Below are 72,089 nucleotides of genomic sequence, written 5' to 3'. Positions count from 1 at the left end.
GTGTTTTGTCTTGCTGACTGTGAAAAACATATCACAGTTTCTCACACCAGAACACAAACCAAACATTATTCAATTCTCTTTCCACTTCAAAACCCTTGGTATTTATTAGTGCCTACCAGAGCAAAAATGATGCCCAGTTAAAAAGAGCTCTGCATCATTCAGCAGGGACAGCTATCACCAAAAATATGATGAGTCTGGGTGCAATGCTAAATCTGGTACCACTGATACAGATGTCTATCCACAAATACAGACTCTGCTGATGGAGACACCGACCCTTGGGAAGTAGTTAATGCTTAAGAAACAATACTCTGTACCTGATAATTGTACCAGATGAGCTTTGTCGCTGGAAAGATTGGCTGAATCTTAGCATAGAAGTGAAAGACAGATTACAGAGATGGCCAAAACCTCCAGAGCAGCAAGCAACAAGTGGTGCCTGATATTACTGGCATTCTCATTTTGAAAGAATCCAAACCAAAAAAGCACTAAAGGACAGAGTTGCAAGAGAGTAAAACCAACCAGATTTGGACTGCAGTGAAACACTTGACACAGTGATGGAATGTCTCTCTGATAAATTAATGTAAATCAGGCTTGGAAGGAACACTCTCATTTTCAAAGTTGGCTGAAAGACTGGAACAAAATGATAGGTGACAACATAGCAAACTGGGGAGTGATTGTATGATACGATGGCACAGGGATAAGTGTCAGGAAGTGTTCTGTTTAACATCCTCATTAATGATCCAGAAGAAGAAACAAGTAGAGTGTAATGAGATTTGATACTTAGGAGGATTAATTAAGACTGGTGAGAGATGCAAATTAATGCAAAGCAACAGGCACCAGGATCAAGGGTAGAGAACAACAAAAGGCACAAAGCACATGGGTGAAAAGCAAAGTTTAATAAAAAGAAACCTGAGGAAATTGTAGCCAGAAGAAACATCAATTCAGCAGGAGGAGACGTAGGAAGTAGTGACATGGGAAGCAATTTCATCAGGAGAGCAGACAAGTTATGTGCTGAGAAGGTTCTTCAGCCTAAGCAGGGCACTTCACCACCTCTGGGTCTTGGCGCTACACCGGAGAGCACATCTGTGCTCAGCTGCTCTGTCCTGTACATCTCTGCTGCTGAGAGAATTCAGAAAAGAGCAATAAAAGTGCTGGGAAAGGACCTAGGTGGCTCGGTCTCCGGGAAAAGCCTGGAAGTTCTGCAGCTTTGGTGCAGTAGCACAGCTTGGCAAAGACATGGCTTAGGAAAAGCGGCAGGAAGGCACATCCATCACCTGCATTGGAGGGGGCGTAGGAAAGCAAAGGGCAGCTGGGAACACTGGAACCACAGCTTTGTCTCTCAAGCAAGGAAGATGGGACCCTTTCTGAAGTATTTGGGCCATAGTGTCTATGGAAACTCCCACAATTCAGAATCTGAGCAATCTGAGTAAATTCTAATGAAAGAGAAAACTTACAAAATGTTACATAGTTAGCAAGACTACAATGATGCAAGATTAATAGCTGCCTGAAAGAAAATCAGCCTTGTATTATTTGAGCTGCATTAGAAATATTGTTTCCATGCTGTTGCTTTTGCTTTCTGAGCTCAGAGATGTCAGAAACCTTATTTCTACGCAGTTAAAGGTCATGACAGACTCTTACAATACAGCTCAAATAATACAAAAGCCATAGCAAATACCTTTAGAAGTCTTGAAGGCAGACTGCAGTCCCCCACCACACCGGATTGGCATCTTTCATTTGGCCAGCACATGCTGAATCCCCTGGAAAACCCACAAAGGAAGCGGCTGCTACAACGCTGGTGCTGTCCTTCAGCTTTCTTTCCACCACCTCTTGAAGGGTCAGACCACACCTATTGCAGATGGTGGCATCCTTCTTATCCATTGCACATGTTGTCACATGGCTAACACAGCAGCAGTGCTTTAACCAGCAGTAAAAGGAGGTACATTAGGGATCCAAAACCTCATGGGCACTTTGATGGCTCACGATTTGAGCTGCAGTAGGAATTGAGTTTTCCTTTCCCATTTTGTTAGCACCACTCCATTCTTAAAAACTTTAAAAAATATTCCTGGACCTCAATATCTTCTTCCTGACAGGTAATTCAGATTGTACCAGAAATGTATTTCCAGCACACCCACCTCTACATACCTTGTTTTGATCTTCAGCAATACAGCAGCATGAAGGAAGTGTCTCTCCCGGCACCTCACATGTCCATGCAGCTGCAACAAGACTTTTTATAATCTTAAAAAGGCAGAAAAGATGACAAAAAGATCGCCAGACTTTTTTTTTATCTCAATGGACACATATATGATGGAAATTGAAGCCCACAAGGAGTAATCCATTCAAGTTCACAGGAAAAAACAGGTAGAAAAAAAAATACTAATTCCTCCACATAATATGGTCCATAAATCCTCCATGCTATCATAGTCTTTTTTCCCAGGTTGCTCTCTCTGCCAGACACCCTGGAATCCCTCTAACCACAGTGGGTGCTGCACAGTATTAGCAAGAAGGTCATCAAAAAACTGTAGCTGTTCCCACATGTCCTTTTTTGGAAAATCTCTGGATAGAAAGAAGAGAATCAGGCAACCCCACCAGGGGAGGGACCTGTCTGTTCAAAACTGCAGACCCTGTCCTTTCAAAGGACCAGCAAAGGAAGTGAGGATTATTCTGTGTCTGGACAGCAGTGGGATGTGGGTTTTTCTACCTGGCCTGAGCAGAAAGCAGAGTTGTGTCAAGGATGTTGCTGAGCAGCATCCTAGGAGCAGGAGCTCTGAAAGCTGGAAGCTCCCAGCAAAGCTTGTCGCCTTTCTGTTCACAGCAGAAGAAAGCAAGTCATTCACAGAATCACAGAAGGTGTCAGGTTGAAAGGGACCACAGTGGGTCATCTTGTCCAACCTCCCTGCTCCAGTAGGGTCATCCCAGAGCACATGGCACAGGACTGTGTCCAGAGAGTTCTAGAATATCTACAGTGAGGGAGACTCCACATCCTCTCTGGGCAATCTGTTCAGTGCTCCTTCACTCTGACAGAAAAGAAGTTCTTCCTCATGTTCAGGTTGAACTTCTTGTGCATCTGTTTCTGCCTGTTGCCTCTTGTTCTGTTGCTCAGCACTACCAAAAAGAGTCTGGTTCATCCTTCCACACCCTCCCTTTAGATACTTTTGTACGTTGATGAGGTCCTCTCTCAGTCATCTTTTCTTGAAGCTGAAGAGGCCCACCTCCCTCAGCCTTTCCTTGTAAGAGAGATGCTCCAGTCCATTAATTATCTTTGTTGCCCTTTTCTGGATCTGCTCCAGGAGCTCCATGTCTGTCCTGAGGAGTCCAGAACTGGACACAGCAGTCCGGACGTGCCTCACCAGGGCTGAGTAGAGGGGTAGGATCTCCTCTCTGACCTGCTGGCAATGCTCTCCCTAATTTGCCCCTGAATTCCACTGGCCTTTTTTGCCCCCAGGACACACTGCTGGATCAGGGACAGCTTGTTGTCCACCAGGACATCCAAGTCCTTCTCCACAGACCTGCTTTCCAGAAGGTTACCCCCCAGTCTGTCCTGGTGCCCAGAGTTATTCCTCCCCACACGCAGGACCCTGTTGAATTTCAGACCCTTGTTGAATTTCAGACAGCTTTCGACATCCTTGGTCAGATTTAATTCCAGTCATGCCTTGGCCTTCCTCATCTCATTTCTACTCACTCTAACTACCTCTTTATATTCATTCCAAGTGGCTTGACCACGTTTCTGTCTTCTCCATATTTCCTGCTTATGCTTAAGTAATGGCAAGAGGACCAAACACAAATGCCATAACCACAGGTGTGGTCTTTGCCACTCCAAATTGTAAGGACAGCTGTTGGGAGACTGGACAGTGACAATGAGTGATGATCACTGGACTGGCTGGATCTATATGCACAGAGAAATCTCTGACAAACACTCCTTTGTTGTCTTACACCCATACCCCACCTTCATCCTTCTTCTTTCTTCATTCTCCAGTCTGCTCAGAGGAAGAACTGTCCCACACATCCCATCTACCAGCTGTCTCATACAGCACAGCTGCCTCTTGCTCAGGCTATGTTTATTGGGATAAAGCCAGAGTACTATCAAGCAGAGAAAAGCATATGTGGATTTATATATTACCTGAATCTAAAAATGTCATAAATAACATTTTAATCTGGCTGAGGGGCTTCCAAGCAACCTATTTGTCAGCAGTAGTACTTAGGGTGTGCCAAGAATAACCCTGGATCGAAAGGTTTTTTAGCAGCAGTCACACAGATGGAACAGCAAGCCATTAGACATGAGATGTATCTGAACATGATTCAGCCTTCCCTCCTCCAGGGTAAACAAAAGGTGATCTTACTCCTCCTATGTTACTTTTCCAGTGAGCTGAAGTGCTGATGTTCATCTAAAAAAAGATTTTCAAATATATTAATGGCAAAAGGCAATGTAGAAATAACATCAGCCCATTACAGGATGAAGATGGTCACCTCACAAACAGGGACAGAGACAAGGCAGAGGTGTTTCATTCATTTGGACAACACTTTCAGGCATATGGTGTGACTCTTGGGGTGTCCTGTGCAGGGCCAAGAATTAGTCTTGGTAATCCCTCCCAACTCACTGTATTCTATGATTCTATGATCCTATGATCTTTCTCCTGGCCACTTGTGAGCTGGGAAAAAACTGAAAAGCAGGAGATGTGCTGGAGCAAGGGGGCTGTGGCACCCTACTCTCAAGCTGTCTACAAACAAGTGTGAAGCATTGTCACTGCAGGAAAACTAATGCTACCCAAAGGAGGAGTTAGTGATGCTTACCTCTGTAAGGTTTACACTGATTTATATATACACCCATGTGTATATTATGTGTAATTCTAGAGGATAATGACCACGACCTTCAGTCTGGGTAGTTCTGTTTCACATGTCACAGCTCTTGGCTGATTTACAGCTTTCTAGTCCTGAGGATGTCTTTTTTTTTTTCAGGTTGGTTACAGTCTGGAGTCTGCTTTGGTACCTACAAGAGAACCAGTATATTCTCACATGATACAGGACCTGCAAGGCTTACAAACATTGTGCAGATCCTAGTGATGGTAATGAGAATTAAATGCATGAGACACTGTGTTTTGTCATTAATTTCACTGCAATAAAAATGCAAAGGAATACAAAACACAGTGTGTCTACTTAAATGTAAAAGAGGTAAGATATACTTGGATTGCTAGAATATTTTGGTGAAAATGTATACCAGGAAAACAAGTGTTTTTCTGATATAATTTATGTTGGAGAATTAATGAGCTACATTGACAGCATCACTGTTTCATTGACAATAAGTGCACCTGCACAAGCCATACCAGAAAACACTGCCGAGCAGCCATTGAAATCTTAGCTGACTGTAGGTAGGGTGGAGATCAGCAGGGAGAAATTACATTTTATTTGGCCATTTTGGCAGGACACTTTAGGCTGTGAAGAGTAAAATACTACCCTGCTTCTGCCAACACTGCAAGAATTACTCAGTGTTTCACAGGTTATTTCAGCTTTCCCAGGTTAGGGAAAAAGACACGCTTTTGCTAAGTTCTTGTACATTGTGTGATCACTTCCACAGGGGTAGTCTTCAAAGGAAACATGCCTTCAACCATTCACTGAGAGTTGAGGGCAAAGAGGATGCCTCCATGTAGCAAAAAGCTCATTCTTTTTACGTGTATAATTTCTATGAGGTTGTTAACTGCTTATTTCTGAGTGACAGCAGTACTGGTTAATGAAATGGAAGAGCCTGAGCAGATCAGCTCTAACGGATCTGTGTGTGGACTCTCCGCTGGGTTTGCCGGAGAGGAATTCAGTCACGCGGTCCCCCTTTGGTAGGAGGAGAGAGTGACCAAGTTTCCACTCGGTGTTCCGTGGCGAAAAGACCTTTATTTCGAAACTCCCGCGGTTTATATGGCCTCGAGGGGAGGTCAAGGTATGGGGGGGGGGGGGGGGGGAGAGGGGAGGAAGGGAGTGGCTTGAGAGCTCCACTGACCAATGGGAGATACAAGCGGACCGCGTTCCAGCAACAGAAACAGGGACTTGCGGAGAGGAGGGCGAGACAACCTCTCCTGCTTGTGCAGGGGCGGAGTCCGCAGTCGGGGAGAGGAGACAACGTGGCTCCCAGTGGGGGGTTCTCGCGGGTCGGTGGAAGAATACACAGCTCAGGGAGAGAACCCGTACAATGAAAAACGCAAGTGGTCGTTGTTTTTCTGCTTCGCTCGATCCCGGAAGTCGCCGCTGCAACGGACCCGCGTCTAAAGCTGCTCTTTCCAAGCCTTATAGTCCTGGTGTTCGCCTACACAGCTCCACTAGTGCGACTCAGAAGAGGAGGCGATGATCGGGCCCTGCACGGAGGCAGGGTGATCTAGACATGAGGTACAATGCTGCGTGCAGTGCAGTAAATCAAATCTCTTCCACTGTTACACACACACAGAAACAAACTGTATGACTCCACACACTGCAGATACAAACAGAAGGCATTTGGAGGCTGGGCCTCAGCTTTGAGCTGACAGAAGGTGATGACACTCAGTTTAGTGCATAATTCCCTAATCACACTGGACAATCCACACAGGGAACTGGCAGAAGAGCTTGCCGAACCGCTCTCCATCATCTTCCAACAGTCCTGGCTCTCTGGGAAGGTCCCAGATGTTTGGAGGTTGGCGAATGTCACCCCAATCCACAAAAAAGGCTGCAAGCAGGACCCTGGCAACTACAGGCCTGTCAGCCTGACCTCGGTGCCTGGCAGGGTTATGGAGCAGATCATCCTAAGTGCAATCACACAGCACCTTCAGGATGGACAAGGGATCAGACCCAGCCAGCATGGGTTTAGGAGGGGCAGGTCTTGTCTGACCAACCTGATCTCTTTTTATGATCAGGTGACCCACCTGGTGGATGAGGGGAAGGCTGTGGATGTGGTCTATCTAGACTTCAGCAAGGACTTTGACACTGTCTCCCATAATATACTCCTGGACAAGCTGGTAGCCCATGGCTTGGACAAGTGCATCCTCTCCTGGATTAGGAACTGGCTGGAGGGTCGGGCCCAGAGAGTGCTGGTGAATGGAGCTGCATCCAGCTGGCGGCCAGTCACTAGTGGTGTTCCCCAGGGGTCTGTGTTGGGTCCAGTCCTGTTTAACATCTTTATTGATGATTTAGATGAGGGGATTGAGTCCGTCATCAGCAAATTTGCAGATGACACCAAGCTGGGGGGGAGTGTCGACCTGCTGGAAGGCAGGAGGGCTCTGCAGAGGGATCTGGATAGACTTGAGAGATGGGCTGATTCCAGTGGGATGAAGTTCAATAAAGCCAAGTGCCAGGTCCTGCACTTTGGCCACAACAACCCCATGCAGCGCTACAGGCTGGGCACAGAGTGGTTGGAAAGCAGCCAAGTAGAAAGGGACCTGGGGGTACTAATTGACAGGAAGCTCAACATGAGCCAACAGTGTGCCCAGGTGGCCAAGAAGGCCAATGGGGTCTTGTCCTGTATCAAAAATAGCGTGGCCAGCAGGAGCAGGGAAGTGATCCTTCCCCTGTACTCTGCGTTGGTGAGGCCACACCTTGAGTATTGTGTTCAGTTCTGGGCCCCTCAGTTCAGAAAGGATATTGAGGTGCTGGAGCGGGTCCAGAGAAGAGCAACGAGGCTGGTGAAGGGACTGGAGCATAAGTCCTATGGGGAGAGGCTGAGGGAGCTGGGGTTGTTTAGCCTGGAGAAGAGGAGGCTCAGAGGTGACCTCATCACCGTCTACAACTACCTGAAGGGAAGTTCTAGCCAGGTGGGGGTTGGTCTCTTCTCTCAGGCACTCAGCAATAGGACAAGGGGGCACGGGCTTAAGCTCCGCCAGGGGAAATTTAAGTTGGATATCAGGAGAAAATTCTTTACAGAGAGAGTAATCAGGCATTGGAATGGGCTGCCCAGAGAGGTGGTGGATTCGCCATCCCTGGAGATTTTTAAACGCAGATTGGACGTGGCACTGAGTGCCATGATCTAGTAAATGGACTGGATTTGGACCAAGGGTTGGACTCGATGATCTCGGAGGTCTTTTCCAACCCAATCGATTCTATGATTCTATGATTCTATTCTAGAAGAGTAAGGTTATGTGGGCTCGAAATGTCTGAACATCTGATGTGTAGTAAGAACATGTAAGGTGTCCAAATGCACGAGGCTTGTCTGGGGCTCTGCTAGTGTTGTTTCCCTGATAAAGAAGGTTTTGCACACACTCTCTGGAGGGAAGGTGATTCACCGTACCAGGTTGAGACCCAGTGCGTTGTAGTATAAGCAACTCATGAAACTCGGTGGCACGCTATATGCAAATCCAGGCATGACTCATGCAGTTAATATAGAATTGCAAGTAGATATTTGCAATAACTGAGCAGAACTTTGACATCATATCCCCCTTTTCTGTGCAGAAGTACCACGCAGGAGCAATCCTTTGGTTTTCAGCCAAGTGCTCAGTCAGGTACTTCATCCCATGCATATGCTTAAAGCAGGACAGGAGAGTGATTTAAGCAAGCAAATAATTTTAAGCACAAGTTTAAGGTTTTACATCACCTGCAGTACATGCTTAGATGACTTGCTAAAGTGAAGAATGCCTTTTGTTTTCTGAGTTGGTTTTCCTCCAGCCTGGGGAATCACAGGTGGTCTTTGCAGAGAACAATCTTAGACAGAAATGGGAGAGCCCTGTAAATTTTCTATAGCCACCAGTAGACTAGAGAGCCCCATTGTCTGAATGCATGGGGCTTCAAGAGTGCTCAACACGGCTCAGCACCAGTCTGGGAGCAAGAGAGGGGAAGAGATGAGGACAACATTCTCCCTAACTTTAGACACATAAATTCAGTGCCTGAATTAGTGGGATTCCCAGCTGAGCAGTCATGTACACTGGGAGACAGACAGGCTCCTCCGTAGTGTGACTCAGAATAACCTTTGAATCCTGTAGGTGCTCTGAAGCAGACCACAGCTATTAATTTTAAAGGTAACATAAATAAATATTCAGAGTACTATAATTATCGTTCCTTGAAGAGTTCCAAATTTGATGTTCAAAGACACAAAGGAATCTTTACTGTGGTGTTTTCACTAGAGACCCCAGATCCTGCATTTACCGAGCCCCATATACGCTTTTCTGTTGTGTTATAAAGCCAGCATTACTTTCCTGTCTAGACTGTTCTAAGCTCCCTACAGAGTTATGGCTATCTTTTGCATAATAAAAGTAGTGTTATTTTTCCATTAGTGCAACTGCAGAAACACAGAATTCTTTAGGAAAATGTACCCCAGCCATTGAAGGGATTAGCAAATCAACAAATCTCCCTTCCTCCTCTATCCGTTTCCAAAACAACCTGCAGTACCAATGCTACTGTGATAAAAAAATCCAAGCTGAAATTTAGCTTTAATCTCTGTTCTGGCAAATTTGTGCTGCAGCTTTTTCCTTCTTGCTGCCAGGAGTTGCTATGTTCTAGCATCAAAGAGACTTTACGTGGAGTCTTGTAAACATGTATGTATATTTTTTCTATGTAAAAGTGAAAGCAATGAATTACACTATCTTCACACAGTCTGATGCCTGAAACTACTGCTTAAGCAGTGTTTTTAATATCTAGGGGTATTTTCATTCAAGTATGGTGCACCACTTTGAGGTAGGGTATAAGAAATACAGTGCAAAAGAGGAGAAACTCATAGCTACAGCTTCTTCCTAAATCCTTGGTTTTCAGAATATAACTCACAAATTGTGAATTATCATGAAGGCAGCTGAGCTCCCTGTTGAACTGTGGAACTGAACTTCGCTTTGCCTTCCCGGGTATTTGCGATGCTCTGCATCCCACCACCAACATTATGAAGTAGAGCAGTAATTTGCCAGGTCTGATGGAGCTGGCATATGGCTCTCCTCTTTGCCTAACATTTATAGATCTGTTTCACATGAGCACTTTGTGCATCAGCATATGCAAAGCTGCCTGCCCTCAGTTCTAAGCGAGTTTTCTTATCAGAATATATGGTACTGCATTATGCTGCATGTTTATGGTTTGAAACATTGACTTGATAATGTGGCTGTAGTCAAACCAAATGCTACATGTTACAGCAGCCAATTCATTTGTTTTAGGGAAAGAATACGACATCAGAAAGAAAGAGATATATGCTTAGTTACATTTGATTGGAGGTAGTTAAATGGCTGAAATGATATAACCATTAAGATATATTTTCCTGATAAACACCCACTTTCACATATTATCTATTTATTTTTGTCTGGTATCTTAATGGAACTTGGAACATGTTAGACCTGTCTTTTTTTCCAGTAGGCATTTACTGCTTTGCTGGAAGCAAAATTCCTGGTTCTTTCTGGTTACATTATCCTCACAAACTGCAATAAGAGAAGAGATATTTTTAATGAGTACTTGAGTAATTAAATAGAACAATATTTACAGAAATTATCTCTATTAGTGCCTAGTGGGGTTGGAGTTTGAACTTCTTCTGTCTGCAGTTAGAAATGTTAGCTAGCCAAGCAATTGATTCAGAGCAAAATACACATTTCTAGAGTTTTCTCTTTCTAAAACGCTGTTGTGAGTGGCATGTCTCCTTGGAGCACTGGAACTGGACTTCCTGAAAGGAAAGACTAGATCAAACAGAAAGGTTTTAGGCTCTGGAGGTACTCTGCATAAAAACAAAGGTGGTGTTGCATAAAAACAACTGGGTTTTTTACTGTAATTTTTCAGCAATGACTATTTTCCGAGCTGAACTAACTCAGAAGACAACTTTCCTTAGGTCTGTAGTGTTTGGAAAACTGGAGTGGCAGAGTCTCTCAGGGACAGCACAGCTCGTCCTGTTGCTCTGATGCTCACGGATTTAGGTGTCGCTGTCACCTCCACAGAGTGATCTGTACCAAGTTACGGAAGAGCTCAGAAGCAATAATCAGATGTTTCCTCTTCCCATGACTGCACTCTTTTAATAAACAGACTATGTTCTTTCCTAATTTCTGACACTAAGATAATGCAGTAATAAATACAATACTAGAGCCAGTATTTTATTTGTAAGTTTCCCTTTTCTCTCTTCAAATAAGTCTCTATTTACTGAAAACACTTATGGTTGTTTTCAGAGTGAAGTGTCTATGGGAGAGGTAAGAAAACTAAATTTACAAGTTTGGAGCTACAAGACAGGACTGACTAGAAACTCTGCTTGGGTAACTCAAAGCAGATAAAGCTAGAAAGTTTAAATGCAGCATACTACTTCAAAACCCAGCCAAACTGAAAGAAAAAACATTGTTTAGTGTGGAAGGTAATTTGCTCTATTGTAGATTTAGATTTCTTTTTTAAATGCTACTTCAGAAATCCATTTTCTATGTACAATTACTAAAAGTATTTCTGTTATAGAAATGTATCTTACTGAAAGCACAGAAAGTGTTGTAATTATCTTTAGGGCATTTGACAAAGCAGATATTGTAATTGAGCAATGGTTACTTGAGACTCGAGAAGCAAATAAATCTGGGTATGGTCTGTAAGTCCCCATGAAGTTAAAGCTTTAGAAAGCAGAGTCATTCATATCTGTTTGCTCAAACATGATGTCCTTCCAGGGTAACAGTGTGAGAAGGGGGTTCCGTGGGGGTGACTGCATCTTCCTGATCATGTCTGGGCATCAGTGTAGGTTGGAGCAGCCCAGGGAACACTCCAAATTGTGTGTATGGCTACACAGTGCCCACAGAGCCCACTCCTCATCATAGACCAGCAAACAGCTCTCCCAAAAAGCAGTTCCCCACAACTATTTCCAGTATACAAGGATATGTAAGGTCTTGTTTCTCTACTGACTTGAAATGTGAGTAGTTGTGAAAGGGAACAACACATATTTCAACTGCTTCTGCTTTTATGCAAGGAAGTGGAAGACCTGTGTGTTTAATTTGACCTCCTGAGCCATTCTGCTGTACTATTTCATTATAGTGCTTCTGACACACATCTGTACGTGAAATGGGCGGAATGTGGTAATTTAGAGCCACCAGGTGTGAATTACAGACAGTGCTGGTGTCACTGACGTCCACAGCAAATCTTACTTGGCTGCAGGTGTGAAAAGTAACCATGTGAGTGTTCGCAGTGAAGAAACCTCCTGAAAGTCTTAATCTTCTATACATTACACATTTTTTCCACCCAACCCCTGGTTATTTCCTCAAGCCATTGTCTTTCATTCTAAACTCTACTTCCCAGTCCTTTTAAGTCAATAACTTGACTTCATCTTACTGTTTTCTTCACAAATTTTAAGACCACACACTGAGCTCTGCTAACACACTGTATTATGCTACTAGTAGACAAATTTTAACATCACATCACATACATGTTGCAGTTGCTGTTGTAACATGCCTTTTAAAAAATACCTTTATTGGACGAAATTGTCTCTTTCCCAAGAAAAAATCTGGTTCTTCAATATAATTTATTACGCCTTTTAAAATTCTGTCTGTTCAATAAAATCTTTGCTATATTATAAATACCTGTAACGAAAATATAATTTAAAATTCTGAGAGAAAACTTTTTTTTTACTTTCACATTTTTCACAAAACTCACAGAGGCACCAAGGAAAGACTAACAATAAAATTAATTTACTCCTGTACAAGCTGATCTGGGTTGGAAACATTCAACAGAGATTTTAAACTTGTCTTCTGGTGAAACTCTGGCTACAGCATAGGAACTGATCTTAAAACAAAGGAGCGTCTTTCGTTTCCCACCCTTTTAACCTGAAAATGTCTTTCAGGACTGATGGACTGTTGCTAGTACTTTCCTCACTGTAACATACCTGAATGAGGATTGGCTAAATTAGTTGTTATCTGAGAGAACCAGCCTTTGAGCTCCATGGCACAGGACTAAAAGTGGTCCTTACCTCACCACATCATTATATTCTGAAAATTAAACATTAGTGAAAATAAGTGCTCTCCCTCTGTAATAGCAGCAATTAGAAATTTTCTTGTTTTGCTTGTTCATTATTTGTGCATTGCCAGAAAGCTTTTGCGTAAAGGGCAGCAAAAGAAACCTTTCTGATTTGGACCACTGAAGGGATTTACCTTTAAATTACAGAATTTATTCTGGAGTTTGAAAAATCTCCATCCAAACTGAATTATGAGCAAAATGTTAAATTCCTGTCTTGGAGACACATAATTTTAGGGAATAGACAGTGAAGAAAAATAAAATAATTGTAGGGAGTCTGTAGAACACACTTAAACAGTAGATGAGAGAGGAAGAAAAGTAAAAAGCAGTCAGCACTTTTTTGGATTTTCTTTAGCATTGCAATGAGATAACTATCCCCTGGAAATCTTCATTTCCTTGTTCTAGATCCCCATCAATTTCTGAGCATCCAACATGGCTTTCTTTTTTTTTCAGTTATGAAAAGAAAAATAATATGTCACTCTTGACTCTGTCTTTAAAGAAGCATCTATGGAAAACTGCTTGTCTGGTAAAGTTAGGGAGTTAGTCACCCTAATTGCTTTCTGACAACCACCTGCCTTATCCTCTTCCACTTTCTCCTTCTTTCTGTTCCTCTCCCTCCCACTCCACATTCCATGCACACCCTTCACAGGGTATTTTTTTTTAGTCTCACACCTCTCCCTGTCCATTTTGCCTTGACTTCCTAGATTTTTGGGAAGTGTTACAATCTACTACAGATACCCTTTCTGATCCACCCTGGTCACAGTTCAAGGAAAGGACAAAGCGATCCCAGCTTTGCTGTTCTGAATACTGCAAGGTGTAGCCATGTCAGAAGGCAGTTATGTTACTTCAGAAACCTAACTGATGACCCACAGGTAGAAGGTTGGTCCCCAAAACTCATATAATTGACACAAATATATCAGTACTCCATCAGGTAATTCATAACAGGTGTAAAGAAAGCCAAGTGCTATCTATATAGGAGACTCTGTCCTCATTAACTACACGCTGCCTAGAAATTCTAGGCTCATGATTCAGGCACTTCACTTAGGTATTTAAAAGTTAGGTGGAGAAAATGACATCCCATGGTCTGGGATGCCTCATTTGGGACTCTTTTATGTTAGTGTATGTCTGTCTGTCTGTAGTCTAAATTGTGAATAACTTCATCAGCCTTCACTGATGCCCCAGTCCAACTCCAGCCTCCCAGATGTTCCTTTACAGGAGAACAGAAGGGCAAGGGAGCATTGTTGTTTGGAGGAGGAACAAAGCACCTATGACAGAAGCAGTACTGTCTGCAAGTATTAAATAGGAATAAATGACAAATATAACAGAGACTGCAATATTCACGACAAATCCACAGGTAAGAATATATCCCCATAGCTTTGGCAGTTTGGTTCAAAACTGCTTGGTAATTCAGGTTTTGAATCCTACTGCATGCTTAAGTGAAGAGGGTGGAAGAATAAGTAATGTGAAAACTGTTTAAAATAGAGCACTAGGGTTTTCAGGGGAATAATATTGCATTTCATGCCTGAGGGGGCAATTCTACTCTGATGGTAATGAAAAAAGGTTTTGAAAAAAGATATTACTAAAAAGTGTCAGCTTCCTGCCTTATCCACTCACACCTGTTTTTTCCCTTCCTTGATATTGGTACTAAATATGAAGCAATCAAAGCAGCAATCACAAGTAGAGCATACACAGACTTTGGAAAAAAAAACTACAGGTGGGGAAAATGAATATTTCCAACTCAGTGCCACACCCTACAGTTTAGTTTCCTTCATTTATGATATCAACCAAGGCTTGCAGCAGTCTATCATCTCTATGCTTGTAAGGTTTGGCATTGTAGAAAAGATCAACGTAGTCACTGTACAGACTTTCTTCTGAGCCTCTCAACTGGGAAGGCTTGTTCAATTTTTTGAGGGCTTGATAGAAGTGTTCATATGGAATATTTAACTTCTCACTTGCAGTCTTCTTTGGCAGTTGCTTCTGATTCATCTGTCTGCTAAAAGCACTTTGCAGTAAATGTAGCATAGCCTGTGATGGGATTTTATCTTCTGCTTTGTCACTGCTGCTGCTGGTATCTTCTGTGATTTTGGGTTTTTCACTCAGGTTCTCCAGTGTGGTATGATCCTAGAACACAGATTAGCATAAAAAAAGGTTAGGTGTTGATGGAAAATTGACCAGATTTAGGTTTGCTCTGGTTAGGGATCTCATTTACATGTGAGCAGAAGTTATTTTTTCATTCAGTAATCACATGGCATCTAGAAAACAACCAGACCATTATCGACTAAAACAAACTATTGAAAGAATTGTATTGTATAAAGTATCAAGTCCCTCCACAAGATAGGTAGTTACAAATTCATATTCCTCATTGGCAGGATACAACATGTAATTTTATACCAAAATTTGTCCCAGTCTTTTGAGATATATCTGGTTGTACCATGGGACACAACTCCTCAGCAGTCTAAATTAAAGAAATATACATGGAATGCTGAGAGCAGCTCTGACTGTGCCACATATCCTTGTGAAAAGGATTGAACCAGTGCTTCCATACAACCTTCTCTGTAGATGATCTCACTTGAGAAAAAGACAGTGAAGTACAGCTAATGCGTGGCCATGATACCTTGGAAACTTTGGAAGACCAATCTCAAATTCAGATGCACAGAGCAGCTGGTAAGAAGCATGATCTTTTTCAATAAGAGTATGTGCCTGTATAGCTTCCTAGTTTACCCTAAGATTGTCTTTCTAACTGAACACTCATTTTATCCTCATTTGTTCTCTACCGTGTCCACCCATCTTCTCCTATAGTACTTTCTGGATCCGCTTTGAGCAAGTTTGAGCTGGCTTCCCACCGAGTCGCCAAACACTCAGTGAAAGCCTTTCCCCCGCTTCCCCTTTAGGCAAAGGAAAAAAACTATAGAAACTGAGAGAAATTGAAATCAACTGAATTATACCAAAAATATATATTTACATATTTTTACAATTATATTTATTATTTGAATATATATATATTGTACACAAAATAGGGAGCTCCCAAGGGGGAAAAAGGGAAAAGGGAGGGAGAAACAGGGATAAAAACTAAAAACAAATATCCTCCAAATATACCTATTAATAGAGAGCTACCGGATAAGTACAAAAAAACTGCATTAAATACTTCCCTGATCGGGACAGCAGAGCTGTGCAAGGCAGCAGCCAACTCCCCCACGCCTCCCAGAGAGACCGGAGATAACGGCAGGTCTGAGCAGCAGGCCCTGGCCTATACAAGCAAAGCCCGTCTGCAGAGAGACCTGTCGCCTTCAGCCACCAGAAGAGAGAAGAGCGAAGACCTCTTATCTGTACCTTTTGTATGTTGTGTTACGGAAAGGGATGATATGGAATACTTCCTTAGATCTCTGCCCCCTTTGCTAAGGAAGGCCTAAAAAATCCAAGAAACTAACCCACTACAACTTTTTCTTTCTTGCAGTTTATTTTCTTGCCCATGGGTGCCAGATCTGCTGACACTTATGTCAGGTATTTAAAGACCATAATCATGTCTCCCTCAATCTTCTCTTTCATAACCTGTCTGAGGAAGAGAGTTTAACCAACTTTATCCTAATTACCTAATGGGGAGACAATTTGATGTGATGGGACTAATAAAGAATTCGGAAGCTCTTGACAGAATTAAGCACTGTGAAAATGTACAATACTGCCATTCTGTGCATCCTGAAACCCATTGTCACTCTGCCTCTATGTTTACAGCACTCTGCCTAAAGGGTAAAGAGGGGATGATCAAGAAGCAGGCACCAACAGATCCACTGAGCCAAACCACGCGAATAAGTAAGTCCCTGACTTTTGACTTTTGTTACAAACTTCCTTCCAAACTCCCTGGAAACAGGCAAAGCTGCTCTTGGATGCAACACTTGTTCTCAGTAGAATTACATAAATTTAGTATGTCTGTCAAAGACATCTTCCTCTCTCCTTTTACCACTCAACTGCACTAGCTACAGATTTCCCTGCTTGAGTAGCAAAATCCTGTTACCATCCTAAACCCCTTATATTTTGATATATGAAAACAGAGATTAATAAAAATATCAGGTTTTAACATTGACAAAATTAAGATACACAACGCAAAAGTGGTCAAGGTTTAGATGAAATGAATAGAGAATGAATACGTCTTACTAGGAAAAAATAACATTTTCTTATAAATTGAAAAATGCGTAAGGAAAAAAATTAATGTAATACTACCTCTACAAAGTCTGTCATCTTCTCCACTCCTCTTCTGTCATTTTGCACAGTATTGTAGGATGTATATAAACGTGGCTGCTTCATGTGTTCAGGCTGGGTAGCAGTGCCATGCAAAATCAGTTTCCAATTTACAATCCTTCCTTCATTTTGTATTCGTCTGGACTAAAAAACAAGCATGGCATTAGAATAGGTTCTCAGGACATAAGAAGATGAAACAAGGCACTTGATTTTAAAGTAGACAGAAATTACTAAAGCAAACTCTAAGGCTTTCAATATCTAAATTTAGACAATGATTCATAGGCACAAAAACAAGGATATATTAGAGACTATATATCAGAAAGTGGGATTTAATACAATGGCTTAACCACTCCACATATTCAAATTTTGATGTAACATAATTATTAATTAATCATGTAAGCATCAGTGGAATTTTGACGTAACACACAATGCTAAAAATTACTTAACTGGTATCCTGCATTATTAAAATTTGCTCACTAAGACATTCCTTGGCAATTTCCTTATTAAAGTTACCACTGGAAATGGTAATGTGAAATAACATTCTCCAGTGGTGTGCAACAGCAATCTGAAATACAGTGTGTGGAAGTGAGCAACAAATGCTTATACACAAATTTTGGTAGCAGTACTTCAAAAGTAGAAAGTGGAAGGGACAAGTACACAGAACACTGAAACTTTATTTGACCAAAGCTTCTTTCAGAATTTTTGCTCGTTCATTTTGTGACTGAAGATGGCTGCTGAAGCTCTTATTTTCTAGAAGAAGTCTAGACTAAAGTTTACCTACACAACTTACATGACAGTTAATGCTACTCATAACTACAACTTATGAATAACTCTGCATGGGAATCTGTGATGTCAGTAAGGTCATTAACATGAAAGCTTTTTCAGGAATCACAAAATCCTAAAAGTTGAGCAAAGAGTATACTGTGCATTGAGGACAAAAATCTTAGTTTATTATAAGTTTCAGGAAGCTCTCACTTGAAAAGAAAAATGAAAAATATTTACAAATAAAATGCTCTTCTTAACATTTTTCCCCAAAAAATGCATTCAAAGAATAGATATCTGTAACCATGGGGTTATCTATAACCCTGCAGCATTAACACTACACTATTGATAATATTACTTCTACTGCCTTGTCCATCTGCTCAGCAATTGGCAATAGCCTCCTGTTTACAATTTGAGGCCAAGAAGGGCTGCAGGCTCAGAGTTTACCAGGAAGCATTCAGTTTCTGCTAAGATCCAACCTCTAATGACAAGCTTATGGACAGACATCCTCAGTGAGATGAATGTGTTTGATTACTCTCTCTTTGAAGGAAATGATTTTTCAGTTGCCTACCAAGCAGCTTTATTCTGGTGTCTTGCTGCTGTAATCCATATCCCCAGGTGGTTTTAATAAACTGATTTATTTCATATCTGTAGACTTCTTGGCTTTAACCCTTAAACATTGTTCAACAGTATTTACTCTCAGAAAGAAATCAGGGAAAGGTATGCATCAGAATAGCTCACTGAGATCATCAGAAATTGAATAATTCAAAAGGTTTTGAGTTAATGAAAACTGTGCTCGTGGATCAAGAGAAGACTAAATCCATGCCGTGTTCTTTTCTGCAGAAAAAAATTTGCAGTTAACTACATGTTAATTTGATTGTGTATTTCACTCCATGAATCACAGAAAACTATATTAAGTGATTTCTTCCAGTGACGTATGTCTGAGAAAAACAGACATGAAATTGTTTTTGACAGGTACATGTCAATGTCAATTGCATTTGAGTAAAGAACAAGAAAATGTTACTCTATTTTTTTACTTTAATCCTTACAGATATTTTAAAGAAACTCTCATTAAGATCAGTTAATGAGAAGGCTCATAATTCAACATGCTTTGCAGCGGTTAGTGATGATTTTATTTGTTTTAGCTTCCAAACATAGCTAATTAACACACAGACACACTTACCATATCAGTAATTCTTAAAACCCAGGTTCCTGTTGGGTTTTCTCCCCATGTATGAACAGACATGAAGTCCCAGTTCTTGAAGCCATTGGGAGATTTATCTCTCTCTCTCTCAGCCAGTAAGACAGTGCTGGTCCCTGTGTGAGTGCAAGATCAACAGTAAAGTTGTTCATACATGTCTGCTTTTACTTTTCAGATTGTTCAACTTGCACTCTACCTAGTGCATAGGTAACCTGGAAAATGCACTATTTAACAGTGGTTCCCTTAATTATTTTCACTGCAGTATTTAAGAGCATGCAAACTACTAGGTCACACTAAAAAGGCACATCTTGAACAGTGTTCTATCTCTAACACAAAAAAAGCAGTGAATACACATAAAGAAACCTAAGAAGCAGAAGTCAGACACAATTGGTGTTTTCCACTGATGAACAGTTCAATAAACTTTTGAAATGGAAGTTTTGAAGGCAAACCAGCTCCTGTAGTATTGTGAAACCATAGCCTTATCCCGATTCCCTCACTGTTGTTTTTTTTTTTTGGTGACTGGATGTAAATTGTTACAGCCTGAAATGTTCCTCCAACAGGGTGAAATAGTTATTACTACAATAATGCTGCAGTTCACAAAGTATTTCTGCAGAAAAAAAGAGATTATGCTACATGGTAGGAAATTTGTTGGGCTTAGTTTGCTTCTAAGGAGAAAGCAAGGGAGCTTTATTTACATAATAAGGAGCAGAGAAGCCCCAAGGAGCCTTGTCATAATTTATAAATATATTTAAACATAACACCATAAATACAGAAAAGGAGTGACATAAATTTGCTAGTAATGTTTTGCAGGAAAGTGGAAAACCAGCAAGAAACAAGGGAAAAACAGCTTAGCCATGAAAGCAAAATGATGCTAAAGTGGAGGCAGCAGTATTTGATTATTGCTACCTAGAAACAGAAAAATTAGATCAGTCTGATGTTTAAATTCGTATCTGAAATCTTGTCTTTTTTTTCCTAATAATACCGGTTAATCTAACAGACCTTACTGTCTACAAAGTTCTTTATACTAATTCTTTTTTTTTTTTCTCCTTATGGTGTTATTTCAGGGTATTGTCAGGACAGCTTGCCATAGTCTAGCTCATTTAGCATATTTGTACTAAGGTGCCTAACAGAGGCACTGTGTTTTTAAATACACAAATGTGGAGATGCAGTTACATGAAATCTAAGGAGTTATATTTTCTCAGTTTTCCATTAGTCTACTAAATCACAGGAAGTCTGATAAGCATTACTGAACCATAATTTGTTGTCTGCCAGGAACCCTCAGTTTTCACAGGTCCTGTTGCCAGAATGAAAACGTACCATGCCTTTATTTTCTAAAGTAGGATTTTCAAATGGGTGAAGGCTGAAGAGGGGTTTCTGTGGTTCCCAGAATGCTTTATCATTACACTCTCCTCACTGGATTTATCCAGTGATATATATAGCTCTTTTTAAAACCACTGAAGAACATAGAGGTGGTTTTTTAATTGAATAAATGGTACACATTAGAGCAACACAAACAAGGTGTGTCTTTGCCTCCTGTACCTGATGGAGATACCAGTGTGACATGAAGATCACCTCTACGGGAATATTCGATCGTTGCCTCAAGCTGCACATGCTCCAGAGATAAAATGGAGTTTTCTTGGCCCTCGCAGGCTTTTGTGGGAATTTCAATGATGACTTCTTCATTTGCTCTTAATAATCTGGCAAAAGTTACAGCAGTTCTTTGATTATTCAGAGGAACCTTTGATTCTGGATCGTGATGTGAGGTGTAAATGACAGATTTAAAATTTCAGAACGTTGAGGAAGAAAGACGTAAAGACAAATTCTACATTTGATATTCTTTCGAATGCTTCTGTGAAAACCATGGGAAGTTTTGGAAGCACAGACAGTATTGAAGTGGATTGCAAAAAAAATCAGTCTTTGCAGGCAGCTACATCGCACAGCTGTATCAGACTTAAACTTTATTGCCTTATTCAAATTTCCAGAAGAGCTGTTATCATGAAGCTAAAATATGACAGCAGCAACCTGTCCTGGTCCTTTTCAATCAATGCCACCTCAAGGAAAAAAAAAGCTAACATCTTCTGTTCATGCTCTGCACAGACAGCTTCTCTGCACAATTCCCATTACTTCCAAAGAGAACGGATATCTAAACCTCCACATAAATGACTGAACTCAGAATCATGGGATTTTTGTTTATAATGTAACACACAGGACTGCCATAAAAATACATAAGCAGCAAGTATTACATACATCAGTACTGTGTCAACATCCTGTGGAAAAGAGAGACCTCATAAAAGCAAATTGATAAAAAAATAACATAAATAATAAGACTACCAAGCAGTGACTCTCCAAAACACTGCAATATGTTTCTGCAGACAGACTTTTGGTGCATTGACATGGTATAATTTCAGCCTTTGAAATAGATAATTTTTTCTAGACAACAAATACATAAATGAGCAAGTGGAGACAAAACCAGCCCATATATCCTTATTGATTAACCAACTCAGTGACTAATTATAATTTATTTGCATGTTCAGCTCAGCTTAGGCTCACTATGCTGTGAACACATGTGAATGCGGCTGGTATGACTTTTCAGTGAGACTTTGAGACACTTGTTTTTCATAAGAGAAAGGCTACATATATGACTGAAGCTGAATCTGTCACCTTGATTTCAACATATCCCATGCCTGTCAAAGGAGAAGAATTGCTAAGACCCATTACAGATATTTTTTTTCTAAATCCCTAGGAGACTTCACTATCTTTTTGTCTATCTTCTGATAGTGTCTAAACATTCACGCTTTAGCTGACTGGGTTCTGCCTTAAAGAATCCTTCACTCTAGTAATTTCCATCAGTCTTACACTAAAAAAACAAGAAGCAAATGCTCCTTGCCTACCCTCTGAGGAATACAGTAAGGCAAAACTAAGTGAACCAAAAGAAATCTCTTAGCCTGGTTGAGGGCAATCTATGAAGAATATGATCCTTCAGCCTTTACTAAGATAGACAAAAGCTTGGTAACTGCTAATGCAAATTCTTACCTTGGTTCAAAGCTCTGGTCTCTGACAATACACTCTCTCTTTTCTGGTACACCTTTCCATCTTTTGGGATCAGCTAAATCTACCAATGCGTTGGCATTGAGTAGTCCAAACCCAAACCGACTGTTGACCATCAGTCCTGCTCCATTCTTTTTCCATCCTGGGTTTCCAGACAGTGGATCATATTCCGAGGTCCACACTACCAAGTGTTGCATATCCCTCCACGTTAGGTCTGGGCTGTTGAGAAAGTGATCCTGGTTAGTTGGTTTAGGGCACTTTTCTCTCAATTATTAGTCTGCCATAGAACATGGTTTGAAGGTATATGGCATCCCATTATTTTCAAATACACAGCATGTCACACACTTATCCTCACAATACTTCTCCAGGTAGACAAGAAAAACAGGTGTCTAGCAAGATTATAGTCAAATCCTTCAAAACCATCCTGGCATTTAAAGTTAGCTACCAATACTAGTATTCCCCACCGGTCTTTATAGAACCCGGACTTTGAAATTTCACTGGGTATTTGATTCTGTGATTAACTCCACCCTTTAAAACATCTGAGTGTCTTGGCTTATGTCACCAAAGGGGTTTGCAATAGAAAATGGAACCGAATCTGCACCATCCAAGTACTAAGCCTGTGAATTTCTACCTAAAGTATTTTCTGTGGAAAAGCCACTGTCCTATCCCTTCTTACCTTCCCCATATTCTACATTCCACCTGCCCTACAGGATCCAAACCTGGCTGTTCCCTGCCTGCTCTGACAAACAAGCTTGGGCACCTTCCATTTTATGCCTCATCATTGGCAGAAAATCTTCTGCAAATTGACTGAAGACCTAATTTAAAATCTTGCAACCTATTGTCTTCAAATTATGTTCTCCTGATCCGTGTGCAGCCTCATTTTAAGTGCATTTGACCCAAAATCAGTAAACACTGTTGCCAATACACAAAATGGACTAATATTCCTCAGTCATTCAATTCCTCAGGCTTCAATTCCATTGATTCTGCTTTTCTAGGAAGGTGTTGAGGCAAGTAGCTGCTTGTTTTTGTCATCAGGCTGAGCAAGTCTGATAAAAAGTGGAGCTATAGCATGAGGTGGTGCCACTTCAAACAGACAATATTACAGGGAAGATGGTGGGGTGGCTGAGGGACAGGAGTTTCAAAAGGTAGTGGTGTGTCATCTTACTTTGCTTCCAGTGCTAGAGCAAAAATCCCTGCAGCCAGAGGTGCAGATGCAGAGGTCCCAGTGTGAGTTTCTGTACATTCATTGTGAAGATCAACACTTGTCTGATAGAAAAACAAAACAAAACAAAACAAAAAAATCCCAGATTGTGTGAATAAACAATTGCAAGTACAGTCATATCCACACTCACAAAGATAACTATGTATCCTTTACTTGGTGTGTATTAATACACACCTCACCAGAAGAAAAAGTGATGGATGTTTAAATCTGTTCATATTTCAATCCACTCCTTTTACTTCAACTATAATTTTTGTATCAAAACGCTTTGTGTTGGAACAAAATACTCCCACACTGAATATCTTATTTTATTGTAAGATTTCACAATAAGTGTTTCAGGCTTACTGGTGAATCATAAAAACAGATCATTGTGTTGGGCCTAGAACATTTAAAATTACTGCTTGCTAGAAAATTACTCATAGGGTTAGTACTGCTGTTCTGCTCCCTCTTCAGCATAAGAACTATAATTTGCAATGAAATATGTGCTTTATTTGGAAATTAAATACCAAATTCATCATCCTATGTATCTACATCTCAACTATAAAGAGAAGCCACTTAAGAAAGACTAATCTCCTGGCTAACTTAGAATGACATTATTTTATCACAGCAATTTTCTTCAGCACAAGAAAGGCACACAGACTGATATGTTTGCTTGCCAAATACCTTTTAGAGGTTTGGAAGTAATTATTGCTGCTGTTGTTCTCACACAAGGTGTATCAGAGACCCCTACATCACAGGTTCTTTTTCCTTTTACTCTAAATCTCTTTTCATTTGCCCTTTCTGAAAAATGGTACCATATCAAACCATGCAGAGACCTCTCTCATACACAAACAGCATTCAGAAATAGCAGACAAATTCAGCATGTTGACTTAACTGCATTGACACAACAATTTTCTCTAACCATTGCTTTACAGTAGAAGATGTTTCAGGGATACATCACACTTTGGATTACAAATCCCTCAAAGTTTCAAGGCAAAAGCACTAAGCATGTCACACATTACACAAAGCAGGCACTTGAAACCAAGCATTTAAGAGGTTTCATTTGTTATTTGCATATGCAATACATTTCTGTTTGTTCTGAAACTGGTAAAAACAACCTACAATTCTTTGGTCAGTATAATCCCCACTGCTGTATGCTGTGGCCAGAGTTGAAGAGCACTTCTCTGCATACCAGGGAGAAAGCCCTTGCTGAGAAGCACTGCTAATGGAGATTGTGTAGATACTATCAGTGTAACCATCACAGTCACAGTTGTCACCCTGGCGACCTCCATTCCCTGAAGCCCACACGAAAATGGAGCCTTTCCCATTTCGGCCCTAGGGAAAACAGAAATGACTGGTTATCAAAGAGATTTCAGACCCTGAGTGGTTATCCCAAAAAACCTAATACACCAAACATTCTCAGATAGAAAAGGACAAATTTCCATAAGCACTGTAGAAGACAGAGATAGAAGAAATCAGCTGTTTGACACATCCTACTTATCACCCTGCAGCACATCTCTTAGTTCGACTGGCCAAGGTTAGTGTTCCAGGTGTAGCAACTTTCCTTAGAAGAGGTTTTTAGGTGAAAAAGAGCCTGTGTTCAGCAGGTAAATCTTCCCTCATGCTGCTGTTTTGATCCTGACCATTTCTAGGAAAAATGCCTATTCATTTTTAAGACATACCAAGTTCATCAGAGGTTACTTCATTTGCCTTTCCTGTAATCACAGAGGTATGGGTTAGCAGCACAAATGATGTCGACACTGAAACCATCCCCTCCCTCAGAGATCTGTGATTCAGCATCACCAGTCTTCAGACACAACCACACTCATTCCCTGCTCTGGTGTCCACAGTGCAATGACAGAGCAGCAGCCAACACCTGATGCTGGCAGCTGACAGCATGTAAACCGCCACAGCTATTACCCTAAGCACAAATCACCCTATCCAATCTTAAACTGTGCTAGGCCTCCAGAGGAAAAAAATCTGTTTCATGTGATGAGCAAAAGTTCGTATGTTGTTCATTATTAATATATGTTCATTATTACTATATGTACATTCACTAGAAAAAATAGTTGAAATACAGATTTTTGTCATCCAACTCAGGTGAGATTTTAAGCTATTCATGCAAGTGCTAGGAAATTCGCAGCACTTACAACATTAAAAGCATGATACTTTTAAAGATATTGTCTTGGGATGGACAAGCTGTGTCAACTACTGAAAATGATATAGTATCTTTGAGAATAAAGGCTGCACTTTGGAAAAGCACTGGTGTATCTAAACACCTGGTCTGACTTCACTTAGAGTGATACTACCACCTGTTAGATGCTTAAGGCTAAGTCTGTGCTCAGGTGCTTTACCAGCACAGGAATGAAGGATCCAGGGACTAGAGTTGTTGCCAGTCCCTACATGACTAACTTTAAGCAGAATGGAGACAAGCCAGAGCCTTGCAAAAGGAAGTCTGACAAACAAATGAGTAAGTTTGCTCTCCATGAGAAATGATACATTCTTCACCAAAGAACCTGCTTCTCCACAGTAAGACCACTGGACAATTGTTGCCAATTATCACCTAATTATCACCTCTCTCTTCTCTTGCTGCCTACTTATAGGCATAGATCTTTGTTTGTTACCAGGCCACTCTCCTTGGTTTCCATTCTTCCCTCAGAGTATCTTTGTCAGCTGTCAGACTCTTCATTCTTCTCTCCTTCTCCCCTTCTGTTTGCTAATGTTAACTGCCCTTTATCCAAAATTCTCTCTTTGCCTCTGTCCTTCAAGCTTTCCTCCATTTTTCTCTTCTCCCACCTCTGATTTAGTCTTCCTTTCTATATTAGTACCTTTAGGTATCTTTTCACCTCACTGGCAAGAGCAAGAGTAGTTTATTAATAAATACCTGGCAGCTCTCAGTTTGCACCCTACTTATCATCCAACCAGATCTAAAGAGTGTAACATAAAAAAAAAAAAAAAAAAAAGTGTAAAAACATTGCTTCCAGTACTCTTCGTCATATATTTTTACTATATTCATTTTAACTGGATCATGATACAAACCAATTTATAAATTAATGCAATTAACACAATGCAAGCTCGTCCACAGGGTGCTAAAGTGCATCACTATTTCACATAACAGAATATTCACAAAGCAGAATCTTTTTATTAAATTTTATAGGCTTTCAGTGTAGAAATCCGATTACTGTTCAGTGCAAAACAAGTAGTAGAAAAGGGTGGGGGTAGGGTGAGACAAAGGCAGCAAAAGTAAGGATGAAAAAAGAAAGCTTATCTGTGGAGATTTGCAGTCTAAAATCACCTTAGAAAGCCCTAAAAGTTCTGGTCTGGCTGGAAATGTCTCTGACCTGTACTATTAAAATATATCTTGCCCATTTCAAATATATTTGAGCAAAGACAGCACAAACTATTTTCATTTCTTCCCTGCTATCAAACATTTTAAAATTCTGTTCTCTGCCACATTTTACTTTATCTTTCTCTTTAAGTATCATACCTGGTTTATCCCATACTCAAAAGCCTTCTGTGCCAGTCTCCCAGGTCCCTCCACAGTTTTGCCATCATCGTTGGGGCCCCAACTTGCACTATAAATATCCACATGTTCTGGGTTGAAACCAATGGAACTGGCTTCAATAGCGTCAGTGACTATTCCATCCAGCATTCGGATACCTTTAACAGAAAAAAAAAAAAAAGAAGTAGCTTGGATTTACTTTCTGTTCCCTCCTCCTTGTCTTTCTTAACTGTTTTTAAAGATTCCAGCAAAATTAATCCATAACTATTGCGGCCACAGCCTACTGCTGTTCATGTAAGTAATATTGAGCAGACAGTCCCTATCAGTGTGAAACAGCTTTATTTGCAGAGCTCAGTGTCCTCTACAAATATAAAAAAAAAAAAATTAAAATCTTTTTTGCCTCTTATTTCTTTCTTTCTCTCCTTCTAGAGAGACCCAAAAAAGTCTCGCTTACTGTTCCTGCTTTTTCTTATTGCATTCTCTTTCCTCTCTGTTACATCTATAACAAAGACTTCTCAAACTGAAATGCCACTGAAATTAAATAGGTTTTACCAACACAGGTTTTACCAACATTACTTTTATCTTTAAGAGTTCTAGGAGTTTTAGTTCAAAGATGTAGTTTTGAGTGTTCTAACACTTTGCCCTCAAAGTCATTAAAGTTCTGCTGTCTTTGTGAGTTGCTATTTCAGTAGCTCTTCAATCTTTACCACAGAAAAAAATCTCACTGTTGTTTTACTGCCATGGTTTTTTCTACTATGAGCAATCCAGAGATATCTAGCCATTAACAATTTATTAGGAACTGCATGATCTAATCTTCTTCAGAGCAAGCCTGATCTCAGTGGTACTTAAAATTCAGTTGCAGGCAGCAGTTCATCTGCAATGGATCCATCAATCCACACAAAAACACAGCTCTGCAGCAGGACTGTAACCCTTGTCCAATGCTGGAAGAAGGTACAAAAAGAAGAAGTTTGGCAAAATTCCCACTGTGGCACGGCTCTCACAGCAACAGCAGCAGTCTAAGAGCAACAGCAGTCAGGATTCAGCCCGTGTTTACAAGCAATAAAAATATCTGGGTTCTCTTGAACCTGGCATTTAGTGCTACAGCAGCTGCACCATCACTGGCAGTTGGTGAATTATGAGTACTCATTTTCTGCTATTTTCCACAAAATGGGGATCTTGCCAAAGCACAGCAGGCAAAATGTGGTCATTTGATCAAAACAAACAAACAAAAAAAAAGGCAACAAAAAAACCCTACGTCACCCTTGCAGTTCAGTCTCTTGATCTTTTTTCTTTTTATGCTATCAAGCAGGAAAAAAAAAGATTGCAAGCATAATTCTTTTTTAAAATGGCTAGCCTCTCAATATTTGTAATACCCTTGAGATAAAGTTGAGCTTTATTATTTCATATTCACTAGTGGCAAAAATCAGAAAAAGGAGTTAATCCGCTCAACTGCTCTGCTATCACTCACAAAGCTGGGAAAAGCATCGAGATATATCCTATGCCTCAGGTACAGGCTTAAGCTCATAATGCTTTGATTACTCTTTTTTTCAGCTGGCTCAGAATTGTGAGATCCTCTCATACCAGCATGCTGTGAGCAAAGATCTGCCTGTGTGAAAGCGACTTCAAGCTCCAGGTGTGAGCTTGCAACATCTAATGAGATACCAGGAATACGAAGAGTAGCACACAGATACTTCACACAGAAAAAGACAAAAGCCCACTCCGCAGATAAATAATGTAAAAAAGAAAAAAAAAAACACAAGAACACTGACCACACACTGACAAAAACAGTTCAAGGAAAAAAATCGCTGCCTTGTCTTTGTCATCATCAAAAATCCTGATTGTTCGAGTCAACTCAGGGATTTGATGACTGCAGTGATACTCTCCTAAGCAGATTCCAATTATGTCCTCTTGCATAAACTCTCTTCTATTCTTGCTCCTATCATCAGTCTCACAAAATCAAAAGCAGACAAAGCCCAAGGTAATTTCAGACACATACATGTATGCGCCTGGCTGAAGGCTATTTTTAGCAACACGTCACTGTGCAGAAACTCTCAGCCCAGTCCTTTGTAAAATGGAGCCACTTAATCACTTAATTTCCATGGCAGCACCATGGAAATATCATAGCCCAACACTATTAGGTATGCATAAAAATACATACATCCTGCTTTACTCCAAAGGTGATCGATGCACACACATTTCTTAGCTCTGCACAGAACAAGAGGTGAATGTTAAAGGACACTGAAAGGTGTAACTTTTGAAAACTGGCATTAAGAAGTATTTTTTTTTTCACTCAGTGCACTAAAAAGCCTATGAGACTCACAGCCATAAAGTATTGAAGGCACTAATCAAGGTTTCAGAATAGGGCCAGGCCTTGATGTGACTACTGAGAACACTCAGGATTATTAAAGTCATTATTTTCATGGAAAAAAAAAAATTTGAATGGAATATTTTGGTTTACCCCTCAAGGCAAAGTTAAACCAACCTCTGATGCTGAAGGTTGGAGAACAAGGTTTTCCAGATGTCAGGATTTCTTTCCCTAAAGCAGCTGATGCTGATTATCAGAGGGAAGGCACTGGCTGTGCATCGCTGGCTTTATTCAGTATGGCAACTGCTACAAGCAAACAGCCACTTAAAGAAGTCATCCTGTACTAATATCAAATAGAAGTGTGCAATGTGTCATTTCATGGATTTAAAAAGAAAAGAAGAAAAACAGCTTCTGAAGAAATTAATGTTGTAGAGCTTCTATCATGAAAAAATTCTTCCAGTGTTTAGACACTCCAAATTTATCTGAATCTTTTGAAGACTTCTCGTATCTTCCACTGCTCTTTGAATATATTTTTGTTACATCCCTATCTTAATCAGTCTGGTCACATCTAACAGCTTACAATTTGTTTCAACTTTTCCATCCTTCCTCCTCCCCCACCCAAGTATAAGCTGCTTTCTTGGTAATGTGGATTGCTGGACTGCTTTTCCTCCTGTTATTTTCCCTTTCTAGATAAATCACCCCACACAGATCTGCAGTTTGCATTTGCAAATGAGTGCAGAGCATATCCAAATAGCTGTGGAAGAACCTCCTCTGTAGATGCAAGAGCCTTAAAATATGGGCACAGCGAATGTTCAGACATCTCTGCAGCTTCATCCATTTTGCCCTGCTTTGAAAATTTGACATCTTCGTCTTATGAGTAAGATATTTTATTTAAACAGATCATGACAGCATAATGCATTATGGCAAAGGCAAACTGCAAGGCTGACATCTGTGACAGCTCAGTAGAGTAACTGGGAACCTACAAACATCAGTCTGAAATGGTGGGAACGACAGTTATGGGTGTCAATTGCCACTCTCATCCCATTGTTTAAAAGGAAAAAAAAAAGGAGTAATGGAAAAATTAGGCCTGTACAAATATCTTCCTCTGAGCTAAATAACCATTTGCAACTGATACTTCTATCATGACTATTTCATAAACCTCTAATGGATTAAACTTTTAGTCACCACTTAAAAAAGCAACACTGATTGATGGGAAAGCAAGAATCTACTTGTTTTCAAATTTAACTTATGGTGACAATAGAGAAGTAAAGTGTTGAAACAAAAACCCCCAGCAGTTTGAATATCCTGACTGACGTGACCTTTTGAATGCAATTGTGTAGATGGAAACAATATGCTGCAAGCCAGGATGGGTATAAATTTATATATTCTTACTTTCAGTCTACTCAATCTCTCTCCTCCCCTATGTTTCCTCCTTCCAGAATAACCAGTTGTAAAAAGTGGGTCCCTTATTGCTTAAAAGATACAGTCTTAAGTCTGGGTATAATATAGCTTGTTGCTATTATTATTATTATTATTATTAATATTATTATTATTATTTAGTATTATTTAGTATTATTACTGTTAATATTATTATTACTAGTATTATTGCTATTATCATAATCATCACCACCACCTATATTGTCACTGCTCTTGCTGTATATTCTACCTGTATTCTACTCATGATCAAATCCCAGAGTTTGTTCAAGAAATGCTGTCATACAGATTTAACACTGCACTATAGCCGGACAGGATTTGTAGCTTATAACATTCCAAGATTCATGTTTTCCAAGAAAGAGCAATCTTTCATATTTCATATTAATGGTATCCGAAAACACTCAAGATCTGTTTTGTTTCATATTTCATATTCATATTTGACATCCAATTATTTTCATTTTCTTACCTCCAACTCTGGAGTTGTAGGCTACTCCGACTCCACATTTTCTGTTGTTAGCTTGCATGGCAATTTCTCCTGCACACCGTGTCCCATGCCTGAATAAATATAGCAAGAATAAACAACATCTCATAACATCTTTGGTATAATGTACAGAAAGACTCATCATTGACCTTGATTTGGTGGAAGTCCTTTTTTAAATTAATACAGTGCAGCTGTTGAACAGCTTTTGAGTTGTATCTATGTGACACAAAAATACTTGTTTCCCTTAAGCTTCAAGAAACATAATTTTTATCTACTTAATGATCAAAGGAACATCGTTATGAGAGGATACTTTACCTAAGTCACACTGAAGTCTGTAGACACATTAGATACCAGTATGTTAGACGAGAGCAAAAGTAGTATAAAATTATGGGGCTAAGAAGCTGTTTGTAGACAGAAATAAGATAAAAGTAATTTTTAATCACACATTTGGATATCCTTTTTTTAATTACTACCTTTATTTAGGAATTCAGAAAATGAGCCTTTAAAGCATATCCATTGCTAATTTTTTCTTGTAACCAACTATTTTCTAAGCAATTCTTTTTTTTAGATGATTGTAATTCCACAATACAGAAAACCTTCATATATGAGTAACTGTAAGATTTGTACTATTATGTAATAGTTATTCAATGACATGACTGAATGCTTCTGGGCTGAATTCCATAAAGATTAGAGGCAATACAGGTAGATTTAAGAGATACTGTCATTGTAACAAGAGGATAATGGCTTCTTGCTCTTAAATAATGCTGTAACAAAGCAGAAATGCAATTTTTCAAATGTCTTATTCATGGGGCGTTTATCTTTTGACTGATCTTTTTTTCCCCCCCATAAACTGATTTATGTAGTGGATGCTGCAGCATTGTCTGATAGTCAACAGGGAACCAGTGCATCAGTTTCTTACTATCTATATTGAGTAGTGGCATCCTAATTTGTCAAAGAAATTGACTCCTTTTGTGCACCAACTTGTAAGGAGGTCTGTTCTGTTCTCTTCTTTGTGGAAAAAATCCATTCCTGAACCACAATGGATAGGCCTTGGTGTGACAGATGCACCAGGGGGCTCCACTGAGTATCAAAGAGTTGGCTCCAGAAAGGGCATTAGAGAAAACTCCTCTCTCCTCTGAGATGCACAAGTCCACTACGTGAACTGGTTGGTTGTCTTGTGATCAAGCTTTTTGATACTTTCTCAGTTATTACCTTAAGGACATTTAGGCCAAATCTGGTCTAAATAAAGCTCCCACATGCTTCATAAGAAACAGAAAAACTGCCACAGGAGTGAATGTAACCTCCTCCAGTATTTGCCCATGTGTCACACTCATATGTGGTCACCTGTGGTTGCATGCACTGAAACAGAAGTTCAGTGTTCCAGCTCAGCTCTGTCGATCCAAAAGCTACTGGCAGAACTGAAAATGGGTGTCCTTAGCTGCAACAGCTGATCTGAAGGGATGGATTTCTTGGTAGGTTCCTCTAAGACACAGTCTCTTCTAGGGGCTTCATAGGAGACTTTTTTATTTTTTTAAATTCCCAGTGCAAAGCAGAGGACTGAAGTAAAAATCTGCTTAGGGAGGTAACGCTCCAGAAACACACATGGTCACATGCACAGATTGTTCCCTTCAGCTTACAGAAACACATCAATACCTTACACATACAAATCTAAGACATCACAGGGAGATTACAGCTATGAAGCTTTTCATTTGGGAATTTAATTCTAATGTTTATGCCAATGTTACATGAGAAGGTTTGTGCACAGGAACACAGGACGTTTCTTCTGAATATTCAAGAACATTTCTTTACTGTAAGGGTGACCAAGTGCTGGCACAGGTTTCCCACAGAGGTTGTGGAGTCTCCCTCCTTGGAAATATTCAAAAGCCATCCAGATGCAGTACTGAGCAACTGGCTCTAGGTCTCCCTGCTTGAGCAGGGGGTCAGACCAGATGACCTTCAAAGGTCCCTTCCATGCTCAACCACCATGTGATTCTGTTACACAAATTATTCCTCTTATTGCAAAACTGCCACAGGAGACATACACAGATATTTCTGCATTTGTACCTTCTAACACACAAATTAATATCATACTGTTTTGTTCTCTTCACGCAATTGGAAAGCTACTCACTTGTTTTCATTTGTTGGGTCATATCTAGGAAAGGGATCATGATCATTGTCATTGAAATCATAACTTGCATTTGGGTCCTACATGTAAAAAAAGAAAAACAGAAAGTCAGAAAACTACAAGGTCCATTTTTAGAATGTGTAACAAAATGTGGTCTAGAGTCTGTATTTATTTACTTGGTGAGCCTCACAGTGGCAGCAATCCAGTGGGGAGAACTTGATGGCCATTAAAAATTCCATTATTTCTTCATGGAGCTTTAATAATTCAACATTAAACCACTGTATACAAACATGCCTCAGAATTAAATCCACTGAAGGAAAAATAAAACAACAAAATACCCACCCCACTACCATTGCTAAGTAACATTCAGCTTCCTATGGCACAGACCAGGTTCCAAACCATGCCTAAGACAAATATTCCAGTCTCTGTGCTGTAGAACCTGATTTATAGAACAGACATAGAGCTGCAGAAGAGTGTCTGTACATCGAATTTACAACTGGTTAATTTATTCCATAGCATTCTATTCCTCAAACTTACATAGTTGGCATAGATGTCAGTGTGATTCCACTCCAAGCCATCGTCCAGTACTGTGATAACAACTCCCTTGCCTGTAATCCCTTTTTGCCACACAGGAATAACATGAAGATCCAGCTTGGGCAGGGATGGAGTTATTCTTGTATCTTGCTGGGGGACAGAAAAGATTAAAATATGTTACCATTTTATCCATTTGTAATAAACAGGTCCAAAATCATATTTTAAAGACACTGTAAACTATCTCATCCTCAACTTGTATATTTTGATTGAATTTTTCAAAGATAAAACAAAAATTAGTTTCATCAAATACTAGTAGCACTGAAGGGTTTACCCCACTACTTGAAGATCTGTGAAGGCCACCTCTGAACAAAGAGCATCTTGTATTTACTGGAGGCAGGCAGCAGAAATGTGGGAATGGTAGGGATGCACTGATGGACCTTGGAACGCTGAGTTAATAATCAGACCTGCTAATGCTTGTTCTTCTCATTTGATGAGGAGCCAAGACAGTACCCACAGTACAGTGAGCTGGATTTCCTCCAAATGTGTTTTCTCCTCTGATGTTGAAGTTAGCCAGAGCAAAATAATTAATGGATAAAACAATTAAAGTAGTCGTTTGGTTGGGAGCAACTGTGTGGAATCACAACTTTCTGTTTACTACCCTCATTACTGTTCCAGTAGTAAAGCAACTGGTACTATGAATCTTATATAGCCTTCTCTTCCACAGCAAGTTGGTTTTTTTTTAAGAGTAGCTCCTAAATGGGTCATTTTTTCTCTCTAATACTAAATGTGCAACACATACATCTAATTCAGAAAACTTGCTTACAACCCCTGTAAAAGCACAGATGCAAAAAGAAGAATTCTCTTTCTGTTTCTCTGTGCCTAATTACGTTAGCTGATTGCAGGGTTTTTTATGTATTTGTTTACAGAGGAATGCTGCATAAAATGCAAGGCTTAGAAAAAGAAATTTTTTATGGGAATGACATTTCTTTCATTTTATGCTGTCTTTTCTGACTGCTGCCATTCAGGAAATTATTTGAGGTTTCATATTTTGTTCTCTCAAATCCATCAAATAAGATTTTCTTCTGGTGACGTGTGAAGATACACTGAAGGAGGGAGGGAGGAAGGAAGGAAGGAAGGAAAGGAGGAAGGAAGAAGGAATTATAGAAGAAAATTATTATATAAGAAATTATACAAGCAGCCTAGAGTTTGGCCTGTTTTCTCTAAGCTGAACTGAAAAAGAAAAAAGTATTTCCAGCCAATCAGGCAACACTTGTGCTTGACCTTTCTTCTTGATTTGTTATACCCACGTATAATCCCATTGTTATTCTGAGTGAAAGCAATGAAACCTAGACTGAAGGAAGAGGTAGAAGCACAATGGAAACACGGGCTCTTGAAAGAAACTATATAAAACATAAATGATCAACTGTGTTTCTGAGTTGTCACACGCAGGCAGAAACTACAGAGCTCAGGAAATTTATTTTCCCTGAGGTTTTTGAATATGTGAGCTGTAGAGACCCTCTTACACATGAATCCTAGTCCAAGAGGCTCAAGGTGCTTGTCACATGCATGAATATGCTTTTGGTTTAATCTGAATTATGCATTCTGCACTACCAATTTTAGTGAAGAAATACATGGCCAGGGTCAGACATGATAATGGATGTCTTACACACCAACAGCAAACATTTTAAAATTATCCTAAATGTAGCTTTCCACTGTTAAAATTTCTTGTATCAACCGCCATCCTAACCAGCACCCTAAATTTTTTTTTAGAATTTTTGTACAAACAACACTCGAAATAAAATAGAAGGTTGCCTGAAAATATTATGCACAAAGATCTCTCATTTTTACAGCATATGCTAATGAAAGGGACTCTTCATTTACTCCCTTCAGTGCAATCACTTTGTTACCAGCAAAATAATGGAGCACAACCAAAATCCATCATCCTCAGTTCCACAATGCAACAAATTCTTACCAGATACCACTGCTGATTCCACATAGGATCATTGAAAAGACTTTCTGCAGAGTCTCTCACAGTGTCACGCTTAGTTCGCTTCTTTTCATATTGCTGCTCTGCCCATGACACCTACAATTATTTGGAAAAATATGATAAGTGAACCTCCTTGGTTTAGGACTCTAGAGCATAAGGGTTTTTCTCACATGGGCAAATTTTGATGCCTAAAGCAAAATCAGCGATGCTCGATACGGAGAGAAGGATTGTTTATACTGTGATACAGCATGATTTGGGGAAGAGGGCTTGGTGAGATCATGATGCTGTAGAATCAATTCATAGAAAATCATGAAGTACAAGTTAACAGTAGAACTCCTGTGAGTGACATAATGCAGGCTTTTATGTCAAATAAAACTGTGTGGTATGGCTAGAAGGTCATCTAAGCACTGGTGGTCATCAAAACAAGAAAAACCATGGCCTGCTTATTTCCCCTATCTACCTTTTATTCACACTCTATTTCTACAGGGAGTTAAAAGGAAAGAAGAAGGATTATCTCTGGCTTTAGTCTAGCAATCATAATGATGCTGTTACTCATAGACCAGCTAGACCTTCAAGTATCCTTCTGAGTGGTGTTTTGAAGTGTGATCAATTAGTAAGATATGAATATTGGACTACCTTCATCACCGGCTTGATTCCACTTAAGGCAACTGAAAGCCAAAATGCTTTCCACATGTTTTTCTAAAGCAGCAATACGATGAATTTCATAGCATTTGTGCACAGAAAGAGCAACCTCTAAGTCACTTGGTGGTATTTTAAACGTGTATCCCACTCAGCTCCCTTGAAAGTATTACTAAGCCCATTCAAATCAAATCCTGACTATGATACCTCTCTCTTTGCTGTGTGCTACTTTTGGAAATGGGAATAAAACATTATTCATAGTTCGTACCTGTACAGTCACTCTGACACAGATAAGGATGGTACTTTTCATCCTAATTTCTGAACGACCAAGGCAAACTCAAGTTCAGTGGATTGCCAGGATCCTGTGACAAGCCTCACATGCTGAGTGCCTTGGATCTAACCTTTTGCTTTCAACCTCTGAGTAGATTTCATTCCTTTTATGTGCTGTGATTGAACGGCTTTATGATCCTTACATTTATTGCCATACATGAAACAATAATGACTCAGAAATTAAAATGACAAAAAAAGTATTCATTAGATGAGAATACAATTTTGTAGTGAAAGCCTAATGAAAATTCACTACCAGGACACAAATCCTTTAAAATGGTAGCTACACCAGGCATGTTTACTATTCTTTTTGCTATATATTTAGTCCTAAGCCCCCTACAAACCTTAGTCAGTTATAGAAGATGAATATACCTATGCAAGTGTATTTTAAACTGCCCTGTTGATATCTAGCACTATACATACTTGTGCACACGTTAAAGCAATTACGTTTGTCTCTCTTCCCTGCCCATAGCAAAGCCTGACCTCGTCATCACCCAACAGTAATTAACAATTGACAACTTCCATGTTGGGTTTTTTTTTTCACTGTGGACAAGTGCAGCAAGGAAATGAGCTGAAACTCCCGAGCACGTATGTCAGACAAACAAGCCAAATGTTTGTCACTCAGCAGCTGGGTGAGGTTCCAATCATCCACCTACAGCAAAAGCTGAAGGCTGTGCCAAATCTCCAGCCCCTGATATATCAATTAGTAAAACAATCTCGATTCAAATCTACTTGCAAGAAAAGTAGATTTGGAAACTAGTGCAAACACCAGAAGAAGTTATGGAACTGGATAATTATACCCCTTCAATGTATTCACAGCCTTTATCAGTTTTACAACAAACACTATAGGAAGCAGATAAATATTCAGATTAGAGCCAAGTTTTACCACAGCTTTCACACTTAACATACCGTGAAATTCATGGAGGCGTTATACAAACAAAAACCAGGATTCCTTTTTCTTTCCCTTTTTAAAAGCTGAATTTAAAACTTTTTTAAATAGGCTGTTGCTGAACAAGAACAGCTCTTTAGAGCAAAGGTCTGCGTGTAACTACACGTTACATGATTGCTTTGTGTTTATACACTTACATAATGCAAAATTACATCTCATTCATTCACAGAGTTAATTTGCATACTAGATGGTAAATAAAAGGGAAATTGGAGTAAATTTAGCAAATCACCTGCAGCACTTTGAAGCCCTGTTTCTGGATCTAAGTATGCAAGTCTGCAGTAATGTCTGGTGGCAATGTGAGTAACACAACCACTTCCATTCTGCTGCAATTTTAGAATATAATGTATTGAGCACTGTCATTCTTTCCTGTGTAAGAGATGTATTCAATGTATTAAGTCCAAAAAAGGGAGAAACTGCAACTAAAACTCTGTTCCTGAACATCGTACTATGATGACATTGGACATCTGATCATATGTATGGGCATAAATTAGAACACTAGTTTACATTGAAGCTGTGGGTTTGAAGTTAGAATTATTTCAACTTTAACTGTTAAATCAATGTTTGCAAGGACATAGATGGGAGTATGGTTTTAAAAGACAATAGGGAAAACAAAGACCCTGTCTCACCACATATAGAATATTTCCTCCTAGTTGACATTTGTATCTAAAACCTCCAGACAGGAAATTACTCATGCTCAAATGATTTGTTCTTATATTGTAAATTGCCAGTTTTTATGATTAGGTTACTTCATGTTTTGGACTGCTCATATTGTCACAATGATTGCTACAATAATGCTGACCTGTAAATCAAATTTTGTTGTTCTGAAATTTGACAGAAAACATTTTTTGAGAGAGGCTGACAGCATTCTGGTCTGCTCCTCAAATTTGTCATGAACCTCAGTTTTTCAGTATGCTAACAAACAGAAATGCTTCTCTCTTAAACAGAGGTCAGATAAATTGGGAGTCTTATTCACCAGTGAATCACACTTGAGATCCCTGGCTCTCCAGTGTGCCTATTCTCTGACTGCAGTGGGATCCCAGTGTAAGAAAAGGTGGCAAGTCTGGAATGTGTGATGGATCCTTTGAGAAGGGGCTTTAGTTTTTCAGGGAAGCCAATCAGGCAAAACCTCAGCCCTTTTTCCCTACTTCGTTTTTTTACTTAATACTCAGCCACTTTAAATCAAATCTAATTCTCATAGTAATTGCACAGACGTGGCCTAATTAAACTTAGTGCATGTATGGATTTTTACTTTGAACCAAGCCCTGTGGATCCCCGTTCACATTTTTATCAGTGACACATCAACATCCGAAATTAAGAGTGCTGCACATCTTAGATCTTAATTTGGAAAGTTCTTGTAAAATATATGGTAAGGAAGGGTCAGATTCTGCCTGTTAATGACAGAATAGTTAAGTATTATTCACCATGAGTACAGTTGGCTGAATATATTAGACTTGCAAAACGAGGAAAGCCTGCCTGTGACCTCATTATGAATCCAGCAATAAGGCAACAGAAAAAAAAAAAAAAAAAAGGCAAAAACAGGAAAAAAAAGGAGATTAAAAAAAAGATTAAATTTAACACTCACCCGCTCATCATCAGAAAGTCTCTTAGTGATATGAATGGCACTTCTTCGGGATCGTCTGGGATGGCTTTTATGTCTGAATAGGTAGTGGTTTTTGAGCGATCCAATCTGTAAGACACAGGCATACTTTAACTGCCAAGAGGAATTTTCCCACAGTCAGCAAGTAACAACAATCAGAATCCGACCAAATTCATTCCACTCAAAAGACAAAGGAGCAAGAAACTCGCTTTTTGATATTTTAATCTGAACTAGAAAAGACTCTTCAAGTAAGGAGTGCTCATCACTGTGGTAAGTAACAAGTGCTTATCACAGTGCGCTGTCAGAAGAAACTGGGGGAATATTTTCATTTAGGCTACTCAAGTGCAGTCATGACTACTACAGTACTCAGTAAGGTATCACCTTTAGCAGTGACCTTTACACTCATGGACACACCTTGATAGGGCCACATTTCAAAGGGCAGGTTTTATGTGTGGTCACACCCCAGTTTTATTTGCTCTTCCTGGGGTTCAGCTGGACAGGTGTAAAAAGCTTTGCGAGGCTGCAGATATCTCACTGTGGGGCTGGTCTGTACGGGCACCCACTGCAATGGCATTTTCCCTTGCACAGGAGCCGGTCACTGGGAGAGCTGGGGTGGCTTTAAACACCCGCCTTCCCCACGGACGGGCTTTTGAAAATTGGTGGTGGCAAAATGCACCGACTACAAAGGCAGAACGAGCAAAGCCACGAAGCTGGGGTCCCACTTACGTGTGACGGTTGAGAGTCTGGAGAACACGACTGTGCCTGGACGTGGGGCTGGGCAGGGGGCGGGAAGGCGCTCGGAACAGGGCTGACCCCGACCCCGGCCACCCACTCCTCTGGAGAGGCGCGGGCGGAGCGGGGTCCCGGCGCGGGTGGACGCGGTGCCAGGCACAGAACCCTCGCCGGGAGGTGAGACAAGGCTGTTCCCTCAAGGCGGTTACTCATCCCTGACAACGCTGACGTCACGGCATCCCAAAAAAGCGCCCGAGGGATGGCTGGAGGAGAAGCCCCGCGATGGCGATGGAGCCGCCGGGGCGGGGGCGGCGCGGGGCTGGAGCCGGGACTGCCCGCGCCCTCCTCCTGCCCAGACTCCTCGGGGAGAGACGGGGAGCCCTGGGACCCTCTGGGACAGCGAGGCGCCTGGTCAGTCTCCTCAGGAGAGAGAGGGGTGCCCTTCCTGACTCTGTCCGGTCTCCTCGGGCAGAGCCAAGTGCTCTGCCTGGACCCCTTCAGAGAGAGCTGGACCCTCCGCCCGAGCCTGCCTGGTCCTCTCAAGGAGAGCGGGAGGTCCCTGCCCGACCCCTGACTGGTCTCCTGAGGAAGGGCCGAATCACCCCGCCCCGTCCCCTCTGGAAGCGCCGTCCCCGTCCAGGCGCCAGATGCGGACCCGGACACATACCCGGGCCCGCTGGGGGAGAGGGCGCTCCAAACTCCCCGAAGCCCCGCGGGCGCCAGTTGGGCACAAGTTCGAGGGAGGGGAGAAGGCAAGGAGCACCGTGGTGGAGCCGCCCCCCGCCCGGCCGTACCTGCCCCACGAGGTCGTAGTCCAGCTCCTCCGCGATGGCTCTGGCCGCGTCGGGGCCGGCAGGGATCTCCGCCGCCCACTCGTTGAGAAAGAGCCTCTCGGCGCTGCCTCCTCGGGGTAGGCTCCAGGCTGCCAAAAGCACGGCCAGGGCCACGCACGGGCCGGCCCAGCGCCGCCCGGCCATGGCCGCGGGGCGCGGGAGGGACGAGGGATGCGGGATGCGGGATGCGGGCGGGCTGCGGCGCCGCGTTGCTACGCGATGGCGGGGAGCGGATCCCTGCCTGCCTGCCTGCCGGCGCGGCTGCCCGAGGCTCCCAGACCCTCCGGAGCCGGAATGGAAATGAGTGTTTACACGTCAAAACGACGACAGCCATCCTGACGTCAAGTGTACCTGGCCCCCAAGTCGGGGGGGTGATTCCCCGGGGGGGCGCGGAAACCAGCGGGAGGGGGCGGGAGGAGCGGGGGCGAAGCCTGGCGAGTCCCGGGGGACGGGGGCGGAGGGTGATGGAGGGGGAGGTGGCGGCTCGGGGGGACGGGCGTCTGGTCCCCGCGGAGAAGGGGACGGCTTCCCGAACGCAGGGGCTGGGGCTCGGTGCCGGTGTAGGATCGTTTCCATTACTGTTAGGTAATGGGTAGGACTGACCCCCAGCCGAAGGCGAGGCAAAAGCGCGGGCCCTGCCCGCCCCTCGCACCCATCCCTTCGCGGGTTGGTGTTCTCCCCCCAGCCCCGCGTCGCCTCTCGCCTGGGTGTGAGGGCAAGGCAGGGGGAAATACAGCATTTTGTATTCAGTAAAGCTCATAACCCGGGATCCACCGGACGGCACAGCCTGATTAACACGCCTGACACCTCCGGCACACCACAGATACGGTGCTTTAATGGGCCCCACTGCCCACCCTGATGATGTAGCAAATACAGTTATCCTGAAGCACGCTTACTCATTTTGTACAATTACTCATTTAAAAACAATTTCAAACTATATATATATATATATATAAATCACATCACGTTGCACTTTTTTCAGCAAATACTTCAGTTTCTCAAACACTTATTTCCATTTGCATGTGCATTTCCCCAGCTCCTTCAGTTTTACTTAACTTTCCATCTACCCTTTCATTGTTTATCTCTGCAGGTTAGAAAATGCCTCTAAAAGTTTTCTAAATGCTCTTTCCTTTGCCTCTGAAAATGAACTTTTTAGTAGCTTCAGCTTATAGTTCACTATATTTCATTGCTTGACTCTTCCAACTTTTAAACTGTAAATTTTAATAAGCTGCTTTTAGATCTGTGGTTCAATACTGTTTTCCTCCTGTTTATTACAGAGTGACAGATATGCCTGCCCTACTCCTCACTGGCTTCTAAAAATGGGAAGACAACTAAAAACATAAATATGAGACAATAAGGAGAGGAAAATATTGTGCAAGACCAGTGCATCAGTGTCTGACATCTCAACCTCAGACATCAGGGTGCCAGGGTTCTGAGAATCTCCAGGGCCCTGAAGGACTGGGGGATTGTAACCACTGTTGCTGCTGAGTAGGAGCCTAAAACAGTAGGAATCTGAATGGATCTAGAAGGGAAAAAAGGATGAGTGTGTAGTAAGTATACCACAAGCCCAAGAGAATATCAATAAATATTGATATAGAATAGAACACTGATGAAATGGCACTACACAGCATCCTGGTGTTCGCCCAAACTCAGTTTCTGCAACATGGTAAAACAACAGGTCAAGGTTTGTCAAAACCAAGCCAGCAATCAGGGCATGTGGTTTCTGTTCATTTTAATTTATTTTATTCTCTGCATGATTTTCTCAGTGTTCACTGCCAAAAATGCATTTTCTTCACTTTCCTGCCTTAAAGATCCCTCCGTTTCATTCTTACCACTGTTTCTGAGGCCTTCTTTAAATGTGGTCACGTCACCAAGCAGTTTCTGATTCCATGGAGTTTTTTCCTGTGAAGTTATAGCACTGCTGTTCTACTCAAAACACAAAGGAATTTTTATCTCTCATTTCTAATCACTGAGACTACAACTTGGCTTGACTTCTACATCTGGTATTAAGGAACAGTGCAGAAACATTATCTCTGTACAGAAATGAAATGAGGGTCATATGTATGTATAATGACAATATATCCTCAAGTCTTTAAACAGGAGTTAGAACATCTGCATCCCTAATAGTGTTTTGAAAATCTAGGTACTCTTTTCTAAATTATTAATTCATTCACATGTGTTTGTTCATTGGGATATCCTTCTGTGCAGGAGGCTGGACTGGGTACAGAGTTCTGAGCTGTGCTAGAGAATGAGCTCTGTGCTACATGGACTTGGTTATCCCATCCATTCAGGAAAGATGCTGCCCAACCCACTACATTCCCGTCTAATAATAGCACAATAAATAATAGCACAAAAAAAATAGCTCAGCAGCATCAGGTGGAGTCAAAGATAATTGTTTCACACTTCATAAAAAATTTAGGTTTGTTGTTTATCAGTGGAAGATTTATTTAGCCCCCTAATGCACCCAGTGGTATTCTGCCTGAGTGTAAAATCAGAAGCAAGCATGAGACCAACTATAAAAATATTATTTCTCCTTTATAACTTCAGTTTAACATGATATCAAGAGAGTTCCACATTCTGATAAGGACCTCTTTGTATCTGGCGCAGAACTGCTGGTAAAGCAGCTCTTTAGTTTTTTTTAGTATATCTCAGTGGGAATCATTGCATTTCCCAAGCTGACATATCTCCTTGTAGACCAAGTGCAAAATGTTCCCTTGCACATAGGTAAGATATCCGTCAGTACAGAGTATAATACTGAAGATGAAATCCTGAATCAAAAGGGCTAGGAGTTTAACCAAGTGGATTTTTCTTCCTTGTTGTCAAAAAGCATGTGAAGGTTTCAGGCTGTAGGTGTGTTTTTGTACTTGCATTTCTGATCCTTCAAAGACTTGTCCATGAAAAAGGGAGAAAGGCTGGTTTTGAAAAGCCAAGCACTTACACATAACACCCTATTTCCTTCCTCATTAGTAGAGATAACACATTTGAAACTAATGATCCTTATTTAAGGCTCAAGTCCATAATCTTGAGCCCAGTTCTGCTTGACTGCTGTGGCATCTCTCCAGATGCCTGTTCCTGACTGCTGAGGCTGATGCTGGTGTGAGGATCACTCCTGCACCTTGTACCATGTGGCTTCACCACTTCCACTCTGACCACAAATCTGTCCCATCAGCCAGAACTATGCAGGGGGCAAAATCTGCAGGGGAATATGCAGGGGAAGGATGGGGAGTTCAGAAGCTTCATCACCTCTGAATGGTAGCCAGAACCCTGAGAAATGTGTTGATTACAGAGTGAGAAGCACAGGCACAAACCCCTGAAACTGCTGAAGTGAGAAAGCTGTCACTGAAATGAAACCATCACAGGAAGTTATAAAGTGAGAACATTACCACTCTTCTTTATAAGTCTTGTAGAAGAGAAACCATTGTCTTTCTTGCTGAGGCAAATAAGGAAAGAGCAGAGATAAACAGGAACAGGGCATAAGGAAAATCAAAAAACACTACTTTTACCAGCAGAAGATTCAGAAGTTTTGAGGGGAATGCCATCATTATATCCTCTTATTATGTTGCAGATATAATTTCGATTAAAAAAAAAAAAGAGTGATGCAGAGACAGAGACATACTTGAGGGAACAGATCAATGCACAGGGATGAAACATCAACCCAGTCCTCCACTAAGTGTTTTGGCTACTGTGTATCACCAGCCTTCACCACTTGAGAGTGGCTCTCAGGCTGCTCTGACACTTCCTTTTCTTTCTCCAAGTGCATTGACCTAGGAGAACAAGACATTGCTGAAAATCTGGTGAATAAAGTGACCACTGATATTTCTTCCTGCATATCATTACAAAATCTTCCTGTTATTGACACTGCAAGACCAGTAGATCTTACACAGCTGTCAGCAGCTAAATGCTTTTGCAAAACAAAACTTCAGGCCGCAAAGTATAAAACCAACCAGCTACACAGGTGTCAATATTATTTTATTGATTCTCTCTGGAAGGTCCAATTTGAGAATGTTCATCATTCAAGTGGGAATTTGTTTTAAATGTAGCTTTAATTTGCTAAGTCAGGGCACCATGTTTTAAAATGAGAGTAGCTGGAAAAGCATTTCAATGCCTAAAGTGGATGTGGTCATTGCTGTAGTTTAATTACTTAAATACTAGAAAAGGCTGTGCTGTTTTTATTTAATCTGGCTATGGACCAAAGAACACCCCTGAAACCCACTCTTTTTCAGTAACATTATTTCTTTTTCTGCAGGAGCCAACACTACAAAATGACCAAAGAATGGTATAAAAGAAGCCATATGTGTAGGTAATCACAGAGAATAGGGGAAACACCTGTTTTTCCATCAATTACTGCCTGCAAACTTGTGGGGCATATTTACTTTGGGGGCATTACATTTGCTTGGGTAATGGTGCATGACACATCTTTACAACAGGTGAACACTGAGAACAGCTGATCATGTCTGTGCAAATGAAAGGCAAACAAGCCCTCTAGCCACATGCGAAGTTAAACAGAGGCCTAATGACACCAGGCATGGTTGGCTGCAGGCTCCAAAGCCAGCAGGAAGCAGTTGGTGAACAACCATCTATTTCTAGGAACCTGGCTTGTTCTGGGTTACCCTTCAGCTACTCTACCACTATTTGTAGAGCTCCTTCTCTTCCAATCAAATCACAGCAACTTTTGCTGAAATGGTCAATTGTGAAAAATTCCTTATGCCTACTTGCAAGAACCACTTCAAACCTTGCTTTACTTGTAAAGAACAGTTGATTTATTTAGTAGGAGGCACTTGGTGAACAACGTATCTCCTATCTTGTAGCTGCAAGAGACCGTGCTGGGCTCACCATACCTTGGACAAGTCTGGGAAGGGTTGTGCAGGTGAGTGGGGCTCTCCCTCAGGAACTCATCCTATCACTATTTGGAAAAGACAAATTGCACCTGAAGAGTTTTACTGATGACAATAGAAAGAGGCACTGTTGCAGTTCATAGCCTGCTTTTTCATAACCCTGAGAGCAGAGGTGATCAAGAAATGGGAATATTTTAAGGGAACGCTTTATCACCTTTATCTGCATAGATATAAAACCTGACAATTTAAAATTCTGCATATTTGGCTTTCGCCTCTAGTACTATTTTACTTTCAGTGAGGACTTTATTGTCCTCACTAACAAGCTTTTCAACAAATCCCTACAGGACAACCAATAAATTCATAAACTCATGACTTATTTTAAGAACAGCTGTACTGTGTTGACGAAAACATTTCTGAGAATTCAAAGTTACCATTTTGGTTACACATTTATTTTAAAGGTGGTGTTTTTGTGGAAGTCTTTCTAGAAGACTAAATATGTGGATTAATTATTTTAAATGGCTTTGTACAGTGTTCTTCCTCTTCATCTTTCAATTCAAGTAGGATGAAACAGAGGAGAGACTGGAATGAACTAAGAGCATGAATACATGAGAGGAGAGGAGAAATACACGGGAAAACAGATTAAAGCCCTCTCAGACCTACATAAAACCCTATATTTAAAAAATGTCTAGGTGTTCTCTCTTATTTTTTTGAACTTATGGATGAGTACCAAGACATTACAATAAATGATGAATTTAGGTTAAAATTCCAGAAAAGTTTTCTTGTGTGAGGAAAGGGTAGTCTTGCTGGAGAAAACTCAGAGAAACTACATTAGCAATGCTTCCTACCAAAGCCAGTGTTGGGCCCATAATGTGCACACATGAGGGAAAATAATCCTAGAACAGAATAGGATCACAGGACGATTGAGGTTGGAAAGGACCCTTAAGATCATTAAGTCCCACCCAGCCACTGCCAAGCCCACCAGTAAACCATGTCCCTAAACACCCTGTCAAAACGCCTACTGCACCATTTAAATCCTTCCAGGGGTGGTGACTCCAACACTGCCCAGGATAACCTGTTCTAGTGCTTGTCAAACCTTTCTAGGCAAGTAATGGCTGACAACAGATGGTCAGAGAGAGAGGTGGTGTCTGTCCCCTGTCTAGTTCCTTCAGGTCATTGCTGCAAGAACACAGGGTGTGTGGAAGCCTGTGGCTTTCACCGCCACCTTCCCAGGGCATTTCTTTGTGTTTCACCTGACCATGTAGGATGGTGCACTTCTGAGGCTGTGCCAGAGTCAGAGGTCACCTCACCAGGAGATGCACCGATCCTCTGCAAAACTTGCCTAAAATTGGGCTGATTTGTTCAAACAGCAGAAAATTCCTTTCCTTTTTTCACTGAACATTGGCTTGTATTAGGTAAATGAAGAATAAGTTTAACCATTCTTAAACTGAAATTAAAATGTCCCCATGTTGGTTTGGCCAATATAGCAATAGGCTGTGGAGAAGCAAGGCTTGTGCCTGCATTTTGCTGCCCCCTGGGGCAAAATCTCAAGTGTCCATGCTATACATCCTGCCCTGCTGAGTGACACTTGGCCACACATCATGCTTTTGGAGTCTTTCAAGGGCTATCTCTGTACTTTCATTTCATAATTCAAATGCTTGTTTATATCAAATTATTCAAATCTAGCTTGAAAGGTGCAAGTGTTTGAGCTACTGGTACACCACTGACAGTTGGAAAAGGTTTTTTTGACTACTCTTTCAGTCGACGTTCAGCTATGACAAAGCAATAGAATTTCAATGTGAATCACTCAGCCCTGTCCACAGCTGATAAATACACAAAGCCATCCCTTCTGGACCTGTGTCATGCATGTTGTTGGAGGCATTTTTACGAATGCTAAGCAGTGTGGCAGCCAAAGCAAACACAGTTTTGAGGGGCGGGGTATGCATTTTAGAAAATGCTTTAAAGATGCAGCAGAAAACTCAGAGATTTTCCACAGCAGATCCTCACAGACATGCACCCCTCCATCTAACACTGTCCCATACCAGGTCCATCTACCTCCCCCTGCATGGAACTGCACAGTCTCCTCATCAGAGACTTCTCCTGAACAAGAAAGGAAGCCAAGGAACATGTTTCTCTTATCTCATATATGCATCCTCAGCCATTAAAGATGTCTGGATTTTGCTCTTTTGGGCTCTGCATCTGTTCTACTGCTGCATACTTTCCCCAGAGGATTTTTAGTGGGGTTTTCAGCAACCTTCTGCACTTCAGGAAATGCAAGTCCAAAATAACAAAAACCAATATGTCACCCTAAATCAAAAGTGTATTAATTGTTAAGGGTGCAAGGTTATTAAATATCTTCCTGTATGTGGTGGGTTGCTCTGGGTTGGCTGACCAGCACCTTGCTGCTCTCTCACTCATCCAACTCAACAGGGTGGTGGGGAAGAAAAGTGTTGTGGTGGGAGGAAAAAAAAAGTTTTTCCCCTGAAGTTATAAAACAGTAAACCCCCAGGGGGTGGTTACCCTTGGAGTTGAGCCAATGAGTGCTTCTGCAAAATATAAACATATCACCCAGACCAGAAAAGAATGTTGTAGTTGTTGTTGGAGAAGAGTGGCCATTTTGTAAAGCCACGAGGAAGGGGCCTGGAGCCCCACTGGGGGCTATAGCCCCCTCCAGCCCCCAGCTGGGGGCTACAGGGACTTAGAACAGTGTAAGACTGGGCCAAATATCTGCAGCTGAGAAGCTGGGAGTTTTTCTCCACCATAAGCAGCAGCAGGAGCAGCACCAGAACAGTACTGACTAGAGAACAGTGGCAAAGAGCCAGAAGATAAGGAGCAGCAAACAAGCATTGCAGCCAAGGAGGAGAGACACAGAGAAATGTCTGATGGAGACAGAGCAGGACTAAGCTCTACAGAGAGAGAGAGTTTGGGTAAGAACTAAAACAAACTCCCCAAACTCCTTGGAGACCTCTCCTAGAGAGGAGGGGTGGTAATCTTGGGGTGCAGCATGCACTGCAGAGAGAAGAGCTGAGAAGCTCAGGCTTCCTGGAGCTGAAGGAATGCGGAGGAGGGCTTCACACCCCCCCACTGCTCTGAGACAGAGCACAGGAGCTCTGCAAGGGAATTTGAATCCCCTGAGGATAAGGACTGTCACGAAGGCTTCTGCACTTCATTGATATGACGTGGTGAAGCGACCTTTGTCCAGGTGAATGCAGCCCATGGAAGAGAAAGACCCTTGCTTGGAGTCGAAGGGCTGAGAGGGGCTTAGAGGCCTCCCTCCTGTGCACTGGCAGAGATCCAGCCACAGCTGCTGCATGGAAGGAGAGAGGCTGCTGCCCTAGAGAGACTGCTGCTCTGAGAGTGGAAAGGATCTCTTCCTTCTTCCCTTCTGGACTTTTATTTGGAGAGAGAAGAGATTTGATCCATTGTAAATACTGCTTTATCATAGAGGAGATAGTTAAAATTTTATATGATGTGTTATACTATCTATTTGTACAGTCATTGTAATATATAATCCCTTCCCCCCCTTTGGAGTCTTGTGTGATGTCTGGAAAACCCATCTCCCACTGGGTTGAAATGTGGGAGGGGGGCTTGGACTCGAGAATTGGATTTTGGACCATGACAAGAGTTCATGGCTTGAGATACAGGAAAGTCACTTGCCAGTTACTGTGGAGATGCTGCAAGCTTAAAACAGGCAGGAAAATTATCCCCAGGCACACACACTGGCATTACTGAATTTAGGGTGGAACCTGAGCCCACCTGAAGAACTATTTCCTTTGTCATTTATGAAAGTAACAGCTTCACATGTCACTGGGTGCTTCATTCTCAAAAAGCCACAAAAGAAAGAAAAAAGTGTATGTCTTCAAAGCACTCCACCAATCACCTTTCTTAGACCAAACAGTCACAGAAATTTATTCCTCCTACCTCGAACAGACATGTTGGGATTTGTCCAGCTACCACTGCTGGGTCCAGGCAAGAGCAATCTTCCAGCTTTTCCTCTAAGAAAATACAAGTCAGGAAGGGCCCAGTGCCATTGGACTGGGGAGACAGGAGAGAGGACCTTGCAGGGCAAACAAAGCTGGCTGTGTGAGCAAAGAAAATTCAGCTCCCAACAAGATAAATTAATTCCAGGGACAGCAGAAAACAGTCATCATCTTCCAGGACGAGAGTGTCTCACCACAGGCAAATATGTGCTTTCTGGGAAATCCAGTCAATCAAGTATTATTAGAAAAGAGCTGTAAAAGGTCAGCAGAATCAAAGCACATGCAACTAAAACATCTCAAATAAATATTTCAGTAGTCCTGCAACAGCCACCAGATTGGGTGTAGACCCACAGTTATGTTACCATAACATTGCTGGGAAGTTGAATGGAACTACATAAACAGAAATACTTGTTTTGTCTTGGAATTTTAGATAATGCTTAACAAACCCTGTTCTCTGAAACATGCTATTACGGACACCCTGCTTTCTAAGCTGCTTTTGATCAACCCATCTCCTTTGTTGTCCTGCCTCTTCTGCTTGTGATATGCTTGAACAGACTCCATGTGAAGATATATTTAATCAAACTAAAGCCAAAGCCTTTTTTTAGATGGAAGCAAGCACTTCCACTTAGTTCCGCACAGATCTATTTCACCATGTTCTAGAAACTATCACATAAGATGTTGTGGTACTTGGTCAAAAGGTACCATTTTCATGAAACTGCTCACAGCCTTCACTATTAAGTGACCATCTCTGAAGAAGGAGTGAAAGGAGATACATTTTAATTCAAGAATCCTTCAGCTACTCTATTGCTATTTGTAGAGATCTTTCTCTTCCAATCAAATCACAGCAACTTTTGCTAAAATGGTCAATTGTGAAAAATTCCTTGTGTCCACTTGCAAGAACCACTTCAAACCTTGCTTTACTTGTAAAGAACAGTTGATTTATTTAGTAGGAGGCACTTGGTGAACAACGTATCTCCTATCTTGTAGGTGCAAGAGACCGTGTTGGACTCACCATACCTTGGACAAGTCTGGGAAGGGTTGTGCAGGTGAGTGGGGCTCTTCCTCAGGAACTCATTCTTCCTTCCTGGGTGGCTCTGGTAGAGGTGTCCTGTTCCGGTCAGCACAGTAGGCACATCAGGTGTGTGTTTATAGTCTCAGTATGTTTACCCAAGTGTCAACTCCATTATTCATGAGTCATCTATTAAGAACTCTTAAAAATTACAACATTTCTTCTCAGAGGGGCAAACAGTGGGGGAGACATCTTCCTATATCTTTCTTCCTTCCCTTCTTCCTTCTATCCTTCCATCCTGGAATATCATTAATTATCCTTAAGAACTCCTACAACCAAAACAATTCTATGCTTCTGTGGTTCTACTCTTCTACTCCTCTATTCTTCTACTCTGCTATGGTCCTATGGTTCTATTCTTCTCTGCCGCTATCACATCTATTCTTCTACGGTTCTACGGTCCTATGGGTCTACTCTTCTGTGCCTCTACGTTTCTACTCTTCTATTCCCCTACACTTCTATTCTCCTCCACTTCTATCTTTCTATATTTCTATCTTTCTACACTTCTACACTTCACGGTTCAACTGGGCCGGCAGAGATTGCCCAAGCTCTGCTCGTGCTGAGCTCCTCGTCAACCGTGTCATCAGTCTCTGATGCTGCTCTCCTGCAATGCTGTGCTGCTGGCAGTGCTGGCTGCTGTCTACTTGAGGCTCAGGGAGGCACCTGAGCTGCCCTGCTGCACTGCAAACACCATCTCCATGGTGATCTGCGTCCTGGAGATGCCTATCAGCTGGAACTTGCAGGACTGGCAGGAGGGCAGCACCATGAGCTGACAGTGCTGCAACTGAGGCAAAAGCAGCCAGGCTCCTGTCACCAACATTTGGACCCAGCAGGTGACTTTCTCCACATCCAGGTAGTCGCCTGTGCACAGGGTGTCCAGGAGGTTCAAGCTGCAATCCTTGCCAGTGGAGTGGAGAAAACAGGACATCTGCCCCAGCAGCTGCTCCTTCGAGCATGTGCACTCCAGCACCACACGAATGCAGGAGCGACTTGCTGGCAGCTGCTCTGTGGGGCCCAGGCTGAACGAGTGCCCGCAGGGTGGCCGCAGGATCACGAGCAGGTGGTAGTTGATGCCGTTCTCGTGGATGCTCCAGGTTTCAGAGGGGCTGTCTGTCCTAGTGGCTGGCTGCAGCTCTGGCATGAAGTTCCTCTTGGAAAGCACTTGGCAGACATCCAGGAGGTCACCCACCAGCTCCTTCAGGAGCTTGCACGTGCTGGGCAGGCTTTGCTGTAGAACCACAGAACAGTTGAGGTTGGAAGGGGACCTTTAAAAGCCATCTAATCTGACCCCATTTTCCCACAATGAGCAGGGACATTCTCAACTAGATCAGGTTGCTCACAGCCCCGTCCAGCCTTACCTTGACTGTGTCCACTGGTGATGGGCTTGGCACAGCCAAGGAGCTAACGCTGGCAGAGGCACACTTCCTTCTCTTGGCCAGCTAGTTGTGTTTCTTCTGCTGCTTGTTGCCTTTCTTCTGGATGCTGGATCTCTCCTGCTCCCTGCAGCTGGCAGAGGCACGCTTCCTTCTCCTGGCCAGCCAGCAGCCACAAGTGAGCAGGACCAGGGTTGCTGCTGCAGGGCTCCAAAACAGCCAATCTTGCTGCAAGACAGAAAGAAGCAGGCCTTCCACTGTGTCCCTGCTCCCCTCAGTCGCCTCCAGCATCTGAGCCATCTCATTTCTCAGAAGTTCCTCATGCTCCAGTATCCATTTCTCTGTGTCCACGTCATGGTGAAATATCTCAGGCCTGATGGCCAGCAGAGCCAGCATGAACACAAGTGTCGAACACATGGCCTGGTGGGATGAAAGGGGGCTCAGCAGGTCTGAGTAGGAGTGAACAGGGGCTTGGAGGCATCTGGCATGTCCCCAAAGCCTCTCTGGGCACCTGGCACCACTAAGGAGACCCCTAAACTCCTCCTCTCCAAGCCCAAGGGCATTACAGTGCCCTGCCCTCAGAGCTTTGGGTCTGGCTCTGGCTTAGAAACCTCCTGGGCACCTGTCCCGCCCCCATCCAGCCCAGTATTCTCCCTGCAAGTGCACTCACTGGTCACCAGAATCCAACTGGCCTGAGGCTGGGGCTGCCTCGGGATGTGACCCATCCTCAGTGATGTCACAGCCCCCAGAGCCACATCCCCCAGCTGCCAAGCCCCAGACTTTCTTTAGTACTCACTAGAAAGTGTCTCCAGTGCAGTTTATAAACCTGTGTAAACTTGCGGCCGTTTCCTCTTTAGTGGCAAAGTTGTGTTTGTTACAAGTAAGAAATACAAAATTTTATTTCTTACAATACACTTCTGATATTGGATTTTTTTTTTTTTTTGCTTTTTGTCTCTCACCCAAGGCAGAACAGTCAGTGCATGTGAACCTGTGTACCTGGTTCCAATGGTGGGCGTGCAGGTACTTGGACATTTGTGCTTTGTTCAGATGGCATCACTGACTTCCCTTTGATGATTTGGCTGCTGCCTGGGCACTGTTCCCTAAAAACCAAATGCAACCAAAAGGGAGCATTCCCCCAGAATGCTCGGAAACCCTGTTGAGAAGGTGTAGAGCAACTGCTTATCATTCTGTTGGCACTGTCTGTGCCACATGGACCTGCCTGGCAAATAAACAAATAAACAAACAAAATCTCAAAATGAAACAAAACCAAACCATTTTTATCCACTGAAAGTGTTCAGAGATTATTTAATTTGCAGAAGACACACCATTTGTTATGATACACAGAAAGTTTTGATATAACCTGAATGACAGACTACATTTACGTGGGCAAGGAGATTTGCTGCTGACAGAGTTCACTGCTACAGCTCCTTGACAAGGGAGAGAAAGTCAGAAATCTGAGTCAGCTCAGGCCTGAGTCAGTCTCCCAGGCCACTCTCACAGCCTACTCCCTCTGCCACAGTGAGCAGAGGGACACAGGAACCATGGACACGGCCTGGTGGGTGACAGACATAGGGGCAGGAATGTGGGCTTTCCTTTGCTGAACATAAATCCAGCTTGGATTATTATTTAGGTACCTTTGCATCCCAATTTCTAGGATTTCCTTCAAAATCTTCTTTAAGCTTTGTTAAGGGCAGGAGATAAAATAATGTCGATATTACATGCAGAATCAGACAGAATATGCTGAGTTAGAAGGGACCCACAAGGATCATCGAGTCCAACTCTCAACCCTGCACAGGACCATCCCCAAGAGTAACACCACATGCTATATGTTAAGTTCCATCTCTCTCTGTAGCTGTGTTGACATCATTTTGGGTAAAACTTTGCTCTAGATTTGATTTCCCCTCCAAAATCACAGAATCATGGAATTGTAGTAGCACAGAAGCATCAATTAATAGAATCTTAGAGTATAGAATCACTGGATGGTTTGGGTTGGAAGGGGCTTTAAAGATCATACAGTTCCCCTCTGCCTGCCACTGGCAGCTACACCTTCTACTAGAGCAGGTTGGTCAAAGCCCTGTCCAACCTGACCAGTGTTTTTCAGAGGGGGGTATCCATAGCTTCTCTGGACAACCAGTGCCAGTCCCTCACCAGACTCACAATGAAGAATTTCTTTAAATGTGTATTTCCCTTAAAGCATGTGTTTATCTAAAACAGGGAAAATCCGTGTTGTGTCACTTAGACAACAATCCTGCCTGTTTTTTATCTTGTGCGGCCCCAGGGACTGCCCACATGCGCAGATCTGGGGCCTAAGGGGAGGACAGAAACCCCCACCCACATCATCTGGGAATACAGCAGCAAGGGTGCTGGCAGGTTTTCGGGATTGTGTGGCCCCTCCCCTGCTGCTCGTACCCCAACACATCCACCAGTGTTACCCCAACATCATCCACAGGATTTGCTGCTGCATCCAGCAAAGCGTCAGGGTAGTGCCAGGCTTAAGGTCTCTGCTCAAGGCCATTGAGTCATTGTGAATTCAGTTTTGTCTGTTGCACTCCTGTAACATAAAAAAGTGCTTGATCCTGGCCCTTTTTTTTTTCCCTTTAAGGACCCATTGTGCTCTGTCAGAGCAATGATGGTTCTGTCCTCTTTTTCTCTTCCCTTTACTGTGAGCTAGATGAGAATCAAGGATGCTTACTTGCTGTATTAATAAGGGGGCTGGAAAACAAGGCACAAGTAGGAAGGATGAAAAAGAAAATTGCATGTGAGAAAGCAGATACCCTGAAGGCAAGTTTTTTCGTGTCAGAACACTTGTTGGCTGCTTGTTTTGAGTGTTTCAATTTAAACAATATACGAAAGGCAGTGGACTGAATCCTCCCAGTTTGAGCCTTGGGGAGATCAAGGGAGGTGCCACAGCTACTGCTGCACTCTGCTACTAAGCATATCTCAAGATGCTCTTGTTTGAATTTATTTTTAGAGATGGAAACCTCTGCTTTTCTATGATACTCACAATTGCTGCAGTGGGAAGGCTGTCAGAAGAAATTCAGTTTCCATAGATCTATGATCTTATCATCTACAGCTCTGAGCTCTGATCAACATTTCCAGCAAAACCTTATTCTCCAGATTGTCTTGATGGTTTTTAAGCACTGATGCTGCTCATGAAATTTCAGAAAAATAAGATAATTAGTACTGCTTGTAAGTAACTTTTACAGAAATGTCAGCTGCTTTGCATTCAGCATATGCTCAAGCACTGTTCTTCAAGTGCTTGAAATTTCATCTCCAGATTCCTGTGGATGAACAGGTCACATGCAAGCTGTGTCATGACTGAAGTGGCACCAGAAAATTATAGATATCAGAAACCTGCAGTCTGTGTTAAATATGGAAGACTAAAATTACCACTGAAGAAAATAAAGTGAAGTGGGATTTCTGGGAAGAGCTTTGTGCTAGTGGAAGATGCTCATGTCACTGATTTCAGGAAATGTGTTTATCAGAAATTTTGGTAATAGCTCTGATCTCAGTTGTCATCTGCCATTACAAAGTAGTTAGAAGTTTTCTTCCTCCCATTCCTAGGGGTAAACAGCACCTCTGAGCCCTTTTGTTTTTGCAAGCTGCCTGACTTCTTTTTGAGAAGAAAGGTATGAGTGAAGGAATTAGGGCAGTGTTGGCCAACCACCTATAGGATGTGGGGTCACTGCCAGCATCTCCACTGCCCTATTGGGACCACTGGCCTGGGAGAGCAGCTGCCTGCAGACCATCAACTTCCACTGCTGGATTCATAAATGCTGTCTCATTCTTCTCAAATGTTGCAGTGGCCCTGTGCTCCTCCATGTACATTCGAAAATTATAGAAGTAGTCAAAAATAATGACCCCAACACGAAGGGAAAAGAAAAATAACTAAGCTAAGCAAGGTGCCAGATTAATAATAATAATAATTTATATTTTCAATGAGCCAAGATTCCTTTGAAATCAGTTGCATGCTTTAAGGGAGAGACATCTGGCTGTATACTTTCTGTCTAATTGATGCAGCTAGCCCATTTCAGGCAGGCTACCTTTCTGCTGCTTTTTCCCCCGAGAGAAGCAACAGCTTGTTCTTACTGCGAAGCATTTCTCTTGATCGCTGTAGTGCTTCTCATGCTAATTGCAGCTATCTCATTTCAAATGTGTTCTTGTCTCACCAATTACAAATCAGCCCAGGGTTAGATTCCTGTCCTCTTTGCTCCCCGGTAGGGAGCTAGTGGCTTGCAATCACAGCTTGAGCCTTATTCCCTGTCTCCTGAGCTGACAGGCTGGTTCAGAGGGACTGATGAAGGTGGGAGATATTCTTTGTGCGAGGTCCCTATCAGCAAACCCAAGATACAGCCCGTAGATACCCACCTGCCAGTGCTACAGCTGACAGGCTGTGCCTTAATAGCTGCTCAGTGTTACAGAGCTCTCCAGCTCTCTAATTAAAAAAGAGGGGGAAAAAAAGAAAGAAAAAAAAAAAGAAACTAAGCGAAGCTTTATGCATACTAAACACCCTCCAGTTCTCTCAGCACAGATGCAGACATGTTTCTAGCTGTTCCTCAGGGACAGGGAGCAGAAGCGTTGCCAGACATGGCCATGGGAGCAGATCTTTCCTAAAGTCACTGGGAGGTCATGCCTTGGGCACCTGCAGGTGGATGTGTTTGCCCGTGGGCTTCATCCCACAGAGCTGCTGGTACCCACAGCAAGAGGCCTCTCTGAGCAGACATGCTGGGCTGCATCCTCGAGGAGGCTCAGCCACTATATGAATCCAAGGGGAATGATCCCAGAATGAAATTAGAGAGAGAGTAAGCTAACATAAAGATCAAGGTTCCCATATAAACTATGTTGGCTTGATTCTTGTACTCATTCCTCACTTCCCACTCATTCTGTGAATTTGCTCCTGATTAACAGTGGTGTAAAGGAAAGGAGGCCTGGGCACTCCCACGTTGATGGCAATGCCACTGATGGTTCACAGAATCGGACATGAGTGACAGAGACTGGGCACAGCCTCCCAGGGTCTGAAAAAAGCTCGAATACCCTGCCTCCAAGGGCTGGTAGGACAGAGCACACTTTAAGAAAAGGGATTACACATCCATTTCAGTCCAGAGCTGCATTTTTATTTCCTCCCATATTTCCCCTTGGAGTCTGACCTGACAGGCCATTTATCTCATTGCAAGTCTGGATCATTTCTTTTTCTAAAAAAAAAAACCCAGAACAATTTATTTGAATACATACATGCGAGTGCAAGATTTACATACAACCCCCACTGCCAAGGAAAAGAAAAAAAACCCCAACATTTAAAATGAGTCCTTTTCATTGGTGAGAGAACTGTGCTTAGTATTCAGGACACTATATCTGAATACATTGAGTAAATTATATGTGCCAAACTATTCAGGCATCACCTGACTACAAGATTTACTCACACAAGCAGCCACAGAAACTACATAATAAGGAACCTTTAGCGTCCTTCCAGAATACAGATATCCTAGCTGGGAAGCCAGCCTGACAAGACAGCTAGTGCTTCAAGAGAGGAGGGATTCACTTCTTCTTTAGTTACTCAATGGGACTCCAAAATCTGGCATCCAAGGCAAATCTGGTGTTTCCTGCCTATATGAAGCAGGCAACCCATCTCTTTTCCTTTGTCACGTCATTTTTTCCTTTATCCCCCCCTTTTTTTTTCCTGCTAAAACAGGCTGCAGATGATTAAGCTGGATCTGTCAGGAGGTCTGAGTGTGTGTACCTTTCCCACAGAGCTGGTATAGGGAAGCTGGACCAGTAGGATGCATGTACAAACCCCCATGGGGGCACTTCAGGTCCACACTCATGAAAATAAAATACACCATGCAGTGGCTACCAAAGGGATGCAAGAAAAAACAGTGTTTTCAAGTAGCTTTCACAAAAAACATCCAGCAAAACCCTACCTGAAAGGTTTTGTTTGCATTTCTGATTAGAGCTGATAATCTTCTCTGAAGTCTTTTTCTAGCTCCCAGGTGTGTTGGAGCACTGACAGATTTGCCATCTCTGGTAAGTGTCCAACACAAGTCACCCCAAACAGAGACTGAGGCTTGCTTTGAAGTGTCAAGTCTCTTTAAACTGAAATCAAACTGAATGAGGGACTGGATCTCTTTCTTGATGATGGTCTGAAGCAGCCACTACACACACGTTGCCTACCAGAGGCGATGTGGGAGGGGTGGGGGTACCAGCAATTCCACAGGGATGGCAGCTGTTTTCATAACCTCTGTTGCACATACTGTATTAAAACACATTTTCCCTTCTGTAATGTTGCACCTCCATGTAGCTTTAAAGAAGACTGAAAACCTGGACACGAAGACAAATAGAGCTAGAAGCAGCCAAGTCCCTGCCCGTGTCTGCCACTTGAGCTTGTTGCCTCCTGCCACTTCTCCAGCTGGTCCCAGGGTGCTTAAGAGAAGCCCACCATCAGCAGTCAGTTGGGAGATGGATGCCAAGGAGATCAAAAGATCAAGTAGACAGGGTATCCAGTGTGTTCTGATTCAGAGAGAAGGTCCAGACACAGACAGCTGGTCATGACCAAAGGTGGGTAAAGCACGACATCTTTGCTATAAAAAGCAGCACAATGGAGAGGACTCAAAAGGAAAGCATTGGGTGATGAGTCCTTTGTGTGGTGTGGCCTACAGTGTCCAGGAACTGTCATCTCACCTGTATGAAACGTGTACAAGGGACAATGATAAAGAATAGGTGAAGGCAGCTTGGAAACAGAGATAAATAACCCTGGAGCGGGGAGAGCATAGCAGTGTTTGTGCTGCAGGTGATGGCAAGTCTGGTGATGGCTAAGAGAGCTGGGGGTGTTGTCTGGAGAAGAGAAGGCTCCAGGGAGACCCTAGAACCCCTTCCAGTACCTAAAGGAGTTCCAGGAGAGATGGAGAGGGACTTGGGACAAGGGCATGGAGTGAAAGGACCAGAAGGAATGGCTTTGAACTAACAGGGGGCAGGGTTAGATGGGATATTGGGAGGAAATTTTTTAATCTGAGGATGGTGAGTCCCTGGCACAGGTTGTCCAGAGAAGCTGTGGCTGCCCCATCCCTGGAAGTGTTCAAGGTCAGGCTGGATGAGGCTTTGAGCAACCTGGTCTAGTGAAAGGTGTCCCTGCTCATGGTGGGGGTTTGGAACTAGATAGTCTTTAAGTTCCCTTCCAATCCAAAACATACTGTGATTCCATGACTCTGTAAGTTTGCATCTTTGTTTTGCCTCAGGCAACAGAAGCTACAGAGCATTAAGTCTGGTCCCAGATGATGGGTGAGGAGAGTAAGAACCTTATTTATATATAAACACTCTGCCTAGGCTGTGTATGACACTTTTTGCATTTACTGAAGCATGATTTTGGTGAGATTTGCCACCCTGCAGGGAAGCAAAGACTAAAGCTGAGATTGTTAATCCTTAATACTAAATAGATGCAGCTTGTTAGTTTGCATTTCACTATGTAATTATCACTGCCATGAAACATTCTCAGAAACGCTGGGCTGCAATTCTCCTGCACATCCAACCTGAAAAACCTGCAGGAGAAGATGTCTAGAGGGGACAGAGGCCAATGACGTGATTCTGGGAGTGATGCTTCATCATTTGTGGGGCGAAAGCTCAGCCACAGACATTTTCTTCAGAAGCCTCCTTCATGTCTGTGTCAGTGACGAAATGCTGTCAGCAGCTTTGAAATTAATTGCAGATTGGGGCAATTAATCTGAATTTAAACATAATGTGTTCAAGGGTTTCATAAGCAATTAATGATCCTAAATCTAATCTTCCCAAATGAAGTCCCAGTCAATCCCTGTGGGATCCCCAGCTATAACCTCTCATTCCTCGGTCCATGACTGTAGCACCTGGTTTGATTCTGTTGATTTTCTTGTACAGATTCATTTGCTCACGGATTCATCACACCCACCCTGGGAAGCATATGGCAACAGGATACACAGGCTACCCTCTCCCCTCTCCTTCATCCTCTTAATTGCTCTGTTCAAAGCAGTCATTCAGTTCAGAACTAAAATGCTTTGTGCGGGTTTGTATTAAAATCTGTATTGAAAGACGGTGACAGTTTCACCCCTCAGGATGGATCCCCCACTGAACAGACACAAACCAGGCAACTTGCACTGTCTGCTCATGGAAGCATGAAGATGGGTTCACACTTGCTAGGAAGTGACAGTCTCTTGACTGGAAGGGGGAACAACCCCTGTGCCATCAACTGGTAACCAACCAAAATTCTCTTCAGCCACAAAGGTTTTGCTAAACTACTCTGCAGGGGATCAGTAAACATGTTTGGAAAAATAAGCCTCTGCTCATCCCTGGCCAGGAGTGATGAAGAGAGCTGTGCTGGCCACAGCAGGACCACAGGATGGATGTGGCAGCAATCACCAGTGGGTGCAAGGGTGGCAGGGTGTCTGGGTGAAGTTTTGAGATGTGACAGGGGTACAGACACGAAAAGCCTGGCATGACTAGTCAGGCTGCGGGTGACTGAGCCCCAGTGCTGGTGACTGTGAACCTGCTGGCTTTGCTGTGCACCTGCTCCTCTCAGTCTCCTGCAGCAGACAGATCATCTCCTGATGCAGATACTCTGGGCATTGCCTTGCCTCATCCAGGTAGTGTGTTAACAGAGCAAATCCAGAGTAGTTTTCATTGCTCATATTCTTTAGAAGTTAGTTTTCAAGCATTGAAACACCTTACTTAGCATGTTCTCAATTTTTCCACTTGGATAAAGTTATCTTTGCCCTCCAAAGGACGGAGTAGGTGGCTATTTACTGACAAACAACAATCTACCATTGCTCAGAACTTTAACACCCTGTGCTCCACAGTGCATTTTGCTGATACCAAATAAAAGTGAACAAATGTCCAGAAAACAGCAGCAATATATTCAACTTTGGAGGGAAAAAAAGGGCATTTTTATCTACTGAAAAATTCAAAGATGATTAAATTTGCAGAAGACACACCATTTGTTATGATACACAGAAAGCTTTGACATAACCTGAATGACAGACTACATTTACATGGGCAAGCTTACTTTGTAAGTTTCCCTCCCAGTTTACTCAGGCAAAGTGGTGGAGGAGGGGGATGAGACCTGTTGTACAGCTGCTGACAGAGTTCACTGCTACAGCTCCTTGACAAGGGAGAGAAAGTCAGAGATCTGAGTCAGCTCGGGCCTGAGATGACCTCAGTCTCCCAGGCCACTCTCACAGCCTACTCCCTCTGCCACAGTGAGCAGACGGACACAGGAACCATGGACACGGCCTGGCTGGTGACAGACATAGGGGCAGGAATGTGAGCTTTCCTTTGCTGAATATAAATCCAGCTTGGATTATTATTTAGGTACCTTTGCATCCCAATTTCTAGGATTTCCTTCAAAATCTTCTTTAAGCTTTGTTAAGGGCAGGGGATAAAATAAGGTAGATATGCTAAGTCCCACCTCTTTCTGGTCATGTTGATATCATTTTGTGCAAAATCTGGCCCTAGATTAGATTTTCCCTCTCCAAAATCATAGAATCGTAGAACTGTAGAAGCACAGAAGCATCAAGTAATAGAATCTTAGAGTATAGAATCACTGGATGGTTTGGGTTGGAAGGGACCTTAAAGATCATCCAGTTCCCCTCTGCCTGCCACTGGCAGCTACACCTTCTACTAGAGCAGGTTGGTCAAAGCCCTGTCCAACCTGACCAGTGTTTTTCAGAGGGGGGTTATCTATAGCTTCTCTGGACAACCAGTGCCAGTGCCTCACCACTCTCATTGTAAAAAACTTCTTCCTTATCTCCACCCTAAATCGACAGACTCTCAGTTTTGGTTTTTTTTTTGAAAGGTTTGTTAGCAGCACACTGGAACAGCACAGCATCCTGATGGTTGCGATGGACAGCCATCATCTTGTGCAAATCCCTTCATCATCATCACATTCTACTGCTAAAGAGGATGTACACAGAGCTGCATTCAGTTAATAGGAAATCTCTTTTTAAGAGATCCATCTGCTTGCCCTGTCTTGTGAAATGAAAACATCAGAGAAGGAAATCTGCTGCTACATGACTCAGAGGCAATCTGTCAAGCATTTATGTCCATCCCTGCCAGCCCCTCTCACCCCAGCTACCAAAGGCTACCTGCTTCAAGCTGCTATGTGATGTTCTGGAGAGCCCGCATGTCACCATCATGATATAATCTCCTTCTGCAGAAATTTAATTAGCACTGTGAAAGAGCTGACCTTTCTCAAGAATTTATTTTTCCCATTATGCTAAAAATATCTCAGTGAATATGTCAGTAGTATCTTTGATGCACAGAGCACTTCAATGCTCTGTTGTAAGAGAAGAAGCATTTTGAAATTATGATTGTTACAGAGAATGAGAAAAAGAAGATTTTAAATAGACTTTAAAACAGGCAGCATTATTTGGAATCAAAGTTATCGTGAATGTCCTAGGCAAAAGAAAGGGCCATAGACACAGCAGTCACATTTCTCATGGTGCATTTTATAGCAATACTAGTAATTGATATTACAGGGCATTTTACAAAAGATCTATATTTTTTAATCCATCTTTCAAGAATAAAGAAGCAGGGAAAATTAAACTGATTTGCCAAAGCCCATCCCCTACACTGCCCATCTTACTGTTTCTGTCCACTAGGACACACCTGAAATCTGCTTCTTTGTCATTTATAAATGTCATCTTTGCCTCCACTGCAAAAGCAATAAATGATGCTGCACAGTGTGGTTGGTGTCTTTGCAGAGCAGCAACCATATATATATATATCATCATGGCTAGGCTTCGCGAACGAAGATTTGGTGAGGGCTCTGCTCACGTTTGTTGCAAGCACTTTGGTGGCTGAAAAGGCCAATACAAGATAGGCATGTCCGGTTGCAAAATGCACAGCAGAAAGACTCCTTAGATGGTATATTCCGCAAGGCACAAGTCTTTCTGCATTGCCTTTTCTCCTCAAGAGTGATCCTGTGTGCATTCTCAAAGGCATCAGCAGTGTTATAGATAGTGTGTCTCCAGGCCTCCTGATTGGAGGCCAGAGTAGACCAGTTATGGTGATCAATATGGCCAAGGCTGAGATGTTGTTTCAGGGAGTCTTTGTATCTTCTCTTTGGAGCTCCTCTCTTGCAGCAGCCAGTGGCAAGTTCACCATAAAGCAAGATCTTAGGCAGGCGGTGGTCCTTCATCCTTGAGACATGCCCTGCCCAGCACAGCTGTGTTCTCAGCAACATGGCCTCAATACTTGTGACTGCTGCTTGTTCTAGAACAGATGTATTGGTCACATAATCTGACCAGCAGATGTTTAGGATTGTGCGGAGACAGCGTTGATGGAAGCGTTCTAGGAGACGCAGGTGGTGGCGGTAGATGACCCATGATTCAGATCCATATAAGAGAGTAGACAACACTATGGCTCTGTAAACACTGATCTTGGTACTTTTCTTCAGGTGTTTATTTCGCCAAACTCTTTTATGAAGCTTTCTGAAGGCACTGTATGCCTCTGCTAATTTGTTGTCTATCTCTCTGTCAATCTTACCATCTGAGGAGATGAGGTTACCTAGGTAATTAAACTGCTGGACTCATTTGAGCTCTGATTGGCCAATGGTGATATGGGGATGATGGAAGACTTCCTGAGGTGCAGGTTGATGGAGAACTTCTGTTTTCTTCAAGCTGACTTCCAGCCCAAAGAGCTCAGCAGCGTCTGCAAAGCAGGATGTTAAACGCTGCAGAGCTGCTTCTGTGTGGGCGACAAGGGCGGCATCATCAGCATAAAGCAGCTCCTGGACAAGATGGTTTAAGGTCTTGGTGTGGGCCTTCAGTCACCTTAGGCTGAATAGGCTTCCATCAGTACGGTATCGAATGTAGATACTGTCCTGATCCTCGAGGTCTGCTGTGGCCCTTTGGAGCATCATGCTGAAAAAGATTGTGAATAGGTTGGTGCGAGAACACAGCCTTGTTTCACACCATTCTTTATTAGAAAGGGCTCAGAAAGTTCATTGCCATATCTGACTTGGCCGTGCTGATCCTCATGGAGTGAGATAATCATTTTAAGGAACTTGGGGGTACAACATAAATGTTCCAAAATCTGCCATAGACCTTTTCTGCTCACAGTATCAAAAGCCTTGGTGAGGTCAACAAAGGTTACATAGAGACCTTTGTTCTGTCCCCTACACTTCTCTTGCAGTTGTCTCAAAACAAACACCATGTCTGTGGTGCTCCTGTTGGCTCTGAAACCACACTGACTTTCAGGTAGAATTCCTTCTGCTATAGTGGGTATTAGTCTGTTCAAAAGTATTCTTACCAGGATTTTGCCAGCAATGGAGAGCAGAGTAATGCCACGGTAATTTGAACAGTCTGATTTAACTCCTTCCTTCTTATACAAAATGATGATGACTGCATCACGAAGGTCTGATGGTAGTTTCCCTAGTTCCCAACAGCATAGTAAGAACTCGTGAAATTTAGCATGGAGTGCAAGGCCCCCATGTTTCCAGATTTCAGGTGGAATTCCATCAACCCCAGCTGCCTTGCCAATTTTCACCTGCTGTATGGCCTTGAGGGTTTCTCCTAAAGTGGGGGCAGTATCCAATTCGTATTTCACCGGTTGTTGTGTGATGGACTGAATTGCTGAGTCTTGGACTACACAGCTGGTACTGAAAAGAGTCTGAAAGTGTTCAGACCAATGATTCAGAATGGAGGTTTTATCTGTTAGAAGCGTTTGACCATCAGTGCTGAGTAGAGGGCTTTGGACTTGGTATGTAGGCCTGTATGCTGTTTTCAAGGCCTCATAGAATCCTTTGTGATCACCCATATCTGCACATAATTGAGTTTTTTCAGCTAGATCAATCCACCACTTGTTCTGGATGTCACAGAGTTTCTGTTGGAGCTTGCTGCGTGCGAGACGAAAAGCTGTTTTTCTTGCATGACAGGATGGCAGTGCAAGGTGTGCTTGGTGGGCAGTTCTCTTCTTCCTCAGCAAGTCCTGGATTTCTTGATTGTTTTCATCAAACCAGTCCTTGTTCTTCTTGAGGGAAAACCCTAAGGATTCTTCAGAGGTTTGCAGGATGCTGTTTTTAATATGGTGCCAAATTGTTTCAGAAGAGGAATCTGCAGAATCTGTGGAATGGTTTTCAAGCCTAGATTGAAGATTTGCCTGGAATCTGTCTCTTACTGTGGCTGATTGGAGATTGTTAACTTGGAGTCTCCTCCTTGGGATACTGCCCCTTTTAGGTTTGAATTTGAGATTGAAGTTGAGTTTACAGCGCACAAGCCGATGGTCTGTTTGGCATTCTGCGCTGGGCATCACGCAGCTGTGGTGGACATCGTGGACATCTCTCCATCGCACCAAGACATAATCGATGAGGTGCCAATGTTTAGATCTGAGGTGCATCCAGGTTGTCTTCAGACTGTTTTTCTGCTGAAAGATAGTATTAGTGATGGTGAGCTGTTGCTCTGCACAGAATTCTAGCAGAAATCGACCATTATCATTGCAGTTTCCAACACCATGCTTGCCTAATATTCCTTTCCAGGCTTCAAAATTCTTACCTACTCTGGCATTGAAATCACCAAGGATAATGATCTTATCATCTGCAGGAACCTTTTGGGTAAGGCAGCGCAGGTCGGTGTAAAATTTATCTTTTTCAGCAGGGTCAGCTTGGAGAGTTGGGGCATATATACTAAAGAGGACAATGTGTTGCTTGTTGTGGAGTGTAAGGTGTAAGGAGATAATGCGGTCAGAGTGACCTGTCGGCAGATTTTCGATTTTAGGAACAATAGAGTTTTTGATCATGAAGCCGACTCCTGAGAGATGCTTTTCGGTTCTGGGCTTACCTGACCAAAAGAGTGTGTAACTGGCACCATGTTCTCTAAGGCTGCCTTCCTCGTGGAGACGAACTTCACTGAGAGCAGCAATGTCAATGTTGAGACGTGACAGTTCATGGGCAATGAGGGCAGAACGATGCTCAGGACGTCCGCAATCCGAAGAATCAAGCATGGTTCTGATGTTCCAGCATGCTGGAGTTAACTTAGGTACACCTTTGGAGGCAGGTGCATGCCTTTGTCTTTTGATCTTCTTCCACCGCATTGGAAGGAGGTGCCCACTGGCCGCAGTTAACCAGCCGGGTGAAGGGGGAGATGAGCTTTGTTTAGGCCACCTTTTCTAGGCCCCTCTCCGAGTGGAGCAAGCAGTGCTGTCCTTGAAAAGGCTACTTGGTTGTTCAGGGTGCTGCCCCGAGAGACTGTCATCTCCGGTCAGTCTCAAATGACCAATATCCTGAACCGCCTGCATGCAGGGTTGGGTCTGCGGCTCCCAGTGCACCTTTCACCTGCCGTTTCAACCCTCGCCCGTTGGCTACAGGACTTTTTGCATGTGGGTAAAGCCTTCAAGCCTGCGCAATGGATTTTTTAGGTGAGATGCAGCACGCGTGGAACTGAACCCACCCTTTGATCCTAAGGTTCATCTGTCAGGGCCGAGCAAGCTTGGACGGTGCCAGCGAGGTCCCACCCCCTTCCCGCTCCTCTTCCCCTCTCCCCGCCCCTCCTTCCCCCCCCCCCTCCCCCCCCCTCCTCTCCCCATACACCCCCTCCCCCTCACCTCCCCTCCAAATTGGACTGGCAACCTCTGTGTGCTCCGAAGTACCTCCTCTCTACTCCCCTCCTCCGGGGCGGCTGCCGGGGAGCCTGCCCGGCATGGCCGGCTCGGCCGGGGGCTCACATATATATATATGTGTGTGTATATATATAATTCAGAGCTCAAATCAGTCCAGCAGTTTAATTACCTAGGCAGCCTCATCTCCTCGGATGGTAAGATTGACGGGGAGATAGACAACAGGTTGGCAAAGGAATACATTGCTTTTGGAAAACTCCACAAAAGAGTATGGCGAAATAAACACTTGAAGAAAAGCACCAAGATCAGTGTTTACAGAGCCATAGTGTTGTCTACTCTCTTATATGGATCTGAATCATGGGTCATCTACCGCCACCACCTGCGTCTCCTAGAACGCTTCCATCAACGCTGCCTCCGTACAATCCTAAACATTCACTGGTCAGATTATGTGACCAATACATCTGTTCTAGAACAAGCAGCAGTCACAAGTATTGAGGCCATGTTGCTGAGAACACAGCTGCGATGGGCAGGGCATGTCTCAAGGATGAAGGACCACCGCCTCCCCAAGATCTTGCTTTATGGTGAACTTGCCACTGGCTGCTGCAAGAGAGGAGCCCCAAAGAGAAGATACAAGGACTCCCTGAAACAACATCTCAGCCTTAGCCATGTTGATCAACATAACTGGTCTACTCTGGCCTCCAATCGGGAGGTGTGGAGACACACCATCTATAATGCTGCAGATGCCTTTGAGAAAGCACGCAGGATCACTCTCGAGGAGAAAAGACAACGCAGAAAGAATCGTGTCTTGCAGAATACACCATCTAAGGAGTCTTTCTGCTGTGCCTTTTGCAATCGGATATTTCTGTCACGTGTTGGCCTCATAAGTCACCAATGTGCCTCTAACAAATGTGGATAAAGCCTTCCCAAATCTTCGTTCGCGAAGCCCAGCCATGATGATATATATAATATATATATATTTTTATATATATAAAATAAAAGTTATTGTTTTAGAGTGTGGGCTACCTACATGCAATTTGTTAGTAATCCCACTGCCTCATGACCAGTGACAATTTCTTGTTGGAAAACTTAACCTTCAAGGCTGTCAAGATAAGTGAAATATTCTGTATTTCTACACACAATAAAAGACTTCTATGCTCTTCAGATATCTGCTCCTGCTATTTTCTTGTGAAAGGAAGTAGCAGGTAGGTGCTCCAGCTGGGACAAGGTCCTCTTCTACCCTCATAGTAAGTGGTGGAAAAGCCACTCTGAGCTCAGAAATCTCAAGTCTTTATCTCTGACATGAACTAAACACCTCCCCTATAAAGTAAATATATATTTCAAATTGGAGAAATGCTTTTTTTTTTAAATGTATTTATGGAAATACTATTAGGCAGTGCTAGTCTTAAGATACAACACTCTGCTCAGAAAAGTTGGCAAATTTTATGGGTGAAATATGCCCAGATTTTCTTCTCCACCCTGTTTTTTAGATCTCTTAAATATCATGGTTCTTTCCAGGCAGCCTGGCTTGAAAAGAAAGTTGAGCTTCAGCATGGACTTGCCCCTGCAGCTGGAAAATAACATACACCTGGCCCTGGCCTTGATGCTACTGCTGGTTGTGCTGTACAGCGTCAGTGTGGCTGTGACCTGGTGCTTTGACTCCCTCGGTCTCTAATTGCCAAGGACAAGAAGAGATATGCACTGAAAAAAATCTATAAACCTCGTGAGCACTCAACCACAAGATTAATAAGGACCAGAGAAGTGCCCAGATGGACCATATGCATTGGAAAAAACAAAAATGCCAAAGGGACTAAGTGGTAGGAAAAGAAGGTGGATCCACACTTTCAGGGGGGCATCTATGACTTCTGATAAATGAAAAAAAATAAAAATTGAATGGCAAAAGTCTGTGTCCATGTCAGTTATGGGAGTGACATATCAGCTTCACCTCGGTATCATAAAACTGGCATTGAGCACAACAGCCTTCTCATTTGCCACCAGCTATTTATAATGCGTTTTTTCCCTCCTTTGGCATTGCTCAGGTAATAAAACAGCAGTACCTTGACTGTAAAACAGCCCAGGCAATTTTGCCTTTTTTTTTGTTGCTGCTCAGGCTCCTCTGCCTCCTGAAGAGTTAAAAATATTTGTGTTTTCAATGCACTCAAAATGGACAACGTTCTTCTGATTTTTGTAGCCATTTCAAGGTTCCATAGCAGCATATAGCAATGTCATGCAGCTGTACATAATGAGCCTTGGTGATATTACAGCATCAAACTAAATAAGGATTTTAGCAGATATAAAAATTGTCTCTTGGTGCAGGTGCAGGACAAATGACAGCAGAATCAACAAGAAACGGAAACAACAGGACTTTTTTTCATGAAATTGTGGAGGTTCATTTAGCGTGCAGTTCCATGAAATGAAGATACTATTAATTTAAAATTAAAGTGGGAATTAATCTAGAATTTGCCCTTCAGTGTTTCCCTGAGGAAACACTGCAGGCTTGGAAGACCTGCAAAAGCAATTCATAACGATAACTGTCACCCAACAGTCATCACTTCCAGGGTGATGCTGCAACTCAAAATGTAGCCTATCCAAAAATAGAAACATATGGTTACTCTAGCAAGGTACACCTTACCATAGATTCATTTGTCTCCTGGGCTGTTGCTCAAACTTTTGCTTGGAGGCAGAATTTACTACCAGGGTACGTAAAGTAGAGAAAAACCTTCATATGCAGGAAAAATAAGTGCCATGCAATGAAGAGAAGTCAAGGAGACTGACACAATGATGATTAGTCATTTTTCAGATATCCTTTGCATAGCGATTTTTCAATAAAATCTTTTTTGTGCTACAGAGTGGAAACTTTCACAAACTCTGGAAAAAAATATAGCTAAAATCATCTTGAAGTAATTTTCAAGAATGTTTAAAGAACAATTCACAAAATACAGCATTGAGGGGGCACAGTCTGCTGTCCCTGCTATGTCCTGCAGCACTCCCTGACCAGCTGCCATTTGGAGACATGTTTGGGTTTTTTGTTTGCTTGTTTGTTTAAAAAAGGAATTCTTGCTTACATTAAAAATGAATAGTAAGTAAGTTTCCCAAGCAGTTTCATAGACCACTTAGCCACCTCTGTATCTGGCTCAAGTGAATGTGGCCTGTAACCTTCTCATCCAGGCGAGGGGATGGGATGGGATGGGATGGGATGGGAGCCCTCATGAAGAGTTTGGTGACCTCTAGTGGGAGCACAGCAGTGCCACGTACATCCAAAAGGCACATAAAGCCCGATATCCCGAGGACACTCCACCTGTTACACAAACCCTGGAATAATCCAGGTGAGCATGAGTACAGGGTACAAGTCCACCCTTGCAGGGATTGCGTGCAAAGAAATTCCTGCAGCTTATGTGAGTGGAGGAGCTGATGCACTGCCGCTGCAGGATGATGCCAGTGGCAGCTCAGATCCCTCCTTTACCCCTGTAGAACACTAACATAAAACTGCACAGCCAAAGAGAGAACAGAGCTGGGTGACCTACACCCATGAGCACAAGCCTGTTTCTGGGTGAGCTTCCCTCGTCTGGGAGGTTGTGGACAAACAACCTTCAAAGAAGATCCAGCTGGAAAGTGCTATTTAAATGTCTTTTCACCAATTTTCCCTCCAGGAACTCCACAGTACCTGTTCCCATTTAACCAGCTAAACTCAAAAAGCAAAGCTCATCCTTGGTATTATTTCAAAGCCTTCCTGCAGTTAACCAAATATGATAAATTTGCTATCGGCCACCAAATCAGTGAAAACAAATTTCAGAAAAATGTGAGCACAAACAGAAGTCAAATAAATTGTACCAGACGGGCACAGGAACGGCTGTACCTTGCACAAAGTGTTTAATGAGAAATCAGTTATTTTAGTGTCTGATCAATTTTAATTTCTTATTTCCATCCATGATGTCATGGCTAAAGCTCTTGAAAGATTAAATACTCACTACTTTTGAAATTATGATGAAATTATTCCTACTTTTTTTTTACCATTATTTTACGGCTATAATTATTTTTATTAGTTTAGAGTAGACCAGTTGTGCCTTGTTTTCTCACACATACTCTTGGCTGATGGTCGAAGAAACATTTTTTTCTATCCCACAGGATTTTATTTTTTTTAAATTAAATGTATTTTTGTTTCCTGAATGGATAGGAACACAGTGTCAGTGGGTTGCAATTGTGAAACCATGTGCCTGGAAGGTAGGAGGTCTGCATCAAAGTGCCTTGCTTGCAAAGAACAAGACTAATTGTGCATTTTGCTCCAGAACAGTAGCAGGGAGGTGACAGATGCTCAGTGCACACCACTACAGCCTGGGTAGCCACCTGCTTGAGCCAGGATAAGATCCATAGCCTCACATGGGATCTGTCCTTGGATGATTTAATTAGCACCAAAAGCAGTCTCCCACTGCAACACCAGATTTGCCTTGTCACTCATCTCTGATTAAGAAACAGTGAGTCACTTTCTCACTCTTCCCTGGCTGTTGTGCTGTAGAATAATTTGAATTAAATATTTATAAAGAGCTCTGCATAGTCACGAAGTTACTGTGAAGATCAAATGTATTGGAAAAAGTGTGCAGTGTAGTGAGTGCACTCTGACGCTGTGGTTGTGTAATGTCAGGTAATCCTATTGGAAAAGGGTTATTCATAAAAGCAAATTGTTTTAACTCCCCATATCCAAGAGGATATAGTCAGTAAGTCATTTAGATGGTGACTGCATTCCCTGGCTGTGCAAAATATCAAAAAAGACATATGTCTTCTCACATAGTGTGTAATAAAGAATAATTTTCTTATAAGCCATTTGTTAATGGTCAACAAGTTATACATCAATAAGTTATATTTGATTTGACTCCAAAAAAAGCTGCTCTGTGAATGTTCCTTTCCCAACAAGTCTGATCATTCTTTCAAACCAATCCCCCTGGCCCAAGACAGTACTTATTCATGGTATGGTGACAGGTTGCCAGAAGAGACTACTAATAACAGCCTGCAAACTTCAGAATTCAAACATGGCTGGGTTTTGATTTTCCCTTCTCTGTTCTGTTTTGGGGGTTTTCTCATTTATAGACTTTATTTGCTAAGTTATCTTAGGGTACAAAGGTTTTTCACACCTGTTAGAGAGTATATTCTTTATTACTTTATTATACTTCATTATAATCTGCTATATAATCTGCTGTTGAGTTCCAGGATTTTTGAATAAATGCTTTATCTGTCTGATAACACCAGCTCTCTCTGCTAGTATAGATATCAGATGCATCGCGTACTTTTCTTTAAGGATTATTTGTGGGCAATGGCTTTTTTCTTCCTAATAATGTTTTTATTATTTTTACACAAACTACTGATACTTTTACTTTGTATGAGGTGTGAGACCATTCAAGACCCTCTGAGAGGGTTTTGATAACTATTTTGAAGCTTTCCCTCCCTTTCCCTGCAAAAAACCTCCCAACCCTACCAAAAAACCCCACAAAAAACAAACAAACAAACAAACAAACAAACAAACAAAA

At 42.3% G+C, this 72,089-nt stretch overlaps 1 protein-coding gene across 1 annotated transcript; it reads right to left on the bottom strand.

Annotated features, from left to right (window-relative positions):
* Window positions 1-12,225: 12,225 nt before the first annotated feature.
* Window positions 12,226-41,038, bottom strand: PCSK1 (proprotein convertase subtilisin/kexin type 1). Its single transcript, XM_027663853.1, has 14 exons — window positions 40,716-41,038; window positions 39,175-39,279; window positions 35,663-35,773; window positions 33,694-33,840; window positions 33,160-33,236; window positions 31,017-31,105; window positions 26,797-26,969; window positions 24,432-24,644; window positions 23,277-23,377; window positions 22,097-22,330; window positions 20,603-20,760; window positions 19,046-19,179; window positions 17,083-17,244; window positions 12,226-14,988 (listed from the first exon to the last, which is right to left on the bottom strand). Exons 1-14 carry the CDS (start codon window positions 40,896-40,898, stop codon window positions 14,626-14,628), a joined length of 2,250 nt encoding a protein of 749 aa, XP_027519654.1. The 5' UTR covers window positions 40,899-41,038; the 3' UTR covers window positions 12,226-14,625.
* Window positions 41,039-72,089: the final 31,051 nt, after the last annotated feature.

This window comes from Corapipo altera, unplaced genomic scaffold, assembly GCF_003945725.1.
Source record: "Corapipo altera isolate COAL_440 unplaced genomic scaffold, ASM394572v1 61153, whole genome shotgun sequence".
Lineage (NCBI taxonomy): Eukaryota > Metazoa > Chordata > Aves > Passeriformes > Pipridae > Corapipo > Corapipo altera.
Note: the sequence above shows the minus strand (reverse complement) of the source record. Positions and strands in the feature narration are given on the sequence as shown.

Coding starts and splice junctions, on each gene's coding strand:
- PCSK1 (XM_027663853.1), bottom strand. CDS start 40,898: ATGGCCGGGCGGCGCTGGGCCGGCCCGTGCGTGGCCCTGGCCGTGCTT. Junction 23,378..24,431: donor ATTATACTGACCAAAGAATT/GTAGGTTGTTTT, acceptor TTTTTCTATCAG/ACAAGTGTTGATCTTCACAA. Junction 17,245..19,045: donor TTTTAAGAATTACTGATATG/GTAAGTGTGTCT, acceptor CTTGTTTTTTAG/TCCAGACGAATACAAAATGA.